The 72,089-nt window shown below is 45.2% G+C and overlaps 1 protein-coding gene across 1 annotated transcript; it reads right to left on the minus strand.

Annotated features, from left to right (window-relative positions):
- Positions 1–2,334: 2,334 nt before the first annotated feature.
- LOC147733537 (treslin-like) lies at positions 2,335–33,726 on the minus strand. The gene is made up of 2 exons (XM_086956936.1): positions 32,959–33,726; positions 2,335–2,343 (listed from the first exon to the last, which is right to left on the minus strand). The coding sequence occupies exons 1-2, from the start codon at positions 33,625–33,627 to the stop codon at positions 2,335–2,337; spliced, it is 678 nt and encodes a 225-aa protein (XP_086813062.1). The 5' UTR covers positions 33,628–33,726.
- Between the last annotated feature and the right edge of the window lie 38,363 nt (positions 33,727–72,089).

Here is a 72,089-nt window from a genome sequence, read left to right on the forward strand (position 1 = left end):
ACATAATGTTTCTACTTCTGAGGTTTCATTTAGCTATTTAAGGTATTATGGGAGTTGTTTTCGTTTGAGTGGCAGGCCGGATACCAATGGTTTGTTCAGAATAGCCAAGCACTGGAAACATGGCTGTGCTTGCTTCCCTGCCCCCGGCTGTGCTTGCTTCCCTGCCCGTGCTTGCTTCCAAAGTCAATCATATAAATGTAACACTATCCACCATGTGGAGCAAGTGGAGAGAACGCAGCTGTTGACGGACACTGTTCCTAGCCAAAATGCCCAATATTAGTCTGGCTGCAGTGTTTTGAACCACCTGCATCTTCTTAAGCAGGTACCCTGGGATACCAGCGTAAAGGGCATTAGCATAATCCGCCTGAGGAAGGAGGGGAAGAATCTTCTGAGAGTTTGAAGCAGGCTGAAGCAACATCCAGCCAGCATCTTGATATGTGTCGAGAAGGAAAGACATTCATCAAACCATATCCCCAGGTTTTTAGCTGGCTTCCCTGATGAAGTAGGTGATGGAAACTCAGGAGGCCAGAGCTGCTCTATAAAGTTGAGGGGGAATTTACCAAATAGCAGGACCTCGGACTTTTCTTCATTACACTTAAGCTGCGTGTAGTAAAGGAAGATACACAACCCAACTGTGTAAGTAGGTATTCCTTTATTGTAGATTCCTTCCAAGATAGGTAAGTAGGAGAATATAGGAAGTATAGATACTTTTTCACCGTGTGGGGTACACACCCTGGAACAGGTATGGAGCATTGACTACCCACAAGATCCACCACCTCCCCAAAGTGATACTCACTGTGCGAAACTACTGAACCTCCCCTTAGTAGGGTACACCACAGGGTACTCTTCCACTGGGATTCAAGGGGGCTCGTGTTAGACCCTTGTTAAAGAAACCAGGAACAGATGCTACTAACTAAAAAAATTATCGACCTATCTCACAACTTCCATTTATGTCTAAAATTCTGGAGCAACATGTGTTGCAGTCTCTGTCTGGCTTTCTGGAATCACACAGTCTTCACCAGGAGCGTGAGGCGGGTTTTCGGGCTCACCACAGTACCGAGTTAGTGATGCTCTCGGTGCTGGATGGGCTTAGAGGCATGGCTGACAGTAAGAATCCGAGTGCCCGGGTACTTTTAGACCTATCAGCGGCATTTGATACTGTCAGCCATGACCTGCTCCTGGACAGACTGGCTAATTTTGGAATTGGAGGCATGGCATATAATTGGCTTAAATCCTTTCTGACTGGGAGGCAGCAGAGGATTCATTTGGGGGATGACATCTCCGAGGTTGGTAGTGTGGATTGGGGAGTCCCGCAGGGTTCAGCGTTGTCACCGCTGCTCTTCAACCTCTACCTACAACCTCTAATCGAATCTCTGGTACTTATGGGTTGTCGTGTTTTTAACTATGCTGACGACACCCAGTTGTTATTTAGCATTGAGAACTCATCTGGAGCACATGGATATGTGCAAGAGGCTCTCAAGTTTACAGTGGGGTGGATGACTGTCAATTGGCTGAAAATCAACCCTGAAAAGACAGAGGTTCTTGTGGTATCTACGGGCATATCACCTTGGGGGGGGGATCTGTTCTGGCCCCAAGATCTTGGATCCGCACCGCTGCCAGTGCCAAGTGTGAAAAGCCTTGGCATAAAAATTGATCAGGAATTGTCAATGACGGCTCAGATCTCAACCGTCCTGGGCACATGTATTGGCCTAATTAGGCAGCTGCGTAGGCTAGTTCCCCTCCTATCCCAATCCATGCTCCGTACAGTGGTCTCTGCCACCATTATATCACGCCTGGACTATGGCAACGCCCTCTACTTGGATTTGCCAAAAAATCTGACACACAGACTGCAAGTTGTCTTAAATGATGCTGCGCGTCTAATTTTTAGGCTTCCTAGATGCTCTCATGCTTCACCGTTATTGCTAAAACTCCATTGGCTCCCGGTGAAACAGAGGGTGGAGTTTAAGAGTCTGTGCATTGCACATAAGACGCTTTATGGACAGGCGCCTGCCTATATTAAGGAGCGCCTGACACCATATCTGCCTAAACGGACTCTTAGATCATCCGACGCCCAGCTGTTGGCCTGCCCCCGTTTTAAAATGGCAACTAAGGGTGGAAGAGCCTTTTCCATTCAGACTCCACTGTTGTGGAATAAGCTGCCAGACTATCTTCGGAAAGAGACTAGCCTCCTATGCTTTAGGAAACAGCTAAAAACTTTTGTTTAGAGAAGCCTTTGGATCTATATAATCGATTGCTCTTTCCCTTCTTTCTGCGTGAGATTTCCTGGCTGCTCCTTTGGTCATAAGCGCCTTGAGACCTGTAGGTGAGATGGCGCTATATAAGCTAAAGAAAAAAAAAAAAAACAGTTATGGGGCATTGACTACCCACAAAAACCACCACCTCCCCAAAGTAGGGTACACCACAGGAGACTCACCCAGGGAACTGATATGGAGCATTGACTACCCACAAACACAACTTCCGCAAAGTAAGGTACACCACTTCACACAACATCCCCTACATAGGTACACCGTAATGTACAACATCACCCTAGAAAGCAGAATTGGATATTGACTGGCACCACAACCTCTCCAAAGAAGGGTACATAATAGGGTTAGAAGAGGTCACCCTAGGAAACCAAACTCCCCATGATAGGGTACAATCTCCCCAAAATAGAGTAGGACACAGAGTACTGGTCACCGTAGAGATAGTTCTGTGTAACTCTAACTGTAGGTCCATGCAGTCACCACCGCTCCCAAGGCACTTTCCATAATGGCACCACAAATGAAAAACACACAACTTTTCCAACCAGAAACCTCCCCAAAAATAGTGCAACCAGAACAAAAGACAATGCCTAAACAGGCGCACACTCAAAACAATGCACAGGAATGCTAAGAACTACAAAAATGAATAAATTACTTGAGCTCCCGTGAGCGATCTCTCACCCGGGGTCTCTATACACAGCTCCCCGCAGTCCCCGCTGAATTTCTCCACAAAAGTTAAATGTCATCCAGTGTATAAGGAGAGTCCACAATTGCTTTGCTCCGCTCTGTCTCCAACCGATGCATCTGTTTAACCTGTTGCCCGGACCGTCTCCATGGGAAGAAAATGTTCCACCGACCATACATGCAGGCCGGGAAGGAGGCAGCACCAAGTTTGTCGAAAATTCATTTCCGTGATTGCCGGATATGTTCATTGTGCTTCCATAAACTGGGCAATCTGCTGCATTGATAGAGGAATAGCGTGAACCAGGGCCAAACACAAAATGGCGTCACGCATACCTGACGCTGTGCAGGAAAGCTCGCGGCAGAAGCGTGCACCAAAGTGCCGAACACAGTAAGGAGCTCGCAGAGAAGGCGGACGTCACAGAAGGAAGTCTGCAGGCATCATGAGACCGGTAAGGCTGCGTGTGTCGAGTGCATGCACGCGATGTGGTCTCGTGGGCTGTTTGAAAGTTAGCTGTTAAACTGCCATGGAGCCAGGATAACATTTTGAACCCCCAAATCGGCAAAGTAAAATGTCTCACACCCCGGTTGAACATAACTCTGGTCCCTGCTTTTCCATACATGGTCTCAGTTCACCGAGGATACCACCAGTATTACACAGTCACTGAAAATCACTTGCCCAAATAAGCGTATGAGCTTACCAGCACTGCCGCTTTTGTGAACCCTCTCAAGTCCCTTCCAAAGCTGTGGATTCTCTCAAAAAGGCGCTAAACTCCTCTTGCAGACTAATACACAGGCAGACTCTGCTGGATACTGATTTTAGATCCAGATACAACAGTAGATGAATGAGAAAGTAGATGAAACCCACAACGCTTCCCACTCAGGATGAAGGCCAGATGAAATAATAAACACCGCAGGCCTCAGGGAAGAGTGTTGCTGGAGAAACTTTTCTCAGACAGCAGCAGGGTGAAAGTGTGTAAATGTATAGGCATTTATATAGCGCACTACTTACCCAGAGGGTCCTAAGGCGCTTCGACCGCTGCGAAACCCTTCCTGGCTTCCCTGAGAGATGGTCCCTTAATGGGTATCTCCAGGGTGAGACCAGGCATCCCCGGCGGTCTGGTGGGGCCGTTAGTGAAGATGAGGCAAGCTAATGCCCAGAGTTGCCGAGTGTGATCGCTGATCAGAGTGGGCACCGAGGAGAGAGAATTATTGAGTCCGCTGACCCTGGTCCAGAAACCTGCCGCGCCGGGAATCGAACCCTGGTCCCGGGCCGTCCTCTGCTCTCGGGTCTGCCGCCTCTAACCAGTGAGCCACACTACTTCACTTGAAAGCAGACTCATCAGTAACAAACGCCCAGTTTGCAGGCTGTCCAGATACTACAGGACACTGGTGGGGCTAGCCGGGACGTTACCTTTGGATTTCAATTGACGTATTTAAAGTCCTTAATGTCTTTAGTTCCTTGTCCTTTAGATCCTTGGTTCCTTAGTTGTCCTTTCTCCTTACACCACACGTAGATTCAAAATCGTCGCCAAGTTGTAGTAAATGAAGATGCACAATCCAACTGTGTAAGTAGGTAATCCTTTATTGTAGATTCCTTCTAAGATAGGTAAGTAGAAGATAGGAAGTATAGATAAAAACCCCACCAGAAGCAAGCTTCAAGCAGCTCAGCCTGAGTTGACCAACTGACACTGTGAGCCAGAGAGACACCCAGGCATTCTATGAAGTCATGGTACATTCTATTTAGTGGAGAACAGTAGAGAAGTAATTTACTTCACTGCGCCTCCGCCTGCCATTAAAAGATAGAAGATAGGCAGTGTTGAACCAATAGTACAGAGCTGCATCTTTGTCCCAGGCAAAGAGCAATTGAGTGTCGTCGGGAGTGTGCCATCACCTTAGCCCCCAGCTCCTCCGCCAAATATATCAGTGGAGTAACATAGATATTAAAAAGAAGGGGGCTAAGGGAAGGTCCAGGGGGGACTCCCGATGTTACAGGCTGAGGGGAGGAGGAGGACGGTGGAACCCAGATCTGTTCAACCCACCCTTCCAAGACGGACCGGAACCAGCCCCACACGGCGCCCGACAGACCAACCTTAGCCAGACGCGACAAGAGGAGTGAGTGCGGTATCGAACGACGCAGAGAGATCGAGCAAAATTAATGCTGCTCTCGCGGCGGCATCCAGGCACTTCTGGATGGCCTCCACCAGCACTGTTTCTGTACTATGGGACGCCCTAAACCCTGATTGGGCAAGATGCAGATGCGCCTCCCTCTCCACAAAGTCCGTAAGTTGTTTATTAACATCCTTCTCACGCACATTCACCAAAGCAGGAGGGAGTGAGATAGTTCGGTAATTCCCGGGGCAGAGGGGGTCCAAAGATGGCTTTTTTAGGAGTGGAAGGATCTTAGCCTCCTTCCAAGCCTGTGGTACCACCCCTTTCTGGAGGGACATATTAATGATGGTATTCACCTCTGTATTTGCGACCTCGGCAACTACTGCCAGGACATGGGTCCGAGGGCGAGCCAGGCTCTAGACCCTTAAGAATTTTAAGACAATCCAATAGGTCAACTGGCCTAAATACAGACCAGGAATGGACTGAACCAGCAGAATGACACTCCAAAGGTGCCTCCATTATGATGTCGCGGGAAGTAAATGGTGCTTGGTTAGGATGATTCACGATAGATAGATAGATAGATAGATAGATAGATAGATAGATAGATAGATAGATAGATAGATAGATAGACACACACATCAAGCAGCCGGAACACGCGTGTTAGCCTCCGAAGTGTGGAAACTGGCTGATTAAAGAAAATTTGCGAACATCAAGCCCGAGTGCATGGTAATTTGTTGTAAGACTTTAAAAGTGAAGTATTTACGCGGAGCTGCCACCGCAAGTCAATTGCACCCGTGCCGATGGAAGCGGTGATAATTGATGGAATCGTGCTTTGGATATATATATTTTCTTTTTCTCTCTCTCTCCCCCTTAATCTGTGGGGTGGATGGGAAAAGATTAAAATAAACTACAGAAGGAGCAACAAAGATGGAATGGTTTAAAGACCCTGATAATAGCACTATATTCAAATACATAGAGCTACCTCTAATACGGCTGAACCCACCATGACTTACAGGGGTAAGGGTGAACCAGATGTCGAGTCGTGGTACGCACCCCCCTTTTTTACTCTTTAGGCAGAGGGATACTCTGATGTTTGTTGTGTAATTTCAGAGTATGAATCCCCTGCATTGTTTGGTGTACAAAAGGATCTCCCCACCCTTCAGGTTTGGAAGGTCCTCCAACATCTCCTATAATAGCTTAAACATAACAAGCATTGGAAATGCAATAGGTCTCGCAATAGAAAAGTTGGAGCTATTTGTTTTGCAATTGACAAATTTATTTTAATGTGTGGGTCTTGAAACGTGCAAAAGTAATAGCTTTGTCATTTACAATGGCAATACTTTATACTTTTTCAAATGTGACACCTATAGCATTTGTAATGTCAACGATACATACAATCCAGACCCTACTGCCTTTGACACCGCTCGTCATTTGCAGAGAGGTACAATGGCAGGCAGGGTGGGTGTCTGTAAAGGTGGAGCAGCCAAGGAACTGAGTTAAGGAGCCACCGTGCTAAGAGAGAAGAGCTGTGTGACAACAGTCAAAGCAGCAGGGGACGAGCTGCATTTTTGTCACCCACTAAAAACAAGCTTTCGGCATTGTGGGGGGCTAATTGGGGAGAGTGGGGAAAGGGCCTGAGGTTTCAGTGGGGGGGGAGTTGGGCTCGCAGTTTGGATGGGTGAGGGAGGTGGGGGGGGTCGCATGGCTTGGGAGGAGGCGAAAATGGGATGGGTACAGGAGGGGAGAGACATTGCATTAAGGGGGTGGTCGCAGCAGGGGCCTTTCATTCTTCTGAGGCCGTTTGGGTTGGGGTGCAGTTCGGCGGGCGATGGGAGGAGAGGCCGGGGGTCGGGCATGGTCTGTTCCAGAGTGGGACCTAAAAAACCAAGTAACTTGTTTTAAGGCCTAAAAACATACAGCATGTACTTTGGGCTTGTTTTTAATATGGTAGCCATGCTTACTGACTGGGCGGGGGCGCGGAGGCCCGAGGCTGGGTAAGGGGCAAAGCGCGTGGAAGAACTCGCTAATTCCCTTCAGACAGTGTGTCGGTCCCACGGGGGATAAATGATTGTTACAAAACCTGAGAAATTCAGCTGTTATAGTTAGTTCAGCAAACTATAACTCGAGCCCCCGCAATGCACTGCTGATGACGTCACATATTACATCATTCATGACATGGTCAGTGACATCACTGATGACATCGTCCACTGACTGTGTTTTTGTATGAAGTTCAAATAGGTTTTATATACACACCAAGGTGTATTGAAGAATGAGTGGGTGTATAAGTGTCTGGATGGAAAATTTAGTAAGTGCATGATTGACTGAATCCCCCAATTTACAACGCGCCAGGGGGCGTGTTTGCACATTTGTTACGTCAGGCCCGTCCCCTCCCTACACCACTGTGCAAATATGCCCCCTGGTGCATTGTAAGTTGGGGGATTAAGTCCCCTTGAATGCTTAGAGTCTCTGGGGGCCAACTAGCCCACCAAGTACCTCCAGTAAGCGCCACAGAGCTGCGTTGCAGAGAGTTGTAAAAAGGGGCATGGCTACAGATCACCTCTCTGCAACGCAGCTCTGTGGCGCTTACTGAAGGTACCTGGTGGGCTAGTTGGCCCCCAGGGACCCTCAGTATTCAAGGGGACTTAATCGCCCAACTTAGAACGCGCATAGGGGGCACGTTTGGTGAGTGCTGTAGGGAGGGGGCGGGCCCTCCGGCGAGCTGCCAGTTTCTTTTTTTATTCTTATTTTCTGGGAGGGGGGCTGCGTGGCCTCCCTTTCCTGGGCCACTTTTGGCCCCGGGGACCCAATCCCACAGGGCCTGAGCATTTTCTTTTTACTTTTTTTTTAATAAACGGGAAGGGGCAGCCTGTCCCCCTTCCTTGGGGCACTATTGACCCACAGGACCCCATTCCCCGGGGCCTGGCCCATTTATTTTTTATTATATTTGCGAGGAGGGGCCACATGGCCCTCCTCCCGGGCCACCCCTGGCCTCAGGGACCCCATCCACCGGGGCAGGCCTTTTGCGTTGGGAACCGTGGGGGAAGCCCCAATGCCCCCACGGTCCCTCCTGCGGGAGCCAGCAATGCTGTTTTTTTTTTTTTTTTTTTTTTTTTTTGAGTTTGAGTAGAACAAGAAACATAAGAAGAGCCCCTGAGGTGCCACACATTTCCCCACGCAGGGGGCACAATCAGAAATCAGTAGCGTTGATATCACGCAGGAACAGAAGCACATCAAGTCCGGGGTGACGCAAGCAAGGTCAGAAAACCTTAGAGCAACATTTCCGGTTGGCTCGTTAACGGTATTGTACAAAGTAGAGCTAAGTAGCAACAGTCATACCCATGTTCCTTTATATCCAAGTTGGACAGCTGTGGGCCCTGCAATACGTACCCCAGTAGGCCCAAGAACAGAAAGAAAAAACAACCCCCCCCCCTTCCCCATGGTGGCGACTCCATACAACCCAACACACATTCCATCATCAAAACTAGACTTGAAAGAGGTGTAGTGATCTTACGGATGCGGGACAGACAGCTGAGGGCAACCCTTTAGAGAGGAAGGCAACCAAAGGTCCCCACTGAAATTGAAAGTTCTTGAAGTTACCAAGGAAGATGTCCGCCATTCTTTCCATACTTAAAAGCTTCCAGAGCCTTGCGTGCCACAGGGAGGTTGCCGGTGCCCCTTTCTGTTTCCAAGCAGCGGCCAGTGTAAGCTTAGCAGCTCCTAGGCAAAGCCACAAAATCTTCTTGTCCGCCCGTGTCTGATGTTCAAGACCGGGTTCACGCAAGCCCAACAGGACAGAGGCAATGGAGTTCTCGATGGGGTAGTGAAGAATGTCCCTGATATGCGAGAGAATTTCCTCCCAGTAAGGTCGGATCACTGGACAGTCCCACCAAATGTGACGGAAATCCCTGAGGAGCCCACAACCCCTCCAACATTTGTCGGGGGTGGCCGGGTATATGCGGTGGAGCATAGTTGGGCATAGATACCATTGCATAAGCGGCTTAAGATGCGCTTCCCTCAGATGCAATGAGTGATTAAACGCAGTTAGGTCCCGCCATAGCGCCGACCACTCACTGTCAGAGATATCTCTCCCCAACATTTCCTCCCATTGCTCCATGTAACGAGGCCTAGGCGTCACTGCTGATTTAAACAAGCGCTGGTACAAAAAGGAGACAGTACCCTTCATGGCAGACGTCCGCAGTAAGAAAGCCTCGAATGGCGATGGAGGTCTCGTAGCTGCCTCCAATGTTCCAGGCGATGTGGCCCAGTGAAGCAGCTGCACATGACGATATCGTTCGGACTGGGGGATCCCGTAGTCCCTCATACAGTTAGCAAAGGAGAGAGGATCCTGCCCATGAAACAGATGGGTCAATGCCGTGCAGCCTCCCTCCCTCCCTCCAGGCATCAAAGGCCCCCTATCGAAGCGCCGGTGGAAAAGCTAGATTGAAGTGCAAGGGCGTGAAAGGTGAAGGGAACGTAGTCCAACCCTCATCCGAGGCCTTCAGCGTGGGGTACTGATGTAAGCGTTTAGAGGGCGGTCTTTCTTTGGCTTCCATGCCAGGTCCCAGACCGATCTGCCAGTTATGCTCCGGTCCATGTGAAGCCAGTGTTTTTCCGACGTTTGCTGCGACCACTCCACTAGTACCCTCAATTGTGCCGCTTTATAATAGAGCTGCAAGTCAGGGAGTCCAACTCCGCCCTCGGACTTTGGCCGACGCAAGACCGCAAAGGAAAAACGTGCCCGTCCCCCCTGCCATACAAATCGCAATATCCGAGTCCTGAGGCGTCAAAAATAAACGCTATCTAAGGGAATGGGCAGGGCCTGAAATAAATACAGGTATTTAGGAAGGAGAACCATCTTTATAGCATGGATTCTGCCCATCCAGGACAAGAATTTAGGTTTCCACCTATCCACCTATCCAATTCAGCTCGGATCTTCGCTAACAAGGGGGGGGGGGGGAGGGGGGGGGGGGGGAGTTGGCCGAGAACAGCTTGCCTACTGTCGGAGTCAAATGGACCCCCAAGTAGACTATCGAACCAGCGGCCCAGGCTAGGGGCGTCAAGGGTCGCACACGCGCCACCTCCGCCTGCGAAAGGGTGAGATTTAGGATATACGACTTGCTATAGTTGACCTTGAAGCCGGCCACTGCTTCATATTGCAACAAGACCTCCCTGATACATGGCAGCGAGTGTTCCGGGTCCACCACCGAAAACAAAATGTCGTCCGCGAAGAGCGTGATTTTATGTTGCTCTCCCGTGAATGGTAGGCCCTGAACCCCCTCATGCTCTCGCACCGCCATTGCTAAGGGTTCAATGCTCAGTGCAAACAGGAGGGGGGAAAGTGGGCATCCCTGCCTGGTGCCCCTGGAGTGCGGAAAGAACGCCGACAAATGGCCATTCACCACCACCAGTGACTGCAAAAATTGGCCCTCACCATGGTAATAAATTTGTCCGAAAAGCCGAAGGCCGACATTGTGTTAAACAGGAAGCCTCAATCCACACGATCGAAAGCCTTTTCGGCGTCCAGCCCAACAAGGACAGCCGGGATGCGGAGCCTATCTGCTTTTTCAATTAAATGCACCACCCTACGCGTATTATCGTGAGTCTGGCGCCCCTTGATAAATCCGGATTGGTCAGGATGTATAATTGCCGGCATCAAGTCTTGCAACCTGCGCGCCAGAATCGCCGAGTAGAGTTTAGCGTCTATATTGAGTAGCGCTATGGGGCGGTGATGGATCAAGCCCTGATCTTTGGACTGGGTAAGAGTGGTCTGCTTAACCCAGACACTCTGTTCATCACCACCCCCTTTTCTAAATCGTTTTTGGCCACTATAGGTGTGGCAGGGTATACTCAGACATGAGTCCCTTTCTCACTGCTCCATCAGGATTCAAGCAAGCCGGGCCGAAGAAGGCTGAAATGCCAGAAACCGGTCCCCGGTAGCTTGTCTCCTTTCTGGTGAAGAATTGGCTTGGTAGTTTAGTCTGCCCTGTTCCCATGATGCACTGGGCCAGGGACAGACTGATTTGCATATAGCCAGGTTCTGAGCTGGGATGGGGCAGTGAGATAAATAACGGTGATGGATCAAGCCCTGATCTTTGGACTGGGTAAGAGTGGTCTGCTTAACCCAGACACTCTGTTCATCACCACCCCCTTTTCTAAATCGTTTTTGGCCACTATAGGTGTGGCAGGGTATACTCAGACATGAGTCCCTTTCTCACTGCTCCATCAGGATTCAAGCAAGCCGGGCCGAAGAAGGCTGAAATGCCAGAAACCGGTCCCCGGTAGCTTGTCTCCTTTCTGGTGAAGAATTGGCTTGGTAGTTTAGTCTGCCCTGTTCCCATGATGCACTGGGCCAGGGACAGACTGATTTGCATATAGCCAGGTTCTGAGCTGGGATGGGGCAGTGAGATAAATAACGGTGATGGATCAAGCCCTGATCTTTGGACTGGGTAAGAGTGGTCTGCTTAACCCAGACACTCTGTTCATCACCACCCCCTTTTCTAAATCATGGGGCGGAATGAAGCACACTGGGCAAGATCCTTCCCAGGCTTTGGCAAAATCGTAATTACCACCTCCGCCAGGGAGCCGGCTGAGGAGCCAGACACGGCCATGTCATTAAAGAGGGACACTAAAAAGTCACAAAGTTCGGTGGCGTATGATTTGTAAAAGACGGCTGTATAGCCATCCGGCCCAGGCGCTTTGTGTAGTTTCAGATTCTTGATGGCCTCAAGTACCTCCTCCCTGGTAATCGGGGCCTCCAACAATTCATTCCACTCTTTTGATATCTGGGGGGAGGGGCAGGCACCACAGGTACTCTCTTTGGGCTCCCGTATCGAGCCTGTCCCCCGCGTTGAGGTCCGCATAGAAGCGGCGAAAAATGGCCGCTTTCATTTCGTCCCTATGTTGTAACACGCCCGCCTCATCCCGAATTCCGCCAATATATTCGCGTTCCCTCCTGTCGCGCAGCTGACGCGCTAGGTGTCTACCCACCTTATTCCCACAGGAGTAAGATTGTCGCCCCAGCCTCAACATCGTAAGTTCGGCCCTGTTATTGTAGTGGGCTCTCAGTTTCCCCCGAACCGCCGTTAGTGGTCGAAGGGTCACTCTCGATGGCTTGAGCTTGTGCGCCTGTTCGAGTCTCGCCACCTCGACCTCCCGGTCTTTCCGTCGCAACCTATTAAGATGGGCATTAAGGCCTAGACACGTGCCCTTGACGGACGCCTTAAAGGCATCCCAAGTGTTGGCGACCGAGGTATCTGACGTGGGGTTAAGTTAAAAAAACTCCCTAATGGCTTCCCGCAGCGCCTTATTAGAGGTATCATCCCTGACCACCGAGGCTTGGAAGTACCATTTCCGCTGCCAGTTACCGGTCAATGACCAACGGAAGTAAGAAAGTCCAAACCCGTGCCAGGAGTCTCCACTACGTTGCCAATGGAGTCCCCCCGGGGTAACCACCATGCCACGTGCTCTTCACGGCCCCCTCAAAGTCTTTGACAAAGACCACGATCTCCCGTGGCCCGCATCCGGAACCTCCCCGCAGTGCTGTTCAACTCGGGGGGCCAACCACCGGCGCCGTCCCGTGTCCCTGTGCCAGACCCCAGCAAATCTAGGAGCCAACCAAGCTCGTTCGGGTCCCCACCGAAGGCCGCTGCACTCACCGCCGCACCCAGGCGTCTCGTTCCCCTGCGTGTGCCGATCTCACTGCCCCGAGGGCCGATCCCACTTCGGGGCTCCAGGCAGTTGCGTGGGATTCGGGGCCGCCTCCGCCACTCTCCGAGCCAGGCCGCAGTCCCCGGCCTCCAGTAGCCAGCCGGCCGCGCTGCGGCGTCAGAAGCACCCGACCGCCAGGCTCCACCTCCTCCCGGGATGCCAGGATCCCGGCAGCAATCCGGCACCGCCTCGGATCCAGCGACCTCCGCAACACCAGTCACTACGCCCAGAGCGGACTCGCCAGCCTCCGTACTCCCGCCTCCACAGGCCCTTTGAAGCTGCGGACTTGCGTAGCGGCCCGTCCAGCCGCACATACCGCCGTCAGCTTGATGCGGCGCGGACAGGCTCCGACTCAGTCGGAAAGTTCCCCGCCGCTGGCCACAGCCTCTCAAGGTGTTCTGGAGCAGCCCGCAGCCCAAGGAGACCCCCGGGGCCGATGCTATTCGTAGCTTTGCAGGGCCTGGCGCCGGAGGGGACTAGCAACACGTCCTTCCCGCCGCCATCTTGGCCACGCCCCCCGGCAGCATTGCTTTTGAGCAAGGGGAGCTGCTAACATGCAGCTCCCCTTGCTCAAAAGCAATCTGCTTTACTTCATTGAAGCGAGAGCAGGTATCCCCTCCCTGGCATATCAAACAGCAATGTCCCGCGGGTGGGCTACCCGGGACATTGCAGGAGCCGGGCCTGGAGGGGAGGGGTGCGGTTCCCAGGGCCATCCCAGGGCCCTCCTTCCAAGTCTTTAAAGCCCAATGGAGGTGGTGGTCCCAAGGGCATGGGGCTCCGCTACGGACCCCTGCATTTTAAATTAGTATGTGCTTTGGGGAGGTGGTGGTCGCCGGGGCGTGTGGGTGTGCTCTCCAGCCCCCCACATCATTTTAAATTTAAAACGGTCTCTAGGGCAGAGTGGGGTGGATACGGACCCCCCCACGCATTTTTTTTAAAGCCCCCACAAATTAACTGGTGAGTGCCCACCCGGGGGCTTTCAAAAATGAAGCGCAGGACCCCACGCTTAATTTTTATTCCTGTACCTCCTTTTTTCCCCAGTGCGAATTTGGCCGATTTTTTAAAAAAAAATGCTTTTTTGGCCCTGGGGATCCTTGTGGGACCCCCCTGAGCAGGCCTAGGGGGTCAGGCTGTTTGTACCCTGCCCTCTTTTCAGGTTTTTTTCTCTTTGTTTCACCCTTTTTCTTTTGACTCGGTTACAAGATGGCTGCCAACACTTCCTGGTTTGTAGTGTTGGCAGTCAATCAGAATTGAGCTCGCGCTCGAGAGGATTTACGACTCCTCGGTACTTAGATATCGATATTTTTTTCTTTTTTTAATTTCTCAGGAACTACTGAACAGATTTACACCATTTAATAAAAACAGGGTGCACTCTAAACCAAGACCTTCCTGTTTGCCAAATTTGGGGGAATTTCGTTCAGCAGGTCGGGCTGTAGCCTGTAATAAAGTTTCCTATGGAAAATAACATGGACAAAACACGCTTTGGGACCCCCCTTTTTTCTCGGCCCCTGCTCGACAAATCACCCCGAAATTTTAAACACACAACCTGAGCAGTCCGGCACTATTTATGGGAAAATTTAACAAAGATACGTCAAACGGCGCCAAAGATATTGGCAAATAAAAAAACGCTTTTCCTACGGAAACTAGGTTCTAACTAGAACTACCTACTGGCGACTGCCAGTAGGTAATATTAATACAATATATATTTCCGCATTCCGGGAGTTCATTCACAAAAGTACTTTACTTCTACAACTAGGTGAAAGGAAATGGTCCTTATATAAGGAAACATTCTCATACAATAACACAACTTGAAATTATTTGTCCCACTGGTGGATTGATTAAAGTTTTGTAGATCTTGGGGAGGAAACATGGTTGGAATGATTGGATTTCATTTTTCAGGAATTCAGCTTCTTCATTTAGTAAACTCTCCTCAAACCATTTTTATTCTTTGATTTAAGGTTAGGTCATTTATAGGATTTGATTTGAGTTTATTGTAATTTTTGCCATCGTTAAGTTGTCTTTTGCCTTCTTTTATGTATTGTGATTTTCCAAGATAACTAGGTTTCCTCCTCTATCAGCAGATTTGATCTCAATTAGGTCATTTTTGGGGGGTTCATCCAATGCTATCCTTTCTCCCTGTGTTAGATTTTCTTTCTTGTTTCTTGCGTCCTGATTTTTCATTTTCTCCAAGTCTGATATAAGTTCTGGGTCATTGCATGAGAATGTTTGGCCATTTCCTTGCACCAAATTGTAACTAAACTAAATTCCTATAGCAAGGACACAGGGGATTTTGTGATGCATTTGGCAGACACTGAATGGCAAAGCTGCTTATTGCTAGTCATAATTGACGTGGTTTCACTCTATACTTCTATAAATCATGATGTGGGCCTGAAGGCAACTTGGTACTTCCTGGCACAAAGGAACATTCAATGCTTGAAACACTCTGAACTGTTGTTTGAAATGATGGAATTGTGCCTGCGAAAAAACATCTTTCTTTTTGATCGCCAGTTCTATTCACAAATCTGTAGGACTGCCATGGAAGTTTCTTTCTCTCCAAGCTATGTGAATCTCTCAATGAGATTGTGGGAGAGAACCATAGCGTGGGGAGAAGGGAACGAGAAATACACTGAAAAAAGACATTTATGGCTTTGTATATAGAAGACGTATTTATCATCTGAAATGGTAACGACAATGAATTCATGTATTACTTTTCGATATTAAAACACAATTATATTGGGCTATCATTCACATTTTAAATCAGTGCAACCGCAGTACAATTTCTGGATTTAAAGGTATCTATCGAAGACAACCAAATCAAAACCACGGTCTATCAGAAACCAACAGCAACAAACAGTCTGCTGCATGGAATCAGCTTTCATCCCAAACCTTTGCAGAAAAGCATGCCGAATTCCTGCAGATGAGAGGAAACTGTTTGGATGACAACGAATCTGAACTAATACCAAACTAAACGGAAATGAAATTTAAACATAAGCAACAGAATGCGCAACATCAAACAGAGGAAAACACGACAGCAGCCACCCAGTCGCCTGAAATTCTGAGAAATAACATCAGACAACATAAGCGGGAAAGTAAAAATCAAAAGATTAGACTGATCATTACCTACAGTAAAGAAGAAGATTTAATCATCAAAATCATGAATAAATATTGGGACATTAAAAAAAGATACAGACTGTGGTAAAATTTTAGGGGATAAAATGGATGTCTCTTTCAGCAAAGCACCATCTTTAAAGGATACATTGTAAGAAGCAATTTTTCACAATCAAAGAATGAGTCCTGGATAACCGACTATCAGAAAGGCTTCACAAAATGTGACAAATGTTAGGCATACAAAAGTGGGAGAAACATAAAACAACTCATTGATTTCAAAGATAAAGTGTAGGAAGCTGGCTCTGTATATACTATACCAAAATGAGCTATAGCGTACACAGAGTCCAGTGGAACCCAAGAGGTAGGCAGAGGTAAAGGGAGATAGCACCGTACTCTCCATTTGTGGTAGTGTGGACGAGCAGTATAGCTTTATCAGAGGGTAGTGTTAAGCATTTGTTGTACACAATCAGCAAAGGATCCACACACTCAAAGACTGAACTCAAACTAATTTCTTTGTATCAAAAATATTATTTAGTTATTTTATTTCTAGAACCAAGCCAGGTCTGGTGCATTTAAGTGAAAAAAATGCTCAGCAAAATCTTATGCACTGTTTTACAACTGAATACAGGTTCAAATGCAGTTGAATGAATTACAGGTAAGTTACTGTTTTGAAATTACTTTTCAGTTACTTTATAAATTTCTTCACACGTTACTTATTGAATTACATTTCCTAGACAAAATAAGTAAATCACTTAGTACTTTAGCACTTATTTCTATGTTCCATACAAACCAACTCTAAACTTAGAAATTTTTTAGGAAAAAGCAGTCAATGCAATCCTAAAGAGAAAAATAGAGTTATCGGTATACAGGTAAGTCGTTATTTGTGGGAGTTGGTAATCTGGGGTTAGAACCAGGGTCCCCCAGGGTGGAGGATGCACTCTCAGAATACCTTACGCAGCACTAGGAAGGCCGGGTGCAGAGTGCTGAGGCCCAATGTTATCCAAAGGGGTATTCCAGTTGGTGGGTGCTCACAGGCAGGCAACAAGGTTGCGGGAGCAAAGTTCCTGGGGTTTAGCTCAAGGCAAATGGGTGTCCGATTTAGCAGCCAAAGTACACCCTTAGTGGCCAGGGGCGGCGGGGTGCAGTTTTGGTGTTGGGTGCCCAGTTGATTTTAAATGGAATTCTCTGGTTGCATCAAAGACTGCAGGCTCAGGGACGGAGATTTTTGGAGGTGACCACCGGTTGGAGAGATAAGTTGGAATGCCTGGGGATGCCGGAACACTGTCGGTTGGGCCACACATGGCTCTGGGACTTCAGGTGCATGGGTGTCTTTAGGCATCGGGTTTTCCTTACCAGCTCCGGTCGCTTTCAGGGGGATCCTTTAGAAGAAGGAGTCTGCAGGCTTCGCTAGGAGATTCAAGGCAGGTCAGAGATCCCCAGATCTCGGGTTAGGATCGCCGGGGAGACCTCCTCGTGGGGTTGGGCCACTCGAACTTGAGCCGCGGGCGTCGGGTGCAGACAGAGCCAGAGTCTGTGGGTGAGCAAATCCGGTGCTCACGGGAGACAAAGTCTTTTCTGTGGAAGGCAAGGCAGGTCCTTGGGGTTCTGAGGTTGCAGGCTGTAGTAAACACCAGGATTTTGCTGGAGCGTGTCCGAGGTGCGGACAGGCCAGTGGCGTACTCCTCTTCATAGTTTCAGCAAGGCTCTTTGGTCCTTCTTTGTATGTTCTTGTCTGAGGAGGCAAGGTTCAACGGGCCCCAAAATACTAGATTTAGGGGCATTACAGGTAAGTAAAAGTTGGGACCAATGGGTCCCTTCCTTGGAGTGAGTACACCCCCTATTATACCATCCTCCAGTGAAAGGGTGGCATATGCCTCACTCTGGTTGGCTGGGTCCTCCCATCTACAAGATGGCGGGGGCTGAGAGTTGTGCTTCACCTCGCCTCCCCAACCTGAGGGGCGGTGTTGGCAAAGGTGGACATGCCTCGCTTACTCACTTGGTTTTCCCACCTATTCTCCCACCCAAAGTGGGGGTCATAACCCGTGGGGGCGAGTTGCTGGAAGCAGCAAAAGGCTTAGGGAAGCTCATAACTGTGTTAGCCTTTGAAGCTTCCCCTTTGTGGACCCTGCCCATCCTGGGGGAGGAGGCCTGGCACCTCTTCCCAGGATGTGCATTGTTTCAGACCCCCAAGAGCAGCAGGCTATCGACCCAGGGGTCCAGAAACATGTCTGGTGGTGGCAGCTGGCGAGCAGCCACTCAGCCTGGACACTAGTGTTGGGTCGTTTTTCAGGGAGCATCTCGAAGATGCTCTTTGTGTGAATTTATCATGAAATCCCACACTAGCATCAGTGTGGGTTTATTGTGCTGAGATGATTGATACCAAACTTCCCAGTGTTCAGTAAAGTCATTATGGTACTGTGGAGTTTGTAATATTAAACTCCAAGCACCATTTAGACTTAATGGCATTACTGCACTTACAATGACTGAGAATTGGCTTAGACAATGTAGGGGTACAGGGCTCAATGCACCTGTACCCTCACCACAGGAATTGTGCACCCAGCTAGAGGGATGGCTTACCTATGCCAAGGCAGTAGGTTGTAGGCATGGCACACAGGATGTGTGCCATGTCGAATCTTCACTTTGTTCTGCACCAAAACATGCAGTCTGCAAAGGCAGTGTGTGTGTTAAGGTACAGGGCATCTAAGGGTAGCACAATAAGTGGCCAAAGTGCCCTTGGTACCCGAGGTACCATTTACAAGGGACTGACCTGTGGCCAAAGAGCGCCAATTGGGTTTAGTCTTCAATGTAGTTTAGGGAAAGAACATAGGCCCTGGGTACCTGTTTGGCAGGAGCTCAGGGCACACTCAGTCAAAGTGTGTGAAGGGGGAAGACCATGCAAAAAGAGGACACTTTCTTAGATAAAGTCTTTACCATCAATCATAAAATCACGTGTGAAACCAGTCATGTTGTATACATGAACAAATGTGACTGCGGCTAGTAATAGATAGGCAGCACCATCTGATCACTAAAAGCAAAGATTATTGGAACATATCAGAGCCATACAAAACAAGGATACCACCTATGCCATGGCAAAACATTCAAACCCACGAAGGTTTCACATGGCAAAACATGAGATACTATGGCATAGCACATGTTCCCAAACAAGAAAGAGATGGAGACATAACACTGAAATTAAGACGCCTTTAGTTATATGTCCATCTCTAATTCGTATTGAATTAGCAGATACATAGGTATAGTAGCTCCATATCCTGGTATTTATTTATTAAATTCATCAAAAAAGTCATTTTTATTCTACAAGAAATGGCCAACTGTGCAAGACAGAATGTACAAGTAACCCCCCCCCCCTTTCTTTATATGGGAGTACATGTGATGCCATTGTGATCAATCATAGACCATACAGAACATAGGAACTATTCCCATCATATAGGACGTAAGCTACTGTCCACTATGGACACACCCTCTAGTTAAAGACACAATATGAATGATATGTTGATTGATCAATCAGGCATCATGTGTTGAACATAACATGTTGCATCATATGTTTGAAAATATTTGAACATGTTGTTGTATGGCGTTTTAGATTCCGAATGGATTTTCCAGATTCATGCCCTTATATAGGTCCTATTCACGTTGCCCTTATATAGGCATAGAAATCAAGCCCTTATTTAGGCATAGCCCATGCTACTCAAATACAGGCATGGCTACTTCCATCCGTTCACCAAACGTTACAATGATTTCTTGGAAAACCAGCTTAATCCATTAGGGACTTCCCCTCGCTTGATTATTGCTTTCTCCAAGAACTCAGTTTTACAATTAACATTATTCCTTGGGGGTTCATTCAGGACGTGTGTATGCCCGACTTTACGTCAAACATGGAATTCCTAAACACCATCATGGTATAAATTTACATTCACTGGCTATAGCAAAGTACGGTGGTTCGGAGCAGTTCAACTGCCTACTTGCCCAATGCAGCTCGCTACAGCAAGTGCCGAAGGAAGCCGACTCTCCAGCTGACGCACGGATCAGGAAGCTGCTTTTTTCCTGCCGAGAATCCAGCTCCAGTGCTTCCGGCTCCCCTTGCGGGGTGTTGGGAAATCGAGTCCCAAGATAGAGATACCAGACCGCCTTTATTCTAAGATATGGAGCTGATTAGAACCTAGAGAAACCTTTCGTAGGTTCTTGACAAAAACTAAACCTATGCTAAAGACCACACTTACTACTTCCCTCGTACTAGACCTAGGTTAGGTACATTGGAGTAGGCGTATTTTAGAAGCAGCAGTTGAGTATTTTAGCCTGTGCTATTTATATATGTATTTTTATATGGCTTAGAAACAATACCAGGCAATCACAGTATTATTTTATAATACTATTCTCGCTGTACGCATTATACTTAGCATTCTGTCTAACAGTTGTAGCAGTTCACCTCTCTTGCATGAGAAAGAAGACTGTTCAATAAACCTTTTATTGAAAATGCCTGTCTCTCTATTTCTCTGCAACTCTGTAGAAACGAAGCATGCACGATTGACTGAGTAAAAAAGTTATCTATTGTTTCTACGACTCTGAAGATAGTTATTCCAGTCCTAGGGAAACTAAGTTGTCATGTTTATGCAGTTGTCAGAAACTAATCCTTTCTTGTGAATTCGAGAAAGTTTCTAGTGACCTCTGAGCTAGCAGGCACTCTAAATTAAGTTTAGTATATTCGATAGAGACCTACATAAGTCCTACGTCAAATCTATAGGATATATTATTCCAATGCGCAGAGCCTTTTGGGAATATAGGAACTACACTACAATGTCAAATTGATTCATATATATGTTCCATAATTGGGTCAGATTACAACAAAACAATCATATGGCACTTAGCCAACAATTGTACCCACTATCCAGAGCAAAAATAATTAAATTGTAATTGTATATGTAGCTATGTTCATTAGAATATCAAAACTTCTTATACAATTTATTGATTAACTGTATAACATGGCTCACAATATGTGGGGGACAGGCAGCATTCACATTTTTAGGTCGAGCCTGGGCAGTGCATGCACTGTTCTGTAAGGCAGGCTGTATTCAGGTAGGGACTTGAAACTACGCCCATTCCCCCACCCATCTTTTTAACTGGCTTCTGTGACTGTGCTTTCTATATTTTTTCATTTGATTCATTAATAGGCTTAGTAGTCCCTCCTTGGTATTGCCTTGTCTGCATTTGCAACCTTCCATGAGGAATGGACTTTTTACTCATTTTGTTACACGGTCTGCTTTATCAAGTTTGTTAGCGCGACTTTCTTGAATGATTTTCTCAGATTACCCCTACGACGTGCTTTCCTACAAGGAAGAACGCCGCCTGCTTTTATATTTTAATTAGTAATGGCGGTCCACTTTATAGCGACTGCGCTTCTTTATTTAATTTGCCAGCGCTGTCCGCTGTTACGGCTGTGCTTCTTTATTTATTATATTTGTCGGCGCGGTCTGCTTTAACTTTCGTGGCCATCCTTCAGTGACGCTGCTTGCCGTATTCAGTTACAGTGAACCGCGTCTAAACACAGGGGCGATGCTGCCATTTAACTAAAAGCATGGCATGGGGCGCTTTTACAAAAAAAACTATTTTAGAACTACACAAACAAAATGTTTTTTTGTAAAAGCACACTATTCTGTGCTTGCACTCAATACAGCGAGCAGAGTAAAGGGGCGCAGCCACCATTAAAGTGATCTCGCATTTAAAATTACATTGCCTTTTATAAATATGCTGGTTAGCAAAACACATAAATAAAAGGCATTGTCATTTACAATGCCAATAGCCTGAACTCTCACAAGTGCGCGACCTATGGAACTGCAAATGCTTGTTAAGTCAGGTATTCAAAACCTATGGTAATTTCTTATGTTGAGTTAAAGCCATCCCCCAGCTTTTGGTTTGTTTATTTCAGTGTCCTTCAAAAATCTTTGCTTGCCAGTGGTCAGTCCTGCCTCTTTGTCCCTCCTTTCTCTCTTCCGTCCCTTCCATGCAGCAGGGACTAAGTACGGTCTCATCACACTACAGTTCTTGGTCTGATCTCTAGGGGATTACTTTATTTCTTTGTTTCCTGCTCTGTTTCTCTTTGCCAGTGTGTAGTTCCTGCACCTAGCTAATTACATTTAAATACAGTTTTCCTTCCTCCCACCTCCTCTAAATTCCACAGTTCTACTGGGGGTGCATCTTGCACCATGCCTCCCGCTTCGTTGTTTATGTTTAGGTTTTTAGCAATTTTTAATGTTGATCGTCATTTGGGCTATTTCTAGTAGGATATCAGTGTGGTGTTGGGCTTTTTTTAAAAGGAGGATTGGGATGGTTAGTTTGGTGATTGCAAAATCTACAGTCTCGCTGCGCTTGTGCTCCGTAGTAATGGCTTACCTCCACATGGTGACTGCGCAATCTATATTTTATGGAAGGCATTGGTGTGAATGTTACACATTTTACTTTCATATTAAATAATACTTTAACCGGAAGTTTCAAACATTCGGCTGCACATGACGAGACTTTGTTGAAGAGCACCTAGGTCCGTGGTCGTGCATGCACAGATATACATTGTTCATTTATTATTATTAAATGAAGCTTGAAACACATCGTGCTCCAAGCCTCGCTTTAAGCCCTAAGCCCGCCCACAGCAAAGCCTCGAAGCCATGTGCTGCCCCTGCATCTGTGTGGTTTCCCTTCCTGTTTCTGAGTGAGGCCAGGCACAGGCAATATTCTGCTGTGTTTTCCCACTCTCCCCCATTCCGCCATAGACCAGATGCTATTGGCACGCTTTACACGAGCACCAAGTACATTACAAGAATACATTCATTTTTTTCTTCAGACCCGGAGATATTAAGTGTTTCGCCCAGAATCACAAGATGTTCACAAAGTTTTCCACAGGTGAACTTTGGAGCCCTTCACATCCATTTGAGTTGTGTTGCCAAACAAAGATCTCCGGCATCCATCTACCTTGGACATAAACTTCGCACATTGCTACATAGGAAAGCTTCCATCAACACACTGTTGAAATCATACATGGACACGGACAAAGTAACAACACCGTAATGTCAAACCAGCAGAAGCTGCATGCCATACAGACACTAGCTAACATCACCGACTTTGGTGTTTAAAATACTGGGGACGGGGGGCATGGCCAAGATGGCTAGGTGAGCGGGCGCACTCTCCGCGAGCTCCCCTGAACCTGGACCCCTAAGCCTTGTTTCACTGCAGATCTACCCCCCATCAGCCCAGAATCTGCAGCGGGGACGAAGGAGCAACCAACCATCAGTCGCGGACCCGACTCCGACCCAGGAATCGTGACGGCGGGGCTCCGCGGCACGGACGGGGGCCGGCACGGAACGCGAGAGGAGTCAAGAACCGAGGCCCGCTGGGGCTTGGAGAGGAATTGTGACCGACCCACAGCAGACTTGGGTGCAGCGGACTGCCCGACTGCAGAACAGGGGCCCTCATGGAGCCGCAGACAACGGCCCAGAGACAGCGAGGCAACCGGAAGCGACTGGCGACGTTGCTGGAACTATTCCACTGGCGAGAGGCTCTTACGCAAGCCTACGAACGGGGCAGCCCGAGCATTCGCGCCAGACCAAGCAGAAGCAACACCTGCCGCCGGCGGAGAGGTGGGAGCAGACGGAAGTGGGGAGAGCGGAGGAGAGCAAGCCCCCTGGGGCGACAAGGGGCGAGGGTCGGCGAAAGGAGTAGGCCTCAGATCAGACCCGCCTAGGGAGTGCGGCCTCCTTGGAAGGCGGCCAGGCGCGCAGCTGGCCCTTGCACCGGGGGCTACAGATGAACGTTGGGCCCCGCTAAGCTAGACCAGCCCCTGGTGCCGGTGAGGTGCCGACGACGGACGGGCCCTGGACTGGAGACGATGGCTGGGGGCACGGCCTGAACAGCAGGAGGTAAGCGGCCGACCCCTCCCCCCCCTGGGAGCCACGTGGCAGACCACGAATCGTGTAGCCTAGCTGGGTCCTTGTTAATGAATACTAATTGTTTTCAGCTTGTGGTGACCTCAGGAAGTTGGAGTCACCACCATTGTGAAGCAAATGTGCATGGGGAGCTGCACGAGCAGTGTGGACTTCCCCATCAAAGAATTGGAAAGTCTCTGTGGAGACTGTAAAGAAGTAACTCCTCAAGGGTTTTTGGATGGTTACAAGCCTACCTAATGTTGGAACATTTGCTCTACAACGTGGATAGCTGAAGATTAGAACTACAGCCTGGTGTGAGAGGCTTAATATGAGTTCTCACATTTTGACATCCTCTAGAGGTGTATGGGAGTAATTGCAAAGATATGCATTCCTAGTAGTTTCACATGCCCTGTTTTATGTTACATTTGAGTTTTGAATATATGTTGCAGAGCATCCCTGACAGGGTGCCTTATGAGGGTTGCATATGTTATGTTATGTTATGTTATGTTAAGCGGGTGTCTTATAGAGCGCACGGCTACTCGGGCAGAGAGTCCCAGCGCTAACAGATCTGTGATGAGGGGTCCAGAAAGTGATCAAATAATGAGAAACTACTGACCATAAAGCCAGGTCTTTAGTTCCTTCCGGAAAGCTAGGAGATTATCTAACTTTCTCAGAGACAGCGGAAGTTTATTCCAGAGTTTTGGAGCAAGTAGTCTATAGGAACGACCACCAATGCGAGCACGTTTGACAGTAGGAATAATGGCCAAGGCCTGAGAGGCCGACCGGAGAGATCTGGAAGGGTGGTAAAATTGCACTCTTTTCCTGAGATATACAGCACCAGTACCATGCAAAGATTTAAAGGCCATGGTCAGGGCTTTAAAATGGATGCGCTTCCGCACCGGCAGCCAGTGCAGCGAATCGAGGAGAGCTGAAGTGGGAGCCCTGCGGCTAAGGCCAAAAATGGCCCTTGCTGCTGAATTCTGGACTGTCTGGGGGAGTAATCGAGTCTGGATCCAATCAATGCCTTGACCGTAATTCTCCTGTGAGTTAGGGAAAGGAGCGGAAGAAATTTCCTCAGAGTGCGCAACATGGTGAAACACTGGCCAACTAGGCTGAGAATCTGGGGCTTAAAAGTTAAGCCTGTGTCGATCTTTACACCAACGTTACGTGCTACTGAGGTAGAAGATGCGGGAGGATGCATATCAGGGGGCCACCAGGATTTCCAATGGATATCAGGAAGACAGCCAAAGAAAATAATCTTGGACTTGTCCGAATTACATTTTAGCTGATTCTCATGAAACCATAGAAAATTGGCCTCCAAACACCTCCTGATGGAAAGGCCGTCAAAGTCAGCGTTCTTGTCGCAGGTAAAAAGGAGCTGCGTGTCATCAGCGTACGACACGATACGCGCTCCATGGGATTCAGCCAGTTCCGCCAGAGGAGATAGATAAACATTGAAACGGGTAGGACTCAGCACCGACCCCTGGGGAACTCCAGCGGCCAAAGGAGGGACAGCTGCTGAAAAAGGAGGGGCCCAGACCAGTTGTTGGCGGTGGGTCAAAAAGGACTTGAGCCAATTGAATAGCGTCCCTCTTAATCCAATCTCATGAAGTCTAGCGAGAAGACGTCAATGAGGGACAGTATCAAAAGCCACCGATAAGTCCAAAAGGACCAGCAACGCCTTTCCACCACTGTCCGTGATCTCTCTAATAGACTCGGTGATTTCCAATAAGGCGGTCTCAGTGCTTAAATTTGGGCGGAAACCAGACTAGGAAGGGTGAAAGATATCACGCGATTCAAGAAAGTTGGAGAGGGTGGAGTGTACATGCTTTTCAGCAATTTTCGCCAAGGCGGGGAGCAGCGAAATTGGCCGATAATTACAGTGCTCTAAAGGGTCCAGGCTAGATTTCTTCAAAAGAGGGACAATATGTGCCTTTTTCCACGCAATTGGGACGATGCCAGTTTCAAGAGAGGCATTAAGAATTGGATTCACCAAATGATTGATGACACAGGCCATTTTGGCTAGAATTTTTGCCGGACAGGGATCCGATGGAGAGCCGGATTTTACTTTTTGTAATAAATCCAAAGATTGTTGGAGAGATAGGGGTGGGAAAGTTATAAGCAGATGCTCATTGGAAAGGGGACATTGATTGTGGGGAAGGGAGGATGTACCAGATGGCATTGGTGGAGCCTCAATCGGGGGGATGGGGGGGGGGGGGGGGGGGAGATTTGAGTCGCCAGTTGCTCAACCCACAATTCAGATGGAGTAGAGTTAGGGGTTGAGGCAGCAGGGGACGTAAACTTCTTGACAATTTTAAAAATGTTTTTGCTAATGTTATTCGCAGAATCGATTCTTCTGGCGAAGTGCGCTTTTTTCCCAGCTGTAATAGCTTTGTGATAGTCCTTGATACCATTTTTATAGATAGCTTTAGCCTCATTATAACTGCGACGCCAGACTCTTTCAGCCTTCTTACAACTCCTTCTGATCTCATGGAGTTCTGAACTGAACCAGGGCGCCGATATGCGACGACAAGATTTGGGCTGTGTAGGGATTGGGGCAAGCTCATCGAACCGCTGTAGGAGCCATGACTGAAAGGTGGCGATATCGTTATCCAGCTGGCCCATAAGTGGGCAGGGGTGCACAGTGAGGGAGTGCTCCAGGGAGACGGCCGTAACCCTATGGTAGGGGCAGAAGTCTCTGGGCTGTGAGTCGGTACAGCTGCCAGTTACCCTGGGGGTGCTGAGAATATAAAAGTTCAGCAGGTAGTGGTCCGACCAGAGCAAAGGTAGCGGAGGCAAGGACTGAATAGGGAGGGAGGAGTATATCTGGTCGAGAATATGACCTTTGTTATGAGTGGCAGAAGCTATAAATGGAGACAAGCCAAAAGTGCTGGTAACATCCTGGAGTTTTATGGAGTCTGCAGCCTCCATATCGTCCATATGGATATTGAAATCTCCAAGAAGTACGCAGTGCTTGTATTTCATGATCAGTGGAGACAAAGCCTGGTAGAGATCTTCAGAAAAGGAACTAACTTGACCAGGAGGCCTATACACCAGCAGGCCAGCGCACGACTGGTGAGGGGAGAAAAAAAGACAAAAGCCCAAAGATTCTACTCCCGCGATAGCCTCAGTCTCAACCACAGAGCAAGCATATTTTCTGTCAACTACAATCGCCACACCACCACCCCTACCCAGAACACGATAATTCCGCACAATACAGTAGTTCAAAGGGAGGGCAGTGGAGATATCAGGGTTGGAAGCCTCACACAGCCAGGTTTCTGTTAGAAAGAGGCAGGCCGGTTTGTGTTCTGTAAGAAGATTAAAAAGATCGAGGGCATGTTTGCCCATGGATCGAGTATTAAGAAGCATACAGGGGTAAGGGCTGCCCTCTATGTGTGGCAGGCCTGGGGGGGGTTTATAGCACTGACATTTGCCGTGCTGTGGGGAGCGGTAGTAGCCATCCACCCGCAGCGCAAGCAGTTAAAAACATCCAAGGAGGGCTCACATAGAGGCACGGGACAGTTGCAGCCAATAGTTCCCTTGAGCCAAAGCAAAGTTGCGGAGTCATAGCATAATAGGGTTTCTCGAGTGGGGGCAGAAGGTGCATCACAGTCGGTAGGCCCGGGCGCCTCCGGGACGCGGACGGGCTTACCTCTGGCGCACCTCCGGCGCGCATTTGGCACGCCCGCTGCACTCGTCCGCTGCACGTCGTAGGCGGCATATCATACAAATAGTGTGAAGGCAGGTCACCTGACGCTAAGCACTAGCGTGACAACCTACTTCCCCCAAGATGGCGGCCGCGCAAGAAGCAGCGACCAAAATCCAGCGTGGAGTCAGGTAACAAAGTATTGCTCACACACGCTGTCAGACCATGTTCTAACACGCTGTGAAATTAATGCCCAAGTCGGCAGAGGTAAAGCAAAAACACGAGCCCCCAAGTCTAAAAGTAACAGTAGTAGTAGATCACCCTGTTACAAACATACAATAGTTCCAGACAAAAGTATTTTAAAATTAGCTGTGAGTGGGTGCGAGTTCCCGGCTGAGCCACAGGAACAGATCTGAAGCGGCGATGAGGCGCGACCTTTAAGGTCACCTGACGCTAAGCACTAGCGTGACAACCGACTTCCCCCCCAAGATGGCGGCCGCGCAAGAAGCAGCGACCAAAATCCAGCGTGGAGTCAGGTAACAAAGTATTGCTCACACACGCTGTCATGTAGCCATGTAATTATTAATGCGATGCCTTTTAAAGGATGGGATTGTATTGCGTTATTCATGCTAACAGTTATAAGTGCACCTCACTCCCAGTCATGCTTAGACATGTATTCTTGCTAAAGCTTTAGTTGAATAACAAGAGTGTCATCAACTGTGATTAAAGGTTGTATATTTTATGGTCAGCTTTAGGTGCTCACGATCGGGGTTATAGATAATAGCATGTGTTCCCATTATGAAATGCTTGTTAAAATAATGCAGTGGGCAGCTACTCACTTGGTGCCAGTGGTAAGGGCCAACCCCCAAAGTTATGGTCAACTCTTGGCATTTAGGGACAAGATAATGTTCATACATACGAGTGGTGGTATTAGACCCCATCCCCACCTGTGAGAGGGGTGGGAATGTTTACGCAATGTCATCAAGAAGTATTTCCATCAGCTTATGTATATTTGTAAATTGTTGCTTAGCATTGAGTAGTATGTGTGCAATAAATGTGCTTTTCCTTTTTCTAAACAAAAGTACAGGCTGGAAAATTATTTAGCGAGTGTTATTACTGCATATCTGTGAACAGTGATTACTAGCCCACACCTCCTCCCTGGAGTAGATCTTGAACTGCTCTGCAATGCTACACTATGAGAGTCAAGCACTAAAATGGGGTGTTTGGTTCCCAGTGAGGGACAAAAGTAGACCCTTTACTTGTGCAGGCCACACAACGAATGACTCATTTTCCAACAGTCACATGATAGACTGCCTATCCACCTCGAGTCTTTTTCCCCTTCTTTATAAACATTGCATCTCACCACCCACACAATGACCTGGTCATCCAAACAGTGCCACCAGAATTGTGCTTTCTAACTATGCGGATTCAAATCCTGCACCAATTGTCCTTCATGCGCCATGTTTATAAGTTTTGTCCTCAAACCCTAAGTAGGCACGAACCTATCACCTCTCATCAAAACCCTTCCACCACACAAGGTCATTTCATCCAGGACTTTGATAAAAGGCCAAACTGACACTGCTACACAACTTACTTTCCATCTCCAGGTAGTTACCTTCCGCAGAACCTCCTTAAAAAGGTGCCATCACTATCTATTTCCCTGCACCACTCTTCCATGAAAAAAGCACTGGCCTCCTCCAGAACATATTGTAAAAAAAAAAATATATATATATATATATATATATATATATATATATATATATATATATATATATATGTATAGTTTGCATATGGGGTGACCTCCATGAAAGAACATCCTTTTAGCCCACCAGTTCTTCATGTTTATCATTCCACTTACTAGATCCATTAACTTCCAATCAACTGATAACCGGGACAGACAGTCTACCTGTACATAATGCCAACCATGCATGTCTTCCAGAATGTAACAATATTCTTGAAGTCTGGCAGCCAGTCTGGCCAACCTCGAGGAACCTTTGCTCACGCCACCAGGTAGAAGAACTCTGACTAAAGGCTTACGATCAGACCTCAAAATAAATTCTATAACCCATATGTACATTTGGTAATACGCAACTCCCTGTGCTACAGCTAGGGCCGCTCTATCCATTATAGAATAGTTCATCTCAACATTTTTTAATGTCCTAGATGCGAAAGCAACAGTTTTCTCACCCCTAGTATATTTTTGTGAGAGAATGGCACCAACACTTGTTGCACTTGCTTCAACTGTTATAATAGATTTTAGCCCAATATCAAAGGGAACTAGAATCCCTGCCTGACAAATTTCATTCTTAATCAAATTGAAACACTCCTCCTGTTCTTGCTTCCAAACAAAATTCTGACCTCTCCCTAATAATGATCCCAGCACTTCTGGTTTGTCCAACTGCACTTCTATGAACGTCCGCACTTAAATCACAATCTCGAATTAAATGGCACGAAACAGACATGCTAGGCACGAGAGACACTGAATCCGAGCACTACTCTACACACACAATGCAGTTAGGTTCACAGGTGCATAAATTAGTCAGTTTAAGTATAATGGTGATAGGGAACGTGCAGGCTAGATGAGATGAATCATGAGAGCCATCAAGACGACAGAAGCCAGGGGACTTAATCTACAAAGTTTATGTTAACACTAGAGATTAGCAATATTTCTAAATTAATACTTTGGGCCCACAAGGATCTAAACTGGAAGGCAGAGACCTGATGGGAGTGGTTTACACGGTGGAAGGCAAACAAGTCACAACCACAATACAGGGACTATCTGACATTGAAGGTGCAGACAAGAGACCACCAATACACAGAACACAAATGGAGAATGTCTGCATATGTATGGGGCAGAGAAATGACATCTTAATTGGCAAGTTTTATGAATAAGTGTCCTCCAAAGAAAAGGGTACAGATACCACTTTCACAGGGAACAAGAAAGCAGAAGACAGGGCTATCTGCACAAGGCACAGGTAGATATGCTGACAACATACGCATTTGGAGTGGGGCAGTGTGCAGAGAGAAGGCAGAAAGAGAAATACCATGCATAGGAAAGGGTATGTCAAGGACCAGGATGTGATCTTGTACACAGGAAAGGGCAGACATGGGACATAAGCAAAGGGAAGGGGCAGAGTGAGGCGACCTACAGAGGGATACTAAAGGGAGGCCAATTGCACAGAGGATGGTGAAAAGGAGCGCGACCTGCTCTCATTGCATGGAGACTCCTCTTGTAGTGAGTCTCTACAAGTAGAGGGAAACATACAACGAAAGTAGCCAGTAATGGAGAAAGAAGCTACAGGGCACATTCAAAAGAGTAGACAGCACTCAAATGTGATCGAACAGTCGTTCTGAGTAAGTATAAAGGTATCGTTTGCGTATGGGGTGACCTCCATGGAAGCACTTCCTTTTAGCCCATCAGGCTCAGCAATGGGTAGTACTAACAACAGCTTGTTCAAGTAAGAAAGGTAAAGAAAAAAAACGACCCCATTAACCTTAAACATGCCTATTTCAAACCTAATACTTTTTCTCGAATAGCTTCCATTTTTAAAGGCTGAAAACAAACAATTTTGAAGTAATAAAATTCAATTGTGTGCTGCAAATTTTTTTGGGATGCTGCGAAATTTGCTAATCTATGATGCAATGTCTTTTGGGGGTGGGGGGAAGTCTATCTAGAGTCTTCTCGCCAGAGATGTGCAACCGGTAAGATAATCTCCATGCGGTCAGTTACATTTTAGGAGAATAGATAGTTAAGTGCCAAATATCAACAAATATTAGCAAAACCAATAGATCCAAGATAAGAATTTGTTGTGAAAGGAACTACAAATTTAGATGCTGAGTAGCCTTGGCTAAATGGCTGAAAGTAGTATATAGATACTGCCATAGACATCCAATGTGACCGTGTTCTAGTACCATGGTTACACCCTAAAACAGTCCTGTGATCAATGAAATATGTTGTAAACACAAATATTTATGTATACTAAGCGGAAACAACTAAAAGAAAAAATAGGAGGTGAAGGATAACCTCATAATTTCTTGTATCAAAATCATGTCATGCCTCACTCCACTGTATTGTGCTCAAACTAAAAGATCAGCCATATGCAGACTGATTCCGTTCCAAACCTACTCACCTATTCTTTCTATTGTAAAAGTGTGGTTATTACGAGCACACAATATCGTATACTGCCTTTCAATGTCCTAAATGGATAAAGTAATGCCATAAGTGTTCCCATATTTGACCAACGTCCAAACCAACTGTAAGACCTCTAAGGTTTACTCCTTACCGTATTCATCAATGCGGTTGCCAACCCAAATAACAGTCATATTTCTCCAAAGTCTTCCAAGTACACAGTCTGTATTTAAATAAAATATATATATATTCATGTAATCCTATCATGTTATCAAGGACTATATTAACACTAAAACATATCAGCACCCTCACTATATCTTCCTAACGTATCATATCCGTGCGTAATCGATATGGTATGTTTGGAAGATATAGTGAGGGTGCGGATATGTTTTAGTGTTTATACAGCCCTTGATGATATCACCAGAAAAAAAAAAATATATATATATATATATATATATATATATATATATATATATATATATTTTTTTTTTTTTTTTTTTTTTTTACCAACAACTGAGTGTATTTGGAAGACATACGGAGATTGAGAATAAAGAGGAGAACATATCTACACTAACTCGTTGTGGGAACTCTGATTTGAATATTGGTGCTCGGGATCACATTTATTGTGATTGGGGGCAGTCTGGTCGCCTACTTGAAGGGTGCAGTGGCTGCTTCACGTCCCTGGAGCAACATTTTGGACTTAGTGCATTAAATATTATCACGATAGTGCACCGAAGTTACCCTGCAACATCACTTTTGTACTGTAAATAAAGATACACCTGGAGGTACCAACATATCGTGGGCTATGTCCTCCTAACCATAGGAAAAGGTGATACCTGCTTACTGACACTGCAAGAACTCTAAACTACCTTCGACATTCGTCCTCTCAACCTAACCCATACCATTCAGATTCTACTGGGATTCATCAGCAACAGCTTTCATTGGTTCTCCTCCTGACTAGCCAACAGACACCAGTTGGTTCACATGACCACACCCACGGTTCAGACAGACAATCACTATCAGCTCCAGACAGGGTTCTATCTTGCTTGTTCATCTGCAACATTTACATAGAACCCCATGGCGACTCCAACTGAACTTTAAATTCTAATAAGCTCCACACATCCAACACCTCAAGCAGGCAGCACCTTAGCCAGAAATGGAAGTTAAGCATCTACCTGAAGCTCAACCCCGCCATGACAACATTTCTATTACGACCTACAACTAGTCCAAACCTGGCTCAAAAAGACGGGGAAAAACAAAGAGTGAAACCAACAATCACCCAATGTACTGGGGTTCCTGACCTCACCCTTAAGAGTAGAGTGTGGAGAGAGACTGACATTGCATCTGCGGACACCTGAGACGTGCCCAAACTTTATAATGTTTCACCTTGTTCTGCTCGGAGGTGTCCACCCAATAGAGGGCGACACTTCTGCTGCTGATCAAGTCTTGAAGGGGCCTGGGAAATAGCCTGTCTCTCAGCTCCTGGCCGATTGCCCCAGTTTTGGAAAGTTCAGCCTCGGCTCCCATCAGAAAGCGCTGCAACTCTCCCTCTGAATGCGGGCACGGTGCAAGTAGGAATATGGCGTTGCGGCTCTTCGGAGAGGTATTTTCAGGAGTCTGTAGTGGCTCCTCGGAGGGACCTCGCCTGATCCCCCTAGACCGCAGCAGAGCTGGCTTGGCTGGCGAAGTGATGTCCGGCCGATCCCACTGGTAATCCAGCAGCGTCTCCTTCAGTGCAGTGTGCGTCAAGGAGACCGGCGGCTGGACGCGGGTGCGGGTAGTGCGCGAGGGCTCCCGATCCCCTCGAATCTCCAACTCCTCTTCCAGTTCCTCAAAGCTGCGGGCCCCGAGCTCCCGAAAACGGCAGAGACGAGATGGCCGGCCATGGAGCCCACGCGAGTCGAAGCAGCGGGAGCCCCAGCGGACCCGGCCGGGACCCAGGCGGCAGCCCAGATAGTTTAAAAGCCGCAAAGCGACCAGCCTGAGGCGCAAGCGGTGCTCTGGGCTCGCGGGGGATGTGTCAACCAGCAGCACAGCAGTATAGGTGGAAGCCATGATGGCCGCGTTGCAACCCCCTGGACAGCTCCAGAGACCGCAGCCCTAACTCTAGTCAAAAATCCACTCCTCCATGCCCCCTTCCAGTTCTACGTTCACTTCCACTTCACAGTGATCAAACATGTCGCGCGCTCCTCTGGCCCAGGCTTGCAATTGGTCCACACGAAAGACGCGTTTGTCTGATTGGGCCAGTGTTGTTCTTTTGCTCTCTCCAATGAACACATAGTTGTATGATGAGAGTGCATCGTTTCAATTGGAGGGTGAAACTATTCGAAGCTAGACCGCAACTCTTTAAGTATCGTGCGTCCGGTTTAGCAGCCACGTTAGGTAAAGTGCAAAAACATTTGGGTATAATGATCGAAGGAAAAGGCTCAGCGCTAGGGTGCCCTTGCCGTATCATGACCACAGAGACCATTGATCTAACACGGACACGTTATTTAATAATAACCAACAAGTTATCATGCAACTTTGATCTTAGGCCCCAACTCCTATAGGCTAGTTTTATTGGAAGGGTGCCACAATGTTTGTATGCATTCCCCATTAAATTGCATTTCAGGTCACGGAAGCACTCTAGGCTTTAATAACATGATCATATTTATAAAAATGAATTGATCAGCTCAATGTCGTCTTTTCTATCAAGCAGCGGTGAAAGTCCATTAAAAAGCATGATCACTGTGATGCATTGCTGCATGCAATGTGGACGGGGTCAGTGGGGGCGGGGTCAAAGGTATTTAAAAAAAAATGTACTGTACCTTTTTAGGTTTTGCCTAGCCAATGCGCATGTGCTAGGAAAAACTTAATGATGTCTGTGTGTGGGGACTGGACCGTCCCCACTCTCTCATTGGCTAGCTTCATAAATGGAGGCTAGCCATTGGGAGAAGGCTCTGTCCGTCAATCTTGGACCAGATTCGGGGGCGTTCCCGAGAATTTTTGGCTTTTGGCTACGTCACGCTACGTCAGCCAAAAGCCCTCAGGAACGCCCCTGAATCTGGTCCGGCATTGACGTGCTTTCCTGCTCGGGGCCCCTCCCGTTGTCCCCCAGTCACCCTCCTCCAGCTATCACTTGGCCGTGGCTGCTCCCTGTGCTTTTCCGACCCTCCCGCTAAAATTGCATTTTGGCAAGGCATTACAACTCTTTAAATCGTGAGGCGCTCAGCGTCTGTTTGAAGAGCCGTCTCCCTTATAGTCTGCAGTGCCTGCCCCCGCCCCGCCCCGCTCAGAGCAACCCCCTTTGGCTGGCTCTTCCCTGCAAGAATCTGCCTCCTCCTAATACAAAATACAATTCCGCAGCGCTGGAGTATGGCGGTGAAGGGGGCATGTTCGGGCACCGGGATGCTGCTGGTGACGGCCAAAGTGGGCACGCTATTTTTCACCCCGCTCGGGCACTAACATCCGGGAGGGGCCGGCCCTCGTCCCGCTGGCTGACCTCACTGTCAGCCAGGACATGCTGTCCTTAGACAAGCAGCACATGCACACACAAAACTGTCCTCGTCAGCGCCGGGAGTACCAAGGTAATGTTTGCTTTTTGATACCAGAAAAACGGCCTCCAGCGCTCCGAACAATAATGTATTGTTTATACAATTACAAGACTAACCAAGAATTGGCAGCCACTGCCAGGCATATTGGCATTACCAATGTTTGTTGGCTGGTTGTGACTAAACTTTAGAGCCCTCCCCTCAGTTACTGACTTAGATACGCCCCTGCGTGCACCGCCCCCTCCCTGCTGCCCTTCACTCACCCGAAGGAGAGAACCGCATCTCTCTTCAGACATCCCAGCGCCTGGACGCCATTGCCGAGCTGTGAGGAGCTAAAGCGTGTGTTTTAACACCGGAAGTTTCAAAGTAAGATTTACAATCGGATTGGGATAGACTTTCTAAATCCATCTCTGTAGTAACTTTACACAGCTATCTAGCTGCTGCTGGTTAGCTGAGTGGGTCCAGGCGCCTGTTGCTCTGTCTTTCAGCAGTGTCCACTCTGAATGCCGAAGAGCCAATATTTCCATCTTTATTGTATTGTAGCTTTCATATAGCGCTTCACACCCCTACTTGGAGCGCCGAAGCGTCTTTCTGGGTGGGTAGGCGCTACACCGTGGCAGAGTGCAGGGTTGGCGGCGCTGCATTAGTAGTTATCACAAGTGGGAATCGTCTTGGTGTCTAACGTGAAAGACCGCGGAGGGGATATCAACTTTTCTTGGGCCGCAGCGCTTAGAAATGTGATGCAGGAGAAGGCGCGAGAGATAGGCACTATATTATAGTTCTGATTGGCTGTCCGTTTTAATTCACTTTCGTGGCCTCTAGTGTGCTAGAGGCGGGGTCAACCCGGAGTGGTCTGTGTTATGAATTGTTCCGTTGGGGTGTGGGGGCGGGGCGCCGCAGCATCAAGCCATGGGGCACTAGTGTGGGTGCTGTGGGGCAGCTGCGCATACCATGTGGCTTGCAGGGAGATTCGTGGACATCTGTGTTGTGCCAGGCATGACTATTGGCATCACGGCGGCTCTTTGATGTAGACCATTATCGCATTTGTTAAGCTCTAGGAAAAATATAGTAATTACATTTTCTAGAGCCTGCAGTAACACCGGAGGGTTTCTTAGCGCTAATCTGTCACCCCATTCTAACAGGGACAAACAGTGAATACAAAGAGGCTACGTTTCATTCTAGAAAAGCCTGTTTGTCAGGTTTTCTCAGATGGTCTGCCATGGCCCCGCTCTCCAGGGACGCCTAGCGCCGAGTGCTAAGAGGGGTGCTTTTCTGTCCTTGGCGCTTGAAGGCATGCCCTGCGAGCTCCGGGTACAGCTGGACTGCTCCAAAGGAACCAGTGAGAAGGTGCTGTGTGACCCGCCTCACGGGGGCGCTCTAAGGTTGCTGCCCGCGCTCTGACTGCAGAGGGCCCCCTGGCCCTAGTACCGCTCCACGATGGCCCGGATAGTAATGCATCTTAACACCGGCTCTGGGGTGAGGGGGTGACACCTCCAGCCTAGGGCAGAAGAGGGTGTCTGGGCAGGGCTTTCAGCTGCAGAGCTCACATTACCATAAGCAGAGGCAGTGAGCATTTTAAGCCGTAAAGCAACCCTCTTGTCTTCTCAGTCACTACACCGTCATTCAGGGGAATAAGGGGGTTCGATGGTTAAATGCCACTTTGTGAAAAAATCCATCCCGAAAAACAGATGCTACATGTTCCATAAAAAATACAAATAAAAACTTGTTTCGTGAGCTAGCTCTGTCAAAGAGGATGTCTTTAATGAATGATTTACGAGCTAGGGAAAGGTTTGTTCCTGTGGCATTCCTGTTTGACAAGCGCAGACGTTTTCTATTTATTTACGTTGTTGTAAAACCAACCCCCGCACCCCGTACGTGCTTGCGACACAGAAGCGGCACTCTGTAGTGCACGACGAGCCTGGTGTCATAGCAGTTGATAATCAATCCTAAGTGTCTGTAGCTCAGAGAAGCCCATCAAAGCGTTTTATGTACTAATGCACTCATTCCCCAACTGCTCTCCTCCGTCGCGCTCTGCCGCTCCCCCGGACCCCACCCCTCCCTCCCCAGCCATGCCATATGTCGTTCGTTCACACCCAGTCAAGTTCTATTCTGTGCTAGTACCTAACTGTTCCCATCATTCACTTTCACTGCCCTGGCTAGGACCATCACAGCTTCCTTCCCAGAACTGCACTCTACCCTAGTCTTTCCTGCTCAGCATCCCATCCTGCACTCCACCTGCCTGGGATATGCCACAATTTACCACGCTGCCCTCCGTGTCTTGCCCTTGCGCTATGCCTGGACGCTGGCGCCAGCATAGCTTCTGCCCTAACCCTGCTCTCTGCTCCTACTCATTGAATGTGCCTTCATTCATCGTTCTCCACAGTGCTGCCACAGCGCTGGATTTAGCAGTGTCACTGTTGTGTTATAGAACTCGTCTGCAAGTAATTGCTGTCTGCTGAGCTCATCCAGTAGGGTACAATAGGTCTCACATTTGTGAGAGATTAAGCTGTTGGCAATGTAAATGACAATGCCATTTATCGGTTTTCAAAACCAACACATAAATAAAAATGTTGTAATTTACAATGCCAATAGCCTGCCCTCTCCCAGCCTGCCCTCTCCCGGCCTGCCCTCTCCCGGCCTGCCCTCTCCCGGCCTGCCCACTCCCAGTCTGTTCTCTCCCTGCCCTCTCCCAGCCTGTCCTCTCCCAGCCTGTCCTCTCCCAGCCTGTCCTCTCCCAGCCTGTCCTCTCCCAGCCTGTCCACTTCCAGCCTGCCCTTTCCCAGCCTGTCCTCTCCCAGCCTGTCCTCTCCCAGCCTGTCCACTTCCAGCCTGCCCTCTCCCAACCTGCCCTCTCCCAACCTGCCCTCTCCCAGCCTGTCCCCTCCCTGCCCTCTCCCAGCCTGTCCTCTCCCTGCCTGTTATCGTGTGCCGGCGGCAGCAGGCAGGAGCATGCACTGCGTCCCCGAAGTAACAGCCCTAAAGCAAGCAAGAAGTACGCCCCCCTCCCACCAATCCCTGTTAGGTAGTGGAAACTGTCCAAACTGGGGTGCAGACAGCCCCTCTCACCTTTCGGCCTGGTACCACTGCACCAGCCGCACTACTTTCCTACTGACTGTTCTCCACTTCAGCCCCGTCTAAATTACAATTCATGCTTGTGACCCTTTTGCCTGCTTGTGCTTGTTTTCATGACCCTGTTGCCTGCTTGTGCCTCCGTGTGCCCCTGTTGCCTGCTTGTGCCTCCGTGTGCCCCTGTTGCCTGCTTGTGCCTCCGTGTGCCCCTGTTGCCTGCTTGTGCCTCCGTGTGCCCCTGTTGCCTGCTTGTTCCTCCGTGTGCCCCTGTTGCCTGCTTGTGCTGTGTGGGTGTGTGTGGAGGGCTCTGTGTGGCTGTGTGTGTAGGAAGCTTTGTGTGGCTGTGTGTGTGGGGGGCTTTGTGTGGCTGTGTGTGTGGGGGGCTCTGTGTGGCTGTGTGTGTGGGAGGCTCTGTGTGGGTGTGTGTGGGGTGGCTCTGTGTGTGTGTTTGTGTGTGTCATTTGTGAGAGTTAAAGATAGTGGCATTGTAAATGACAATGCCATTTATTTATGTTAAAAAAACATAAATACAAATAATGTCAAGAGCAATGCCAATAGCTCTAACTTTAACAAAGGCAAAACCATTGCATTGTAAACGCTTGTTTGGTCTTTCACCTTCAGGTAGATACACATAAAATACCAAGCACCATAAATGAAAAATAAACAAAAAAATTACACAAATCAAATCAGTGGGAAATGCAATATAGAACATTACTATTAGTTAATGCCTGCAGAGGTCTTTGTGTAACCTGAGAACCACAGAATTAAAGCTTGATTGGTGCAGTTGAGAATAGTGACCTGCACACATATAGTGCTACAAGGTCCCATTCGGTGACAGAAAGCACTGTGAATATGTAAGTCATTATTTGAACTTGCAATACTGACAGTATAATATAGACTGGTACAACAAATGCAATGAAACATAAATAATAGGTATTGTCATTTACAATACCAATAGCTGAAACTCTCGCAAATGCGAAACATATTGCATTTCAAATGCTTGAACCTCCTGCCTTCCTGCAGTAGGAAAAACTCATTAAAGGAAATAGTGCTTATTGACTAAAGAAAACGTAGCGTATAACAACCAAAGTAAAAGTGCCAGTCCTCATGGGAGGTTACAAATAAACAAGGCGGTACTAAGGAGGGACTAATAAGCCTAAAAACGAACCAGAAGCCAGCATTTACAAAGGACAATGACACAAGCCGATGGCAAATATGAGCAGGGAGTGGGTGGGGCTTCAAGTACATAATCCAATACAGCATGACTCGCAGAGCACGATTGCGCTGCCCAGGCTCAACCTAAACAAGCGTTTGCAATGCAATAGGTCTCGCATTAGGAAAGTTTGAGCTATTGGTATTGTAAATGACACATTTTTTATTTATGTGTTGGTTTTGAAAATAGCGAAATTAATAGCTTTGTCATTTACAATGCCAATAGTTATAACTTTCGCAAATGTGACACCTATAGCATTTGTAATGCAATATGTGTTGTATTTACGTGACTTAGATGTATTGATATTACAGATAACAATGGCTTTAAATTTTTTAAAATAATTAATACTTAAATAAAAGTTATTGTAATTTATAATGGCAACAGCTTAAACTTTTGTAAATAACTTTTATGAAGATTATGTTCAGTGTATTTTATTGAGACGAAAATCCAAGAACAGAAGTGAAATATTTACATCTTTTTGTAACATTTGTAATAAAGCTTGAAACATTGATAGAACATATTTGAACCAGTTGTTGTTGAATGGTTGCACAGATTGATGCTGTGGTGGCGCTGAATGATGCTGTGGTGGTGACGAGTGATGCTGTGGCGTTCAGTGATAATGTGGTAGCGCATAGTGATGTGGTGGTGCCCCTGAGTGATGTTGTGGTGGTGCTGAGTGATGCTGTGGTGATGCGATGGATAGATAGAGTGAGTGCAATAGATAGATAGAGTGAGGGCGATAGATAGATAGAGGGAGGGTGATAGATAGAGGGAGGGCGATAGATAGATAGAGTGAGGGAGATAGATAGATAGATAGATAGATAGACAGACAGACAGACAGACAGACAGACAGACAGACAGATAGATAGATAGATAGATAGATAGATAGATAGATAGATAGATAGATAGATAGATAGATAGATAGATAGATAGATAGATAGATAGATAGATAGATAGATAGATAGATAGATAGATAGAGTGAGTGAGGGCGATAGATAAATAGACAGATAGAGTGAGGGTGATCGATAGATAGATAGATAGCGAGATGGCGATAGAGTGAGTGCGATAGATAGAGTGAGGGCGATAGATCGATAGACAGATAGATAGAGTGAGGGCGATAGATAGAGGTAGATAGATAGATAGAGTGAGGGCGATAGATAGATAGATAGAGGGCGTTAGATAGATAGATAGAGTGAGGGCGATAGACAGATTGAGTGAGGGCGATAGATAGATAGAGTGAGGACAATAGATAGAGTGAGGGCGATAGATAGATAGACAGATAGATAGAGTGAGGGTAATGGATAGAGTGAGAGCGATAGATAGATAGAGTGAGGGTGATAGATAGATAGATAGATAGATAGATAGATAGATAGATAGATAGATAGATAGATAGATAGATAGATAGATAGAGTGAGGGCGATAGATAAATAGACAGATAGAGTGAGGGTGATCGATAGATAGATAGATAGCGAGATGGCGATAGAGTGAGTGCGATAGATAGAGTGAGGGCGATAGATCGATAGACAGATAGATAGAGTGAGGGCGATAGATAGAGGTAGATAGATAGATAGAGTGAGGGCGATAGATAGATAGATAGAGGGCGTTAGATAGATAGATAGAGTGAGGGCGATAGACAGATTGAGTGAGGGCGATAGATAGATAGAGTGAGGACAATAGATAGAGTGAGGGCGATAGATAGATAGACAGATAGATAGAGTGAGGGTAATGGATAGAGTGAGAGCGATAGATAGATAGAGTGAGGGTGATAGATAGATAGATAGATAGATAGATAGATAGATAGATAGATAGATAGATAGATAGATAGATAGATAGATAGATAGATAGATAGATAGATAGATAGAGGGCGTTAGATAGATAGATAGAGTGAGGGCGATAGATAGATAGATAGATAGATAGATAGATAGATAGATAGATAGATAGATAGATAGATAGATAGATAGATAGATAGATAGATAGATAGATAGATAGAGTGAGGTTGATAGATAGATAGATATAGTGAGAGCGATAGATAGAGTGATGGCGATAGATAGATAGAGTGAGGGCGACAGATAGATAGAGTGAGGGCGATAGATAGATAGAGGGAGGGTGATAGATAGAGGGAGGGCGATAGATAGATAGAGTGAGGGAGATAGATAGATAGATAGATAGATAGATAGATAGATAGATAGATAGATAGATAGATAGATAGATAGATAGAGTGAGGGCGATAGATAGATAGAGTGAAGGCAATAGATAGCGTGAGGGCGATAGATAGATAGATAGATAGATAGAGTGAGGGCAATACATAGATAGATAGAGGGCATTAGATAGATAGATAGATAGAGTGAGGGCGATAGATAGCTAGAGTGAGGGAGATAGATAGAGTGAGGGCGATAGATAGATAGATTGATAGAGTGAGGGGCGATAGATAGATAGATTGATAGAGTGAGGGCTATAGAAAGAATGAGGGCGATAGAAAGAGTGAGGGGGTAGATAGAGTGAGGGCGTTAGATAGATAGATAGATAGATAGATAGATAGATAGATAGATAGATAGATAGATAGATAGATAGATAGATAGATAGATAGATAGATAGATAGATAGATAGATAGACAGATAGATAGATAGATAGATAGATAGATAGATAGATAGATAGATAGATAGATAGATAGATAGATAGATAGATAGATAGATAGATAGATAGATAGATAGATAGATAGAGTGAGGGCGATAGAGAGATAGAGTGAGGGCGATAGAGAGATAGATAGAGTAATTGTGTGGCGTGTAATTATGTGCCACTGAGTGGTATTTGGAGTGTATGTTGCGTTGAGCGCAGTGTAAATATGTAGCATATAATTGTGTGGCGTGTAATTATGTGGCACTGAGTGGTATTGTTTAGAGTGTATGTTGCATTGTAATAATGTAGCATATACTTTGTGGCACTGACTGGTTTTGCGTGGAGTGTGTGTTGCATTCTGTAGAGTGTAATTATGTGGTTTGTAATTATGTGGCACAGAGTGGTATTTGGAGTGTATGTTGCGTTAAACGCAGTGTAATTATGTAGCATATAATTATGTGGCACTGAGTGGTATTGTGTGGAGTGTATGTTGTATTCAGTAGAGTGTAATTGTGTGGTGTGTAATCATGTGGCACTGAGTGGTATTGTTGGGAGTGTATGTTGCATTGAGTGCAGTGTAATTATGTAGCATATAATTATGTGGCACTGAGTGGTATTGTGTGGCGTGTGTGTTGCATTCAGTAGAGTGTAATTATGTAGCATGTAATTATGTGGCACTGAGCGGTATTGTGTGGCATGTGTGTTGCATTGAGTGCAGTGTAATTATGTGGTGTGTAATTATGTGGCACTGAGTGGTATTTGGAGTGTATGTTGCATTGAGTAGAGTGTAATTATGTTGCGTGTAATTATGTGGCACTGAGTGGTATTTGGAGTGTATGTTGCGTTGAGCACAGTGTAAATATGTAGCATATAATTGTGTGGCATGTAATTATGTGGCACTGAGTGGTATTTGGAGTGTATGTTTCATTGAGTTCAGTGTAATTATGTGGCATGTAATTATGTGGCACTGAGTGGTTTTTGGAGTGTATGTTGCATTGAGTGCAGTGTAATTATGTGGTGTGTAATTATGTGGCACTGAGTGGTATTTGGAGTGTATGTTGCATTGAGTGCAGTGTAATTATGTGGCGTGTAATTATGTGGCACTGAGTGGTATTTGGAGTGTATGTTGCGTTGAGTGCAGTGTAAATATGTAGCATATAATTATGTGGCACTGAGTGGTATTAGGAGTGTATGTTGCATTGAGTGCAGTGTAATTATGTGGCATGTAATTATGTGGCACTGAGTGGTATTTGGAGTTCATGTTGCGTTGAGCGCAGTGTAATTATGTAGCATATAATTATGTGGCACTGAGTGGTATTGTGTGGAGTGTATGTTGTATTCAGCAGAGTGTAATTGTGTGGTGTGTAATTATGTGGCACTGAGTGGTATTTGGAGTGTATGTTGCATTGAGTGCAGTGTAATTATGTGGCGTGTAACTATGGCACTGAGTGGTATTTGGAGTGTATGTTGAATTGGGTGCAGTGTAAATATGTGCCGTGTAATTAGGTGGCACTGAGTGTTATTTGGAGTGTATGTTGCATTGAGTGCAGTGTAATTATGTGGCATGTAATTATGTGGCACTGAGTGCTATTGTTTGGAGTGTATGTTGCATTGAGTGCAGTGTAATTATGTAGCATATAATTATGTGGCACTGAGTGGTATTGTGTGGAGTGTGTGTTGCATTCAGTAGAGTGTAATTACGTGGCATGTAATTATGTGGCACTGAGTGTTATTTGGAGTGTATGTTGCATTTAGTGCAGTGTAATTATGTGGCGGGTAATTATGTGGCACTGAGTGGTATTTGGAGTGTATGTTGCATTGAGTGCAGTGTAATTATGTGGCGTGTAACTATGTGGCACTGAGTGGTATTTGGAGTGTATGTTGCATTGAGTGCAGTGTAATTATGTGGCATGTAACTATGTGGCACTGAGTAGTATTTGGAGTGTATGTTGCATTGAGTGCAGTGTAAATATGTGGCGTGTAATTATGTGGCACTGAGTGGTATTTGGAGTGTATGTTGCATTGAGTTCAGTGTAATTATGTGGCATGTAATTATGTGGCACTGAGTGGTTTTTGGAGTGTATGTTGCATTGAGTGCAGTGCAATTATGTGGTGTGTAATTATGTGGCACTGAGTGGTATTTGGAGTGTATGTTGCATTGAGTGCAGTGTAATTATGTGGCGTGTAATTATGTGGCACTGAGTGGTATTTGGAGTGTATGTTGCGTTGAGTGCAGTGTAAATATGTAGCATATAATTATGTGGCACTGAGTGGTATTAGGAGTGTATGTTGCATTGAGTGCAGTGTAATTATGTGGCATGTAATTATGTGGCACTGAGTGGTATTTGGAGTTCATGTTGCGTTGAGCGCAGTGTAATTATGTAGCATATAATTATGTGGCACTGAGTGGTATTGTGTGGAGTGTATGTTGTATTCAGTAGAGTGTAATTGTGTGGTGTGTAATTATGTGGCACTGAGTGGTATTTGGAGTGTATGTTGCATTGAGTGCAGTGTAATTATGTGGCGTGTAACTATGGCACTGAGTGGTATTTGGAGTGTATGTTGCATTGGGTGCAGTGTAAATATGTGGCGTGTAACTAGGTGGCACTGAGTGTTATTTGGAGTGTATGTTGCATTGAGTGCAGTGTAATTATGTGGCATGTGATTATGTGGCACTGAGTGCTATTGTTTGGAGTGTATGTTGCATTGAGTGCAGTGTAATTATGTAGCATATAATCATGTGGCACTGAGTGGTATTGTGTGGAGTGTGTGTTGCATTCAGTAGAGTGTAATTATGTGGCATGTAATTATGTGGCACAGAGTGTTATTTGGAGTGTATGTTGCATTTAGTGCAGTGTAATTATGTGGCGTGTAATTATGTGGCACTGAGTGGTATTTGGAGTGTATGTTGCATTGAGTGCAGTGTAATTATGTGGCGTGTAACTATGTGGCACTGAGTGGTATTTGGAGTGTATGTTGCATTGAGTGCAGTGTAATTATGTGGCATGTAACTATGTGGCACTGAGTAGTATTTGGAGTGTATGTTGCATTGAGTGCAGTGTAAATATGTGGCGTGTAATTAAGTGGCACTGAGTGGTATTTGGAGTGTATGTTGCATTGAGCGCAGTGTAATTGTGTAGCATATAATTATGTGGCACTGAGTGGTATTGTCTGGAGTGTATGTTGTATTCAGTAGAGTGTAATTATGTGGCGTGTAATTATGTGACACTGAGTGGTATTGTTTGGAGTGTATGTTGCATTAAGTGCAGTGTAATTATGTAGCATATAATTATGTGGCACTGAGTGGTATTGTGTGGAGTGTGTGTTGCATTTAGTAGAGTGTAATTATGTGGCATGTAATTATGTGGCACTGAGTGGTATTTGGAGTGTATGTTGCATTGAGCGCAGTGTAATTATGTGCAGAAAAAAACTCTGGTGGAACACAATACCACCAAGCAAAGCAGTAAAGGGCTTGGGATGGCAAAAGGTGATTGCTCACTTTCGCAGCCGCTTTGATGTTCTCAGTGGCTGCGCGGCTCACTGAGAACATCAAAGTGGCCGCAGCAGGCGGACAAATGGTGCGCGCTCCCGGCGCACATGCACTGTACCCGAACCGCACTATAGGAGCATTTTTGAAAGCCCCACTAAATATCTCACCAAAACGATGGCTTAGGCGAGGCCTAAAAAGGTGTAAGATAAAATGGTGGTTCCAAAATGTAGATTCAAGTAATGTTCAGACTGTACTTAATGCTTTAAAAAAATATAATGCAGATTCTCCACAGTTTTAATGGGTAGAACTTGTCCCGAACCTTCTGCGACCACTTCAACCTCTTCTGTGGTCCAAAAGTTCTCTTCCTCTTCTGAATTATGCCTAGACTCCTTCCTAAGCAGAGTCTTCTCCATTGAACTCTCTATCTTCTTTTCCAGAGATGCATACATCTCAACAAACAACTTTCCATATAGGATTTCATTATTTTCTCCACACATGTATCTTTTCCTTCCATCTTAAAAACTTTAATAATTTACCAACTTCACCAAAAATTATCCAAATTAAACTCTCTTCTATTTAACTATAATACTGTCTAAAAACGATAGTAAATTACAATTTATAAACTACTATACTAAAAACTTCCTGAATATGCACCAACCGATCACCTGCCAACTCGCATTCACCTCAGTCGAACTGTCAACTGAAGGCTGTCAGAAACCCTTGGTACGATCTGACAGACTTCCGAATATTAACCAAAACATGGCCGTTCAATCAACTGGCATTGGCTTGATCCCAAACTCCTAAAATGTCCACCGTAAATTACATGCGTACGGAATCCCCATGTCATCAAAATACTTCTAGGTGAATCAAAAAATCCAGAACGCTCACGCTCACCAAAGCACTCGCTCACTCACGGCCAGAGGATCTAAACTCTCCGTGCGCTCCGCTCGACCCCGCATCCCGCTCCACATAATATGCGTCATCAAGAAAGAATCTTCCCTTGCGCCATCACAAGACCCACTTCAAACCACCAACAGAAACAAACCCTGATTTCTTAACTTTTGGCGCATTGAAACCTAATAAACTCGAACCTAAACGTAATGATACTTCACATTTCAATATATCCCATCTTAAAAATAGTAAACCCCATTACAAAAGGAGAATACTTTCAATCTTATCTTAAAGACATGACATAATAGGAATATAAATCCTTATATAATATTTAATTAATATAACTAATAACCCATTATCGTTACAATTTAAAATATGTAAATCCACCATAAAATAAACGACCTCAAATACATTCAAATATGAACACTCAAAATAGTGGACTTATCTGTGTCTGAGCGGCAACAAAAGAGGAAGATTGGAGGTGGTTCTGAGCTTTGTAAGTTCTAAATTCATATGTTTGTTGCTGCTGTGTTTGAGGGCAATAAAAGGTGTGATGCTTAATATTGGCCTCCGAGCCTTGTTAAAATTGTACCTTAAAAGAATGCATGTCACAGCTCATATGGAAGATCTTTGTGATCACAAAGCGTCAAGTGATTCCATCAAATAAAGCCCGTACGGCTCCCAGACACCCTTCACATTTGCAGATTAACCTGTTGTCTACATTAGCAGTTTTTTCAGGCAGCAGGCACCCTGGTCAGAAGGTTTATTTAGCTATGTGCCCCTTCCTCTGTTTCACAGCACAAAAGAATCCATGAATGACACTTCAGCTAAAGCATTTAAACTATGGGAATGTATCGGAATTAATCATCCGGGACAGTTGTCTTTTCACAAAAGAAGGGCAAACGTTTTTGATGAAGTAAAAAAGTATGGGTACTTCATGCCCCTCCGATCCTGCCCACTTCGACCAATGCAATTAAGACTGCAGTCTTTTGGATTTCTTAATTCTCAAGTGCGAAATCTTCAATTCCAAGATGGGCGCAATATCGGCTTACTCATGTAAAAGGCAATATTCCATGTCATCTTCTTATCATGTCCAGTACCCTGTCCAAAGAGATTGAAGCAACCTAATTTCCATGCCACCCCTACATGTCACAGAAATGCAATTTTATTTGTGCGCCTGACCTTGCATTCAATGTGTGTGTAGGAAGGTGGAATCTGACTGCATGGTTGCACCCACTTTTTCCTAGTGTTTTGATGGTTTGGCTGGGATCCTGCTATTTAGGGCCCCAGCCTATCTGCTTCCCTCTCTAAATTGATTCCAAGTACTTTAGGTACACTCCAGTTTGGTTACTGGGGTCCCCTTGTGATTCCCCAGTATATGGTACACTATGTACTAAGGACATTGGTACCCCAGAGGCCTACCAGGGGCTGAAGCCTGTATTATGCCCCCGTGGGAAGCCTTCCAAATTGACACCACTGGACTGCTACTGCAGCCTGGATAAGGCGGTGCATGCACCCCTTACTAAGATATAGGTTACCTATATCTACCTTTAATCACTGATACATATAAATCCATCAGTCACTCCTATGGCAGGCCTTATCAATCCTGAAGGCAGAGTGCATTGTTTTGTGTGAGAGGGTGCCCATGCATGAGCTGGGCCCCACTACAGCTTTCTGAGCCTATTCTCTGAGGCTGTTCTTTGATGCAGCCAGACCATATACTCTTAAGTGCATTATAACCTCGCGGTAAATGCTAACTTTGGAATGGCTGAATGGAAACATGTCAAACACTTTGGAATCCTACCCCCCGCCAGTCCTGGTGGCGGGGGTAGAATTCCACCCTAGAGGGAGAGACATGCACACACTGGTCTGCCCGGTAATAGTTTAAAAGAGCCCTGGCATCACTAAATGGATGCTGCAGCCACAGACACGAGCCTGGCCTCCTGCTGCTGACCGAAACTCTGGCAGGGGAGGCCTGGACAACTCGAATTCAGAACCTGGTTGTTGTCGGCACCTCCTGGTCCTCGTTGCTGAGGAGTCAAGCTTCACCTTCTTCACCTGCAAGCACCCGACATCGGTGGGCATCCGCCTATCGCCTTCCTGGTCACTGGGAAGTGACCCAGAATCAGGTCCCTCTGCTTTCAGGTTCTTCTCATCCTTGATCTAGGCTTGGATCACTCCGGAAACCTTTCCACTTGGACGCCAGCAGCACTTTCCAGCAGATCGCCATTGAAAATGCAGACGAAACCCGACACCAAATATATATATATATACCTGCTATGGTTCTCTCATTTGATCATTCACAAGATTATAGCCTGGTAAAACAAGCTGCTTTACACTCCTTCAAGACTTAGCCTGAAGGCTGCTCTCCACAGCTGCTTGCCTTCTGCGCACTGTTGCGACTCCACTATGGGAAATTATTTACACAGTGTAACTCAAATTTGACACTTTATATACAATAAAACGCTGCAAATGCTCTGTGTCATCAGCTTTATATCTTTACTGATATATCTTATTTATTCATATGATATATATTTCATGTACGTAAATACCAATGGTACATCAATTATTTCAAAAAACTTTCTTTCAACATAAATGTTTGTTTTACAACAGTATACTGATAATCTTTCCCTGCCCAATGCATTTCGGGCCGCCTGGCCCTTCGTCAGGGGCGGTACCTAAAAAACAGAGAAATGGATTCTATCACTTAAATGGGTATTGCACTTCAACGATGCATAGTTCATAGCATGTCAACATGTGCGTTAGTTGCAGTCACTAACTATTAGGTTTAGAAAAAACCTCTGAGTTTAATCAAAATGATCATTGTATCGTACTCACTTGAAACCAAAGGTGTAATGTGAAGAAACAGTGGTGTTCAAATCTGTCAGTATGAAGAACATTGATCCGTGGCTCTATGAGAGAAATAATATGCCTGACTCTCATGTGTAACACTGTCTTTAACATAGACCTAAGACAAACGTTCAAACATCATGACTTACTAGATGCTTGTAAACACTGAAAGAAGATACTCCTAATGTATACGACTTGGCTGACTGTTATAGGCTAATCACACAAGAGCTGTTAGTTGTTTCACCGCGGCCGGAGAGTCCGCTGGGGGAAAACCATCTACAAAAACAAACAGGCGCAAACAATAATCAACAGTTGTGTCCCTGTACCAGGCGTTTAAGCTAGACCTCTAATTCTAGAATGTCCGTGGAAAAAACTGGACAATACCAAAGTTGATCGAAAACACGAGACGCACCTCGTTGAACAGCTGCTGCTAGCAGTAACGGTCGATGAGATCTCTACGTTGACTATACCAAACCGGGTTGGGGCGAATACTGCAAATAATGACAAGACTCGACATCAGACTATAAAAGTGTAAAAAAATATAACTGCTCAATCAAGTCCCATGTTATATGTACCTGTCTCTGCCCAAGGCAAAAGCGTTAAATCCTCCGGTCGACCCTCTCTCCTTCCTCGCAGACACAAGCGCTCGGTGTGCACGAGAATCAAAACACTCCGTCAAATACTACCGCTCTTCGTGATGACGTGTCGCAAAACGCGTCGAGGTTAAAAATCAACAAAGGACTCAAGGGCCAGAAGTATAATTATGTTGATACCCGGTGGAAACGCCATCTTAGTGTGGTGTAATGAATGAACAGAATAATACACACAATTGGTCAGTGCAAAGGTGATACAATGCAATGTAGTGCTAGGAACTTCAGCCTTTTTACATAACAGTGAAATTGTCAATGACAAGTAGCATCGAGCGTTCTCATCAGTGCTAATATCAAAGGAAACAAATAAAGTCTACTCGATCGTTGATCCCTTTGGGATATTGTGTCTGTAACTTTCTAATCCAGTGGATTTCTCTCTGTAATAATGTCTTGGTGAGACTCTTTCCGGGTGTTGGGGTCACCATTTCAAGTATCTGGAATTTTAACTGGGCAATGGTATGTCGGTTTTTGTCCCAATGTACTGCCAGACTGCTGTTCACATTTTTGTTGCGAATGGTGCTCTTGTGTTCTGATATACGTGTTTTTATTTTTCTCTCTGTTTTCCCCACGTATAACAGTCCACACGGACATTTGATGGCATATATGACGTTCATTGAGTTGCAGTCTGCATTGATCTTAATGGGGATGGTTTCCCCAGTGTGTGGGTGTTTCACTGTGTCAGTAACTATCACATTGTTACAATGGGTGCAGTTTTGGCACTTTTTCATTCCTTTGAAGTTTCCTGAAGTTTTCATAGTATTACATTTCAGTAATTCTTTTATGTTGCGAGACCTTTTGTAGGCAAAAATAGGTTTGTGTATAAACAACTCCTTGAAGTCTGTCTCATTACTTAACAGTTCCCAATGACGGTTTATACTCTTCTTGATTTCTTGCGAGCAAGTTGAAAATTTCGATACAAAGACCTGTCGGTGTGTTTGATCTCTGGTTTTTTTGAGCAACAAAGTTTCCCTGGGCAATTTATCAACCTTTTCCCTGGCTGTCTGCAATACAGTGACAGGGTACTTTTTAGATGCATATTTAGTGTAGAAGGCGTTTAGGTTTGTCTGAAGGGTCTCCTCCTGAGAACATATTCTTTTGGCTCTTAACATCAACGAGAATGGCAAATTGTCAATCAAATTCTTGGAATGGAAACTGTTATATGCAAGAGCAGTGTTCTTGTCTGTGGCCTTGTGGTATACCTCAGTTTCCAATGTATCATCACTCAATTTTACTAATACATCCAAGTATGGGATGGCCTTAGTGTCGATGGTATACGTGAATTGGAAAGAGAAAAACGGTAACGGTTATGCAGGAGCGCACAGCGTGTAAAAGCAGTTTAGTTTTCAAAGAGTCCACGTGGTGCTCAAGGTGGGCAAGGATCCCTTACCAAGACCCTTAAATATAGCCAAAGGCTACAGAACGCTACACCATTCCACCAAGCACTCAAATTATTATTCAAATGTCCAAAAGTAACTACAAGTTCATGTGTTCCAATCTTCTTCTTTATTGCTTCATAAAGTTTTTCATAGCAGATTTCATACACACAGCCAACACGTGTTTCGTCTTGTCAGTATATGACAATTGACTTCTTCAGGGCAAAAAAGACTCCCAGCATATAAGTAAATTCACTTCTTTTAGAATCAGCGTTTTGCTTAGTTCAATCAGCTAAAAGTAACTGCAGCATCTAACTTCACAGCTTTGAGCGCAGCTCTTCAGTATTACTGTCCGTAGTTGTTAGCAAAGTCTTGCAACAATGACAGTCATAAGCGCAGTCCCATCCGCGTATCTGCGGGGACCCGTCCTATTCGATTCCGGCGTGTTGCAGACGGGTGGTCTGAACTCCAGAAACTCTGGTGGATCTGACTCTATTCCTTGATCTGGAAGATTCGAAAAGAAATATCTTAAACACAAGATTCTCATGAACCTGAAAAAATCAATTTCAAACCAGACATTTTCTCACAGTTCCTTTTCCAAAACAGCCAGGTCTCTACATGCTGCCTAAAGTCCATAAAAATCTTTCCAATCCACCATTTCGCCCAATCGTTACCGGATGTGGCACCATTTTTGAGCCTCTGGGGCAGTTTATTGACCAATTTTTGCAGCCTTTTGTACAGGCGTGGTACTCCTACACGAAAGACACAACACATTTCTTACAAAAGCTCACCAAAGTGGTCATCACACCAGGGATGCTACTATGTACTTTGGATGTTAAAGCCCTCTACACCTCTATTCCACACACTGCAGGAATAGAGGCAGTGGAATGGGCTTTGTTGAAACAAGAGAACTTGCCGGTGAACAAAGTTTTTCTATTGGAACTTTTGCATTTCAGCCTTCACCATAGCTATTTCAAATGGAACAATGCATATTATCTACAAAACAAAGGTACCTCAATGGGCTTTTCTGGGGCCCCCGCCTACGCGAATACATATATGGCCAGGTTTGAAGACCAATTCTTGTTAAATGACAGAGACTGGATGGACAACACAGTCATCTATTGCCGTTCTATTGACGACATCTTTTTAATTTGGCAGAATTCTAAGACATTGCTGGAGCAAAAGATAACAGAATTGAACTCACAGGACGAGAATATCCAATTTACGTATACCATTGACACTAAGGCCATCCCATACTTGGATGTATTAGTAAAATTGAGTGATGATACATTGGAAACTGAGGTATACCACAAGGCCACAGACAAGAACACTGCTCTTGCATATAACAGTTTCCATTCCAAGAATTTGATTGACAATTTGCCATTCTCGTTGATGTTAAGAGCCAAAAGAATATGTTCTCAGGAGGAGACCCTTCAGACAAACCTAAACGCCATCTACACTAAATATGCATCTAAAAAGTACCCTGTCACTGTATTGCAGACAGCCAGGGAAAAGGTTGATAAATTGCCCAGGGAATCTTTGTTGCTCAAAAAAACCAGAGATCAAACACACCGACAGGTCTTTGTATCGAAATTTTCAACTTGCTCGCAAGAAATCAAGAAGAGTATAAACCGTCATTGGGAACTGTTAAGTAATGAGACAGACTTCAAGTTGTTTATACACAAACCTATTTTTGCCTACAAAAGGTCTCGCAACATAAAAGAATTACTGAAATTTAATACTATGAAAACTTCAGGAAACTTCAAAGGAATGAAAAAGTGCCAAAACTGCACCCATTGTAACAATGTGATAGTTACTGACACAGTGAAACACCCACACACTGGGGAAACCATCCCCATTAAGATCAATGCAGACTGCAACTCAATGAACGTCATATATGCCATCAAATGTCCGTGTGGACTGTTATACGTGGGGAAAACAGAGAGAAAAATAAAAACACGTATATCAGAACACAAGAGCACCATTCGCAACAAAAATGTGAACAGCAGTCTGGCAGTACATTGGGACAAAAACCGACATACCATTGCCCAGTTAAAATTCCAGATACTTGAAATGGTGACCCCAACACCCGGAAAGAGTCTCACCAAGACATTATTACAGAGAGAAATCCACTGGATTAGAAAGTTACAGACACAAGATCCCAAAGGGATCAACGATCAAGTAGACTTTATTTGTTTCCTTTGATATTAGCACTGATGAGAACGCTCGAGTCTACTTGTCATTGACAATTTCACTGTTATGTAAATAATCTGAAGTTCCTAGCACTACATTGCATTGTATCACCTTTGCACTGACCAATTGTGTGTATTATTCTGTTAATTCATTACACCACACTAAGATGGCGTTTCCACCGGGTATCAGCATAATTATACTTCTGGCCCTTGAGTCCTTTTTTGACTTTTATCCTCGACGCGTTTTGCGACACGTCATCACGAAGAGCGGTAGTATTTGACGGAGTGTTTTGATTCTCGTGCACACCGAGCGCTTGTGTCTGCGAGGAAGGAGAGAGGGTCGACCGGAGGATTTAACGCTTTTGCCTTGGGCAGAGACAGGTACATATAACATGGGGCTTGATTGAGCAGTTATATTTTTTTATGCTTTTATAGTCTGATGTCGAGTCTTGTCGTTATTTGCAGTATTCGCCCCAACCCGGTTTGGTATAGTCAACGTAGAGATCTCATCGACCGTTACTGCTAGCAGCAGCTGTTCAACGAGGTGCGTCTCGTGTTTTCGATCAACTTTGGTATTGTCCAGTTTTTCCCCCGGACATTCTAGAATTAGAGGTCTAGCTTAAACGCCTGGTACAGGGACACAACTGTTGATTATTGTTTGCGCCTGTTTGTTTTTGTAGATGGTTTCCCCCAGCGGACTCTCCGGCCGCGGTGAAACAACTAACAGCTCTCGTGTGATTAGCCTATAACAGTCAGCCAAGTCGTATACATTAGGAGTATCTTCTTTCGGTGTTTACAAGCATCTAGTAAGTCATGATGTTTGAACGTTTGTCTTAGGTCTATGTTAAAGACAGTGTTACACATGAGAGTCAGGCATATTATTTCTCTCATAGAGCCACGGATCAATGTTCTTCATACTGACAGATTTGAACACCACTGTTTCTTCACATTACACCTTTGGTTTCAAGTGAGTACGATACAATGATCATTTTGATTAAACTCAGAGGTTTTTTCTAAACCTAATAGTTAGTGACTGCAACTAACGCACATGTTGACATGCTATGAACTATGCATCGTTGAAGTACAATACCCATTTAAGTGATAGAATCCATTTCTCTGTTTTTTAGGTACCGCCCCTGACGAAGGGCCAGGCGGCCCGAAATGCATTGGGCAGGGAAAGATTATCAGTATACTGTTGTAAAACAAACATTTATGTTGAAAGAAAGTTTTTTGAAATAATTGATGTGCCATTGGTATTTACGTACATGAAATATATATCATATGAATAAATAAGATATATCAGTAAAGATATAAAGCTGATGACACAGAGCATTTGCAGTGTTTTATTGTATATAAAGTGTCAAATTTGAGTTACACTGTGTAAATAATTTCCCATAGTGGAGTCGCAACAGTGCGCAGAAGGCAAGCGGCCACGCTTGATTTTTTGTATGTTCATTTCACTGATGCTGTTTGGACACAGCATCTCCTTCTGCAGCACGCGTAGTTAATTGTGTTTAAGAGATTAATTTTGAGTACCAGTGTTGGAACTTAGGAGTGCCTTTCCCACCACTAACTGTTGCTCTCCACAGCTACCACTACGACAGCTTTCTATAAAGGTTGTATTTAACCTACCATCAATAAGGGTGGTTTGGACTGGTGCAAGGTGCCCACTAGAATAGTGGACAGCATATGCCAGGCCAACTTCTCACAGTGTGCCTTAACGTTATCAACATGTGTGAAACACATAAGTGAAATTAATTCACTGTAGAAACTAAAGATTTATATTTGTGTGCACTAATGTTCAGTTAAACATTAATCATGCATTCTTATTCACATTTTACATTTACACTTCAAGTTACATTTGCACATGTAGACATGTATTCTTTTACTCACCCTGCAGTTCTTTTAAAGTTATGTGTGTGCATGTATAACCATGTACTCAAAGTGAACATTAAACGTTCACTTAAGTTTGCCTGCTACAGGCCTCAGTTGAAATGTATTTTGTTTGCCAGCACGCTTTTCTTTTTAGCTGGTTTATTATTTCGTTAGATAGAGTAAGGCTTATTGTCTTTATTAAACTATTGATAAGGAAGCCTGAGAAAGACCTGATAGCGAACATGGAGAAACAACGGTAGAGAAAAGCTTTCTGTTCATGATGTACCAGGACGGCAAGATCTTCAAGACTGAGAACTGCAGTCTCACTTCAAGACGTTGGGAACTCTGAGCTATGTTACAGATGCACTCAAATGGTGCTCTGATTGGTTCCTGGTGGTGTAAGGGAGATAAGACGTTTCTGAATCTCCTGTTACCTTTTATATTGGTGTTTCCATAGTCTGAGTTAGAAGAGATTCCCTTTGAACTTAGAGAGGTGCAGAACTCTCTGCTTGCCATATTCTTGCAAGTGTGAAGCTTTATACCAAACACTTATTTCCTTTTAATTTGGACTTATACTGGAGACTGATCATGCTGACACCTTCTTCTCCTATGCCTCTTGCCTCTAGTCTCTTTTTGAGGCTAGAGGCAAAAGTACATTGAGTAAAAAGCGCCTTGAGACCTTTTGGTGATTCGTGCGCTATATAAGAACCTATGACCATGACTATGACTATGACTATGTTACAGAATTAGAGACCCTTAATAGATGAATCCATACTTGGCCTATGTTTAAAGTATAGAAGGTAGGTTTCTTTATGGAACATCTGTTCACTTTCAGTTATTATTTTATAATTGTGGCTGTCAAAATTCTGTATTTCATTCTGTTGCTTCTCAATCAACTGAGAATTTCACGTTGCCTATTGTAATTATTGAGTTTGCATTTGTCTTGCATATTTACTGGATTGATTGGTAATCCTAATAAAACCATTTAATAATATTCAGCAACTCCTGGTCCTCATTGTGGAGTCATATAGGCTTCACATATTAAAATTGTATTGATGTTTTCTCAACCTTTCAGTGCTTCATGTCAGCTATCAAAGGTTTATACGACCAATGGGGAAAAAAAATCTTTGATGACATGACTAAGAGATTACATTGTGAGGCCCAGCTCTCCAGCAAGAGTGAACATCCGACGAAGCTAGTACAGGGGTCTATCTTTCATACCGCAATAGTCATCCATCGTTGTAAGATTTTTGTTCTGGAATTATATTTATAGCTCAAACTCGACCAGAAAGTATAGGCACACTTTACATGACCAGCAATTACATTACACAACAACACTGTAGAAAAGTGGCCTTTTTAGGTCTCGCTCTCGAGAACTATTGTTGAGATGTCTCTCAAGGGAGACAGACCGGGGCACCTGCGGAGATTGTGGTCTTTGGACGCGCTTACACATACAGCCCCTACTTTCGCTTGGCTCTCTCTCTCGCGTACACACACGCACGCACGCACGCGCCAATCCGCCCCCCCACCCCGCGGCTCGGAAGGATCTCGGGAAAAACTGCAGCAGGTTTTTGGAAAGCTGATCCCGGATTGCAGGGAAGTTCCGGTGTGTTCCAGGGGATCGAAAGAGGACCTGCAGATCTCAGTCGCTTTCGGATCATGGCTCCTGACAGCCTGAGGCAGTTTTCTTCCAGCTCAGCCCTTCCCTTCCCCTGGGACTCTCAGTGTTATTACCTCCGCCTTCCGGGGTGAAACTTCAGCAGCCAATCCGCGTGTGCGCAGCTGCAGCCGGCTGCGAGCGGAAGCAGCTCGCACCACACTACAACTCCCGCGAGCGCTTGAGCCGGTGGGGTTGGGTCAAAACGTACCTAGCAGCCACGAGACAGCCCGGTAAACTATAGTCTGGGGTTGGGGAGTGTCCAAGCTTAAAACACACATGTGGGAGACACGCCCGCAAAGTGCTTACAAATGATGGCAAAATGATGGAATGCCTTCGAGGCTCGTACTGTTTGGCCGGTTGCAGAAAAACATAAGCACATCTGAAACATGTTCTCTGGAAAACACTGTAAAATGCTCTTTCTTTTCCATCCGTGTTGTTATGTTGTTTTTCAATGGTGCAGGTTTCAGCCCACCTCTCGTTGGTTGGCCCTGGTCACTCTCTAATGGTTAACTGGGTCACCTCCCGGGCACAAGGACCTGTTTTCCTCAATCTATATATATTCATGAGCACGTTCCTTTTCTCCACACTCTGGTGAGAAATGGGAACAAGTGCAAACTAGCTGAAACCACTAACTTGAATATCTCACTACGGTATGAAAATGCAAAGTGCTGGCGTGGTGCCATGCACCTGTCGGGCGCCACCCCTGTGAGGTCACCTGGGCTTTGGCCTCTTGACTGACTGCGAGAAACCTTTCCCACGAGCCCATGTCTACAAGGGACCGAGCAGCCTCCCCCGTTTGTGTTAGAATGGTGGATTGAGAAACAACAGGCTTAGTATCAAATTCTGAGAAAAAACAATGCAAATAGTCACCTGTAGTTTTATGCCTATGTGCGGAGTAGATTAGCAAAGTTTTGGAAAATTCTCATTTTTCGAATTGCACGAGTAAGCATTGGCATTGACAACTTGTGGGTGTTCGTTAACTTTATATTGAATGTTCGCCCTTGAAAGCACACTATCGCTGGAAACACATTTTATTGCACGTAACATTCATATAAATTAATTGACCGGCATAAAGACATGTTTTGTAAAACCCAAATATGAATTTACGTTAGTAGAGCGGACAGTTTGGTCAGCGAAGGTGACCTAACTGCAACCACGGCTTTGAGACCGGGCTGGGGCAGAGAGAGGTGTCTGTAAGCCTTTCATCCCATTAACCAGTCTGAGCTCTTCAAGCACGTGCAGCCGTTCAAGGTGATTGTGATGGCCGATAAGAGAGTAAAGTTACTTGTGTGTGAACATGAGGTTGATGATGCAAGATTACTGTGGAAATGTGTTCAAAGGTTTGCCTATGCACTCTAAGGGGTATCATAAACCAGGCCTAATCTGCAGGTTGTTTGCTTGCTCTGCCCCAGCCAGCCTATAGAAATTGCCTGAACTACAGGAAGCAAAGAGTGGGAAAGCTCGCAGCCACTGTTCGACCGAAGGACGCGATTATCGGCGTGGTCGATACACCTGGTGTGGTCTTCAGTTCAGGGCATGTGCTTTTAAAAGGTGAGGACTTCCCTGCGCCTGCTCACACGGCGCTCTTGTTTTTTTTTCTTTTTTAATCAGACTACAGAGACTTTATAACTGGGTATAATCGGTTACCTTTTTTTTCCTACCAAAGCCTACCGCAAGCTCTCTTCAAACAAACTCAACAGATCTACCGATGTTTTTCTATTCTGTGCTAGCACATTGGTTTTCCACACCCCATCACACCCCATCACACACCCTCTCACACCCTCACACACCCTCACACACCCTCACACACCCTCACACACCCTCACACTCTCACTCAACCTCACAGCCCCTCACCCTCACACCCCCTCACTCACACCCCCTCACACCCCCTCACCCTCTCACCCCCTCACCCACCCTCACACACCCTCACACACACACACACACACCCTCACCAGCATAGCATAACAAAACATAGCACAGCATAACAAAACAAAGCATAGGATAGGATAGCAAAACAAAACATAGCATAGCAAAACATAGCATAGCAAAACACAACAATGCATAGCATAGCATAACAAAACACAACAAAGCATAGCATAGCATAACAAAACACAACAAAGCATAGCATAGCATAACAAAACAGCATAACAAAGCATAACATAACAAAGCATAGCAAAACAAAGCATAGCAAAACAAAACATAGCAAAACAAAACATAGCAAAACACAACATAGCATAACATAACAAAACATAGCATACCATAAAACAAAGCATACAATAACAAAACATAGCATAACAAAACATAGCAAAACACAACAAAGCATAGCATAACAAAACACAACAAAACATAGCATACATAACAAAACATAGCATTGCAAAGCATAGCAAAACATAGCATAGCATAACAAAACACAACAAAACAAAGCATAACAAAACATAGCATAGCAAAACAAAGCATAGCATAGCAAAACAAAGCATAGCATAATACAACACAACAAAACATAGCACAGCATAACAAAGCATAGCATAGCAAAACACAACAAAACATAGCACAGCATAACAAAACAAAGCATAGGATAGCAAAACAAAGCATAGGATAGCAAAACAAAGCATAGGATAGCAAAACAAAGCATAGGATAGCAAAACAAAGCATAGGATAGCAAAACAAAACCTAGCATAACATAACAAAACATAGCAAAACACAACAAAGCATAGCTTAACAAAACACAACAAAACATAGCATAGCAAAACAAAACATATAATGGCATACCAAAACATAGCATACCAAACACAACAGAACATAGCATAACAAAACATAGCATAGCAAAACAAAGCATAGCATAATAAAACACAACAAAACCTAGCCTAACAAAACAAAACATAGCATAACAAAACATAGCATAACAAAAAATAGCATAACAAAGTATAGCATAGCAAAACATAGTATAACAAAACATAGCATAACAAAACACAGCATAGCATAACAAATCAAAGCATAGGATAGCAAACCATAGCATAACAAAACATAGCATAGCATACACCATCAATCCGCACCACCGCAGCATCACTCAGGGGCACCACAACATCACTATGTGCTACCACAGCATCACTGAACGCCACAGCATCACTCGTTCGCCATTACAACATCACTCAGCGCCACCACAGCATCAATCTGTGCAACCATTCAACAACACCTGGTTCAAATATGTTCTCTCAATGTTTCAAGCTTTATTACAAATGTAACAAAAATATGTTAATATTTTACTTCTGTTCTTGGATTTTCGTCACAATAAAATACACTTAACATACTCTTCACAAAAGTTATTTACAAAACTTTAAGCTATTGCCATTATAAATTACAATAACTTTTATTTAAGTATTAATTATTGAAAAAAAATTAAAAGCCATTGTTACTTGTAATATCAATACATGTAAGTCACGTAAATACAACACATATTACATTACAAATGCTGTAGGTGTCACATTTGTGAAAGTTATAACTATTGGCATTGTAAATGACAAAGGTATTCATTTCGCAATTTTCAAAAACAAAACATGAATAAAAAATTTGTCATTTACAATACCAATAGCTCAAACGTCCCTAATGCGAGACCTATTGCATTACGAATGCTTGTTTGCATGGTCACCCCCACTTTTTTGCCTGGTATTTGAAGTGATTTTGACTGGAAGTGCACTGGGTCTTTGATAACCAGGACCCTAGTGCCAGATCTCTTTCGCAAAACTGTGCAATTGTTTTCCCCAAAACCTAGGGCCTGAGGTACTAAATAGAGTGTCAAGGGCTGCAGCACAATTTGTGCCGGCCTAAGCTACCCCTCATCAAGCTCATGCAAACTGCCATGCAAGGCTGCGTGTCCTGGTGCAGACAAAAGTGAAAACATGACATGACACAGAGCCTTGTTATGGTTCATGTAGGTAACCTAATGTAGGCTCAGGTGGCAACCAAACCTTTCACTATATTTCCCCTGCCATTACACTATATAACAGTTCTTGGGACTGACCTTTTACCTAGTTTATGGTACTGGTTACAGGGCGTGGGGTTCCCCTGAAAACTAGCCTTATTTATTATGCATGAGGATGCTTGGAAACTCAGCAGGACTACCATCTCCTGCATAATAAGTATGTATATAAGTCATTCCTTCCTTCATCCTAAGTGTGATATTGATAGAGCGCGCAGGTCACCCGGCCCTATAGATTGCCAGATTATTACGCACTTGGGCCCATGTCGTGAATACAATAAAATACAATTTGAAAGTCGGGTGATTTTACACGCTACTATCAGTATTCTGTGGGTGTCTCCTGCGACACTCTTATCATAGTACCTGACTTACCACAGGTATTCACTCCTCCTGATGGATCAGGAGCTTGAGGGTAGGTGATAACACTTCAAATAAACCACTTTATTTATTCATACAACATTGGATGTACCTTTTAGAATGACCACAGACACCTGAGGCGTTTTAAGGGTTTTATATAGCAATTTAAAGTGACAAAATTACGAGACAGATGCTGATAAAAACATCAATAAGCAGAATTAAAAAGATAAAATAGCTATGCAAGAGGGATAACACCATTTAGGGTAAACAGAGTTTTCTAAAGGGTATGGGTAACAGGGAACATGCTATCCAGTTTAGACTTAAACTAGGGACGGAAAGTTCAAACCACATCAGCCAAAGATTTTCTATAGCCTACATGTAATTCAGCCCTAATCCTATTCTATCTAGCTAAAGTCTTATTACAACCTCTAATGTTCACCACACATTAATAAATCAAAGAACAGTTCAAATACATCCTAAAGGGAAGGGAGAAAATTGGAACATACTAATAAACAGTTTGCAAATGCATCAGGGGAGAGAACAGAGCAAAGCCATGTGCATAGAGGCTTTATTAAGAGCAGGAAGGAAGGGATAGAATGACGGACACCCACAGGTAATATTTACCTAAGACGAGAATGAAGACTAACCCTGGCCACGGGTCAGTTTCGGGAAGGGACGAGGACAAGGACCCTCAAGGATTTAGGATGCCCGCAGGTGAGCAGGTAGCAGCTCACGGAAACCAGAACAGGATACCCCTCAGGTTTTGGGTCAGGACTGGGCTTCACCAAAGGGCACGACCAACCCCCACAGCTTCGGATGCAATGCCTGCGTTACCCCCTCACTGCACGGAATCCGCCAATAACCCCAATTGGGTTCTCGAATCTCCCAGCAAAGTGCCTCGCCAGCACTTAAGACTATTTCCACCCCTTGGAGTTTGTGGAAAAATTCGGACAGAGCGCTCCGCAGCTCTCTGTATCAATCACCTATAGTGTCGTGGGGTCGGTGACAGGTCTGCTACTCGGACAAGTCGGACAATTACTCCCTAACTAACTAGGCTAGTTATACCCTTCTGGGGTTCCCAGACCACCCACAAATGTTGCAAATGACAGGGTCCCAACTTATGATTGGTCAGGAGAGGTGATTAGGTCACCTTTACCTCCTAAATTCTACGTTCTCATGATGAATATTCATTTTTAATACCCGCCCCCTGCGTTCATGTTCCCAGGCATAGGAAAATGGAAAAAACAATGGGTGGATACAGTAGTTAGATACATTGTATCAAAATCAAGGTGAATGTCAGCATCTTCTCCAAGAACCTAGGTAGGTTCCCAGGCGCATCTTGCTTCAGGAGCCAGCTGGCTGAGATTTGCTTCTGCGCAGTGTGGGTTTTCCCTAATCACGTGACAGGGTCGGAACGAGTTTCAAGATGGAGTCGGACTCCCATACCCAGGCCCATGTATGCGTGGTACATGAAAAGTAAGCGAAAACAAATTAATAACACAGCAAAACAGAATACACTGTACACCATGATCATCTACTCTGTACCCCTTATTTTATAATAACTAAAGTGATTAATGATTAGTGCGAGAATAGATAGAAATGCGAAGGAGCATGGTTAGAACAAGCGGGCAGGTCAGCTACAATGCGCATGAGCAGACTTCTCCCTCCAAATCTGCGAGTGCGTCACATCACATGGGTATGACCGACGCATGCGCAGACTAAATTTCTGCGAAGCGGCCATTTTATAGTATGCGAGCGGTGTTACTGTTAGTAAACACATTGGCAAGCATCTCTGGGACACCCGCGTGTACATGGAAAGTGGAATATTAATGACGAACAGGATTGTTTAATACTATTACAAGTTTCATCGAGGTTCATGTGTAGAGCAGGTCGCCTTAGGTGCAAACTTCCACTCCATCAATCCCCTCTTTGATGATATTTACTATCATCACTACAAATGGAAACAGATGCCAACTTCAATTTTCTTACATCTCACTCAACTCTATTTCCACAAATTTGTTATTATGCCGTTTGTCTGCAGCTTTATTTGGGTGGGATTCTTTAGCTTTTTTATAGATCTGGCTCCTTAATTCTTCTAATTCGAGCTCATCCACATTCCTTTTTCACTCCCCTCCTATTTACAGTGTACTTCTTCCTGCATTTTTGGCATTTGCAGCAAATTATTATAATAAACACAATCAGACTTATTCCAGCTATTGGCATCATTATTTTACCTACTAGACTACGGCCTATGTTAGTGAACCAACTACCTACTGAAGAGAGACCATCAGTCAGTCTTTTCCAGGCACTGTCAACCTCCAATGGTTTAAGTTCTCTTTCCAAATTAGTTATATTTTGCACATATTTCTTAATTTCTAAGCTTTTGTCTGGAATGTAAGTGCAACAATGTTGCGCCTTCAGCATTCTACAGACCCCGCCCTCTTTTGCCAATAAGGTATCAAGAGCAAGGCGATTTTGCAAAACCATTGATCTGATCGCAACCATTTCAGTATTGACCAACAGGAATCCAGCAGCAGTGTCAGTTGATAACCGATCCACTACCGTAGACAATTTGCAGATACGGTGAGTATTCAGAACTACCCCATTCCAGGTATCAGTGCACTAAAAATATCACCTATAATTTCTCCTACACTCTCACGCTTACTACGCACTAAGCCATTAGTGTCTTCATTGCTTCCAGCAGCGTTATTCACATGGTATATTTTCGGGAAGACAATGCCAAAATAGCAGCTTCCATACCAGTGATCCGGCAGTTTGAAATAAGCCTTGTTTCCACATATATAATAAATTCCGGGAAACACAGGTTCTGACCCATTTTTGAATCCCCAACCTCCAATTACCTTGTAATTATGGTCGCATTCGCTGGAACCAATGAATACATTGTTATAATAACTAGTCTTTTCTCTATGAAAACAAAGTTTCCCCTTTCGTTCAAAATCCAACAACAGAGCAGGACTTGCATCGCCATTTGAGGTGCCTTCCATGTTTTCAGCCCATTTAGGAGTTTGCTGTTTCTTATCATTAGCCTTTCTTTGGAAACTCTCCCTTCACTTTTCTGCCATTTTCAAGAACATCTTTTCTTGCTCATGTAATGAGCAAGTCAAATTATCTCTTCGAGCTTCATTTAAGTCTATGTCACCTATAGTCAGGAAGTATTCTCCCATGTATCTAGTTACCTCGCTTCTGACATGCACAATATTCAGGTACCCCCGAACAGGTAGTTCAGAAAAAATCACGTCAGTGTTTGAATAGTAGTACTGTAATGTGCTCCTATAAAATAAGCTTGCTAATATACTACAGGAAATTCCATAGGTCAGGGGTAAATGGTGATAGGTCACGCCTTCAGCTACAGAAGTAGGTAGCTTCATGCAGACATAACAATCTTCTATTTCCATAGCTTCTACGTAATGCACTAAAAGATTTGCAAAGACATTTAAGTGTGATCGGTTTCTCATGTGATGAAAATGTAGTCCTTCCTCATCTGTTGCTTCTGAGTCATGTCGTGTTTGTCTCAGGCTGACTGAGTTGTCACGTCTTTCTACACTTTGTGGTGTTTCTTCAGTATGTACAACTTCTGGATCTGGGTTCATTGGTTTAGTAGGGTACAGGTTAGGATCTTTACTTATCATAAAAGGTATAAAAAACTGTTAGTCCTATCCATATTACTATAACTATTGCTATACTGCATAAGCATATTTTACAGCAAGTTTTGCAACAATTCCCTCTTGGTCTTCCATTTACACTTGAATCAGACATTTTGTTTCTAGGACTTTTTAACCCCTCTTTATTTCTTTTTCAAGAGGCTCACGCAGTTTCACCTTTCAGGGTGGGTCTTCTACCTCAGAGCTCTGATCCTCAACTGAATCGTGATCGCTTCTGTCACTCTCTTCAGGGTCGTCAATTTCTTCCAACACCAAAAAGGTCCATTCAGGACTCCTATAGTTTTTGTTTATCTTCTTAGATCTGGTACGGCGTCTATTTTGCTGAGTCTCATCTCTTTGTCTTTCACTAGCAGCTCTTTTTCGGTCTTCTAATTTCTCTTCTACAGTTTTCAGTCTTAGTTTCAGTCTCTTTATATATTTTGGTCTCTCCTTCTTCTTGAGCCTCTTAGTGGTCGAGGATACTTGGCCTTCCTCGTGAACCCTCTTGTTTTCACTCCGGTGTGGCACTATTGTATTGGCACTGTCTTTTTCCTCTCCTGTCTGACTAGGTCCAGGTCTTTCATCGGTTTCTTCTGCCTGGTTTTTAAGCTGGCCTGGTTCAGGTAGGGTCTGTATTTGATCTTGATTTTCAACCAGGTTGGACTCTAGTTCCTGAACACGTTCGTCTATTTCTATCTGTTCCTGTTCATGCACTTCGACCCCTTGATTTTCTTCCGCATGAACTTCAACTTTAACCACTATCTGTCCCTTTCCGGTTTCTGGAGTCTCTGGAGGAGTGTCGATGACTTGGTCTGTCCCTACTTGGCCTATTTCCTGATCAGGTCTGATGTGATTCTCGTTAACCTGACCTTCCTCCTCTAGTCCTGTCTCACCCTCGCTATCCCACTCTCTATCTAGGTAGGAATATTTTCTGGTTCTTATTGGATCAAGAATCAGGTCAACTGCTGGAAACCACTCATCTTGGCTGGTGCCTGGTAGTATCACGTCAGCTAGATCTGGATCCTCGTCTGGAGTCTCTTCAGCTGTACCACCCTCAGCCTCAGCCGCCTCTTCCTTGGCTACCTTCTTGGTGTGGCTGGCATGAATCCACTTTGGTACTCCAGCACACTTTACAGCGGTGGTAGTTACAAGGATCACTTGCCTCTTTTTCCCCCACTTTGGTCCAAGGCAACTCTTCCGGGTGTGTTTCTTCAACACCACCCAATCTCCAGGTCTGAGTTTATGGGCTGGAGTGGTTGGCCATTCATCAGCAGTCTCTCCAATCTGGTGAGAGTTAGAACGCACTTGGTCACCCAGCTGCCTGCAGTATTCTAGCACCAAATCATCAGAAATACTCAGCAGTTTGTGTCCAGGTACCCATGCCTGTCGCATCACTCTTCCCATTAGTACCTCATGGGGGCTCAGGCCTGTTTTTCGGTTCGGGATGCTCCTTAATCCCATCAAGACAAGAGGCAAAGCTTCTATCCAGTTCAATTTAGTGGTATCACACATTTTTGCCAATCTTGACTTTATAGTGCCATTTATTTGTTCCACTATTCCAGAAGCCTCTGGACGGTATGCACAGTGTAGTCTAGGCTCAATCTTGAACGCTCCATAGAGCTCCTTTAGGATTGCCCCAGCAAAGTGCCCACCCTATGTCTGTTTCAATTGTCTCTGGGAAACCAAATCTAGGTATTAGCTCTCTGAGTAACAATTTAGCCACTGTAATGGCATCATTTTTCTTGGCCGGGTAAGCTTCCACCCACCTTGAGAATAGGCAAACTATTACTAAGACATATCTGTATCCTCTACACATGGGCAATTGTATGAAATCTGCCTGCAATCTGACAAAGGGGCCTTCTGACTTTCCAATGGTGCTTTGCTCCACCACAGTCCTCTTTCCTGCATTGAACTGCTGACACACCAGGCACCTCTGGCAGAGCATATCCGCGATGTTCCTGAACTTGGAATTATAGAACACCTTATCAAACACACGGCACATTGCATCTCTTCCAACATGGGTATCTGCATGAATCATCCGAACCATTGGGTCAGCCATGCAGTCTGGCAATACAGGCACACCGGCGTTATTCACCATGATACCATCTACCATCCCTTTCCCTGAGTTGACATTCCTCAGTCTCCCATCTGAGTTTTTCCTCCTCATCTGCTGCCTGCTGCAACTCTCTCAGTTCCTTCCAGGTAGATACATTCTCAAACACCATAAGTTGGCAGCTGTTTCCGCCCCCCCATAATTGGATTTTCAGGGACATTTTGTATCGTGCGCAGTACTGGGCAATTTGGTCAGCATATCTGTTTCTGGCTGTCACTTCATCCTTTCCAGATTGGTGAGCAGCACATTTGACTACTGCCAATTCTTTGGGCAATTGGATGGCTTCCAATAGGGTTTGCACCACCTTTCCATTTCTGATGGGGGTACCCGAGGAAGTCATGAATTCTCTTTGTAACCATAGTTGGCCGAAGTCATGAACAACCCCATAACCATATTGACTGTCAGTGTATACGGTTACTCGTTTGCCTTTCCCATGTTTGCAAGCTCGGGCCAATGCGATGAGCTCGGCCACTTGGGCAGATTTGACTTCACTTAAATATGATGCTTCTAAGGTGGTTTCCAGAGTGACTACAGCATAGGCAGCACTTAGTCCACCATCCTCAAGTCTCAGGCAAGAGCCATCCACAAACATCACTATGTCAGCAATGGGAAGGGCCGTTTCTTTTATATCAGGACGAGGTTTTGTACTAAACTCAGTTAGGTCAATGCAATTATGTTCAATTTCACCTTCCACTTCTGCATTCTGGGTAAGGGGCAACAGTGTTGCCGGGTTCAAAATGTTGCATCTGGAAATTATTACATTTTCCGCACCAATAAGAATTCTCTCATACTTAGTCAGCCGACTAGGAGTGAGATACTGGGCTTTGGTTCGGGTCAGCAGGATCACAACTGAATGTGGAGCATAAACCGTTACAGGATGTCCCATGACAATGTTCTCACTCTGTTCCAGACTTGTGCATGTGGCAGCCACTGCCTTCAGACACCCTGGAAGCCCAGCAGCTACTGGGTCCAGCGTGGCTGAAAAGTAGGCCACAGGACGTCTAGTCAGACCATGCTCCTGGGTTAGGACTGAGAGTGCACAATTGTCTCGTGTATCACAGAATAACTCAAAGTTCTTGGAGTAATCAGGCATCCCTAATGCAGCAGCAGAGCACAGACAGTTTCGCAATTTTATCCAAGCTGTCATGCTTTCATCATCCCAGGTGACTGGATCGTCTGCCCCTTTCTTTGTCATTTTTATCAGAGGTTTGGCAAGTACAGCAAATCCCACAATCCACTGTCTGCAATATCCCACAACTCCCAGGAACATTCTGACGTCCTTCTGAGTTCTGGGCAATTCCATGTCCCGAATTATTCTGATTCTTTCTGAAGTGACTCTTCTGATTCCTTTCTCGATCTGGTGTCCTAGATATTTTACTGAATTCTTACAAAACTGTAATTTGTCAGGTGATACTTTATGTCCACCTCTGCCCAAGTGATTCAGCAGAGCAATGGTATCAGTAACACAGTCGCTTTGACTTTTAGACGCCACTAAAAGGTCGTCTATGTACTGGACCAGGACAGACTTCTTTGGTAGAACTAAAGATTCAAGGCATCTTTTTAAGATCTGATTAAAGATGGAGGGGCTTTCTGTGTACCCCTGGGGGACACGATTCCAAACATAGATATGACTGTCAAACTCAAAAGAGAAAAGAAATTTGCTGTCTGGATGCAATGGGATGGAAAAGAATGCGTGACACAGGTCTATGACAGTGAACCACTCCGCATTCCAGGGAATCTGATACAAGATCACAGCAGGGTTTGGCACAATGGGACAACAAGGTACAACAATTTAGTTTACCTTTCGCAAGTCCTGCACTACCCTGTACTTTCCACTAGGCTTTTTAATTCCAATTATGGGTGAGTTACAAGGACTGCTCAACACCTCCTGAATTATGTCTGCCTCCAACAATCGGTTTATTTCAAGTGCAACTCCAGCTTTCACTTCCGCACTCATCTCATACTGTCTTGTTTTTGGGTAGGTGGCATTAGGTTTAATAGCTATTCTGACTGGGTCCACATTTGCCATTAATCCTACATCTTTCCCAGTAAAATCCCATACCCCCGGTATCACCCTTTGCTGGAGTTCTTCAGGCAAGTCATGAATGGTCAGGGTTTTGACTGCTGTATCAGGCCTTAACAGCATTAGCTTGTATAGGCCATCTTCATCTGGGGTCTGAATTTCAACACCTCTTGGTGTGCAAAAGATGGTACAGTTCATTTTGCACAACAAATCTCGTCCCAGTAGATTTACTGGGCTGGAATCGCAGACCACAAACCTGTGCATTTCTTTGAAATTTCCTATGAAAATTTCCATGGGTTCAGTTACAGGAGTGCTAATTATCTGATTTGATACGCCCACTACTTGGATGGCTTCTCCCGAGAGGGGTAGGTTAGGAACGTCCGCTGTTCTCACAGTCGAACGGGTAGCGCCAGTGTCCAACAGAAAAGTGACATCATTTCCTTCAACCTTTCCTTCAATGTATGGCCCTGACTGGTCTACCGGTAGGGATGCGCCAAGCACGCACTCCCCTTCCTCCCCCCTCAGGCCCCGTCAGTATAGTTCATCACAGAGGAATGTATCGTTTAATAGGAACTGTGAGGTTGCCTGATTTCTCTCATTCTGTCCTTCCCACACTTCAACCCTCTCATTCTGTTGGGCCTGATTCTTATAATTAGGTCTAGGAGCTCTAGGTAATGGAGGTGGATTTACCTGTTGCTGATTCTTTTGTGGCCCCTCTTTCTGCACCTGTGGATTTAAACCATTTACGGGGGCATTACCAGCTTGCAAATGTGGACACTCGTCTCTCCAGTGCCCTATCTGCCCACACCCGTGACAGGGGAACTTCTTCTTAGCCTCTTCTTGGCTCATCTTCACTCGGGGCTTCCCTCCCCCTCCAGAGTTATTGTTTGGAGCATTGCTAATCATTTTACTTAACTGCTTCTCTTGTTGCTCAGCCAATTTTACCTGTGCCCACATCACCTTCTCCTTCAGGGCCTTCTTTTTGTTCTCCATTTCATCCTCACAGTACTTAGCGTACTTGAGAACATCATCTATGGGCTTTCCCTGCCAACAGATTTTGTTATCTCTGATCCACTGGGATATTTCTGGTTTCAGCCCTAGCACGAATCGATAGATAAAATGAGTCATGTCTTTCATTTCAATATTATCGATGCCACTGTAGGTCTTGAATACCTGCAATAGCCTCTCATAATATGAATGGACCGTTTCATTATGGTCCTGAGTAGTCCTATCTATCCGGGTCCAATCAGTTTCCTTTGCTGGCACCTTTTTTTTCCAGAAATTGTATGACTTGGTCATATTTTCTCATTACCTCGGGGGAAGGAGCTCCGGTTTGGGGGTCCCTTTTTAATTCTTCACTGGGCCAATCAACGTCTATTTTGCAATCAGTCCACAAATCTACAGGTACTACAATATCAAAGAACCCATCCAGGTCTTTCAATAGGCACTTTTGGACTTTCACAAATCGTTCCACCTGTCTATACCACTCCACTGGCTTCTCCCTCAATTTTGGGACATCATTGGGAAATGACACAATGTCCTGCCGGGACCACGGAACATGTACATATTTTCCCCCTGGCACCTCCCTCATGGGATACAGTTTTTCTGCTTGACCTACTTCTTTCAGCACAAACTCGGAAGTTTTTGGTTTTGCCCTACTCTCTTCCTTTTTCTTTGCCCACCTGGTTTTCCACTTGTCCAGATCTCCCCATTTCTGTAGTACGTTCAACAACTCCTTTATCTGAGTTCTCTTTCCTGACACATTCATGTTTTCTAAATCTTTGTCTGAAAATTCTGCCCTATACGGTTTCTGCAGGACCTTGGATCGACTTACATCAATCCCCATGTCTGCGGCAGCGTCCATTAATTTTTCATGGAACACTCTGGTATTTCGGGTATGGCTTTTGCTGATAAACAGCAACTCTTCTTTGCTAAGGGTGTTTAATCTGTCTAAACCCACATTCCCTGCCATTAACTCCTCTATCTCTATTCTCAATCGGTAAATATCCAAGGGTTTGGGCGGGGAAGTTTCTCGATCCATTTCTTTAGTCCATCTATCCAGTTCCTCTGGAGTCACTACTGTGGCACTCCGGATTCCTGATGTAGTTTCGATTAGGACTTCCTTGGCCTTGGTCTGGCTCCCTGACCGAGATCCGCTGGTACTAGGCTCTCTTATGGGCAGGTCCATTAGGGAGACTACGGACTCACATTCGCTGGCCTGGTCATCTATAATAAGTGGCTCCTTTCTTGGGGGAACTGGCATTGGAGTAAGGATTGGAGCTTTAGGACTAGCCTGCCTATCCCCATAAAGGGGTATAGCAGGACCGATAGTCACAGGAATCGTCAGAGCATCAGGGCTGGGATGTATCTGAGCTATAGTTTGAATCAGTTCATTTCTTTGCTTAATCAGGACATCTCTTTCCCTTTCTTGCAAAACCCTCTCTGACGAGTTATCATGCAGTATTTGAGGCACCAAAGGAGGGTAAATATTCGGGGCAGTGGGAATGGCTGACCCTGGTCTATCTTCACCAAAAGGTCGGTAATTTGGGACTGCTGTACTAGGTCTGCAAAACTCCTCACTATTACTGGATTTACTGCAGATACCAGCTAGGTCTATCTCGCTTGCCCTCCTACTCCTAGCATGGGGGAGAAAAGGATTTTTCGAACTTAGTGTTCCTGAAGCTTCAGCATAAGGAGGTGGACTTTTCATCAACAAATCCTCCATATATTCATCCTCCGGGTCCCCCATGGCCATTAAAGGTCGACTCTTCTCTGTCTTTTTCCCACCTACTTGTTCAGTTACCCCAAACATCGGAAACAATCCTTCAACCATCATTTTCTGTCTCCACCGCTTCATCTTTTGCTCCTTATTCTCTCTATGTAATTTAGGATACCATTTGCTCACTCCCTTATCCATTCGGGGCCTGTCTCGCTCTAGAGCCTCAATTTCCCATTCCTCTAAAGCTTCATACTGCGT

This window comes from Lissotriton vulgaris, chromosome 2_1 (genome assembly GCF_964263255.1).
Source record: "Lissotriton vulgaris chromosome 2_1, aLisVul1.2, whole genome shotgun sequence".
In the NCBI taxonomy this organism is placed as follows: Eukaryota; Metazoa; Chordata; class Amphibia; order Caudata; family Salamandridae; genus Lissotriton; species Lissotriton vulgaris.

Excerpts from the sequence above, each read along its gene's own strand:
- LOC147733537 (XM_086956936.1), bottom strand. The coding sequence starts at position 33,627 with ATGGCTTCCACCTATACTGCTGTGCTGCTGGTTGACACATCCCCCGCG.